This window comes from Phyllobates terribilis, unplaced genomic scaffold, assembly GCF_046119375.1.
Source record: "Phyllobates terribilis strain yellow unplaced genomic scaffold, ASM4611937v1 Scaffold_10__3_contigs__length_209671492, whole genome shotgun sequence".
Taxonomy (NCBI): Eukaryota; Metazoa; Chordata; class Amphibia; order Anura; family Dendrobatidae; genus Phyllobates; species Phyllobates terribilis.
The window spans coordinates 107,322,364-107,394,452 of NW_027362770.1; positions in this window are offsets into that span (position 1 = coordinate 107,322,364).

Here is a 72,089-nt window from a genome sequence, read left to right on the forward strand (position 1 = left end):
ATCTGCCTGCTTGCCAGCCCGGAGGCTCCGTTGTCACGTGCTGTGACCACCAGCTATCTCAGAGACTCTTGCCCGCTCACCTGGGAGCGCATCTCCGTTACCTGCCTGCTTGCCAGCCCGGAGGTCCCGTTGTCACGTGCGGTGACCACCAGCTATTCCAGAGACTCTTGCCCGCTCACCGGGGAGCGCTTCTCCGTTACCTACCTGCCTGCCAGCCCGGAGGTTCCGCCGTCACGTGCCGTGACCACCTGCTATTCCAGAGACTCTCGCTTGCTCACCTGGGAGCACACATCTACCATCTGCCTGCTAGCCTACCCGGAGGCTCTGCCATCACAGGTCGTACCTACCCCTTACCCAGAGACTGCCCTGATCACTTGCCGTAACTCCCTGTCCGTTCACCCAGAGACTGCCACCCGCTCCCTTACAAGGGCCGCCCCCTTGTATAGTAGCTCAGAGGTTCCGCCTCCCGGACCCGTTACAGTTTGCTCGGGCCATGGAACCCGGTGGCACCCAAGCTCCCTCGCTCACGGACCTGTGTCATGAACTGTCCCGTCAAAGGTCCCAACAGGAGTCCATCCTGGGTCACCTGCGGAATGTCAATACTCGCCTGGACACTCTGACTGCACCACCTGCAGCCACTGCCAGTACCATGACTCGCAACCCGGCAGCTCCGCTACCCACTAATACCATGGTAACCTATCCCGGTCCCCGGCTGTCTGCACCTCCTCGCTTCGGAGGCGACTCCGTCCAGGCTCGGGGCTTCATAAATTAGTGCACCCTGCACTTTGAACTTTTGTCCCATCAGTTTAATTCCGACCGGGCCAAAATTGCCTTTATCATGTCCCATCTCACCGGGGAGGCCCTGGCCTGGCTAAATCCTCTATGGGAGAGAGGAGACCCCCTGGTGTCCAACTTGCCTGCTTTTCTCTCGGCTTTCCGGAAAGTCTTCGACGAACCCGGACGGAAGACCTCATCCGCATCCTCTCTGCTACGCCTCCGTCAGGAGGGTCTCACCGTGGGCCAATATGCCATACGGTTCCGCACCCTTGCCTCGGAGCTGGCCTGGGATAACGACGCTCTGGTATCCGTCTTCTGGGAGGGTCTGTCCGGTCGTATTAAAGATGAACTTGCTGGTCGGGACATTCCTACCTCTCTCGATGATCTAATAACCCTTGCCACCCGGATTGACCTACGGTTCCAGGAGCGTGCCAAAGAGGTCACCCGTGAGAGAAGGATTCCACGTTTAGCTCCTACTTTCCAGAAACCCGTCATTCCCTCCATCTCTCCCCAGGTACACTCTCCTGAGCCTATGCAGGTCGACCAGACCAAGATGGTCAAAACCCGTCAGGACTCACGCCGTGCCGAGGGGAGCTGCTTCTACTGTGGCAGTAAGGAGCACCGGATCCGTGCCTGCCCGGAGAGGTCGGGAAACGCCTGTGTCTAGGTTCGCTCAGAGAGGTCCACCTAGACAAGAATAAATCCTCTCCATCCCTGCTGTTGTCAGTTTCGATCATCTACGGGGAGAACCGTTATTTCGAACTAGCCCAACTTGACTCTGGAGCAGCCGGGAACCTTATTTCACAGTCCCTGGTTGAGAAATACCGCATCCCCACCAAACCTCTGGCTGTACCCTTGTCTGTCGCTGCCGTGGATGGGGGCCTCTTACCTCGCCCCATTCAACTCATCACCGAATCCATTACCCTGCAGGTGGGAATGCTGCATTCTGAAAGTATCTCCTTTCATGTTCTGCCTGGACTCTCTCACGCCCTCTTGCTAGGTCTGCCCTGGCTCCAGAGACATGCACCCGTGCTAGACTGGCAAACCGGAGAGGTCCTTCGCTGGGGACAAGACTGTCATAAAACCTGCCTGGTTCCCGTCCATCCCGTCCGTCCCTCTCCTACCCCAGCTAATCTACCTGGACTTCCGATTCCTTATTGGTCTTATGCAGATGTCTTTAATAAAAAGGAGGCAGAGACATTACCACCACATAGACCATACGACTGTCCCATCGATCTGCTACCCGGTACTACTCCTCCCCGTGGGCGTATCTATCCTTTATCCGCTGCTGAGACCCGGTCTATGTCCGAATATATTGAGGAGAATCTGGCCAGAGGATTCATCCGGAAATCTACCTCCCCGGCGGGAGCAGGCTTCTTTTTCGTCAAAAAGAAGGACGGCTCTCTCCGTCCCTGTATAGACTATAGAGGCCTAAACCTGATCACGGTGAAGAATAAGTACCCCCTTCCGCTCATTCCAGAATTATTTGATCGCCTGAGGGGGGCTAGGATCTTCACCAAACTGGACCTTCGTGGGGCGTACAACCTGGTTCGTATTCGTCAGGGGGATGAATGGAAGACGGCATTCAACACCCGGGACGGCCACTATGAATACCTGGTAATGCCCTTTGGTCTCTGTAACGCTCCTGCCGTCTTTCAAGAGTTGGTCAATGACATCTTCCGGGACCTTCTCTACTCCTGCGTAGTGGTGTACCTGGACGACATCTTGGTCTTCTCTCCGGATCTCCAGACTCACCGGAGGGACGTTCGTCAGGTCCTGCTCAGGCTAAGGCAGAACCATCTCTACGCTAAATTTGAGAAGTGCCTCTTTGAGCAGACCTCGCTTCCGTTTCTGGGCTACATTATCTCTCAGACCGGCCTACAAATGGATCCTGAGAAACTGTCTGCCATCGAGAAATGGCCCCGACCGGAGGGGTTGAAGGCCATTCAGCGATTCCTGGGCTTCGCCAACTACTACCGCCTCTTCATACCACACTTCTCTTCCCGGACGGCCCCAATTTCTGCGCTCACCCGTAAAGGTACTAATCCCAAAGAGTGGCCACCCGAAGCAGAGGAGGCCTTTCTTTCCCTTAAACAGGCCTTCTCTTCCGCCCCGGTGCTGCATCGCCCAGATGGCAACAAGCAGTTCTTCCTGGAAGTTGACGCCTCCTCCTCTGGAGCCGGAGCGGTACTTACTCAAAAATCATCTTCCGGGAGGATGGTAACTTGTGGCTTCTTCTCTAAACTCTTCTCCTCCTCTGAGCGCAACTATTCCATAGGAGACCGAGAGTTATTGGCCATCAAACTGGCATTGGAGGAGTGGCGTTACCTGCTCGAGGGGGCTCTTCACCCGGTAATAATTTACACTGACCACAAGAACTTGGCTTACCTCCAGCATGCCCAGAGACTTAACCCGCGCCAAGCCCGGTGGTCCTTGTTTTTTGCTCGTTTTGATTTTGTCCTTCATTTTCGCCCGGCTGATAAAAACGTCAAGGCGGACGCCTTGTCTCGGTCCTTTCTGGTGTCTGATCTCGAGGAGGATCCGAAACATATCATCGATCCCGCCAGAGTAATGCAGGTGGCTCCCGTGAGTCTAAATCGTCTTCCTCCTGGTAAGACGTTCGTACCAGTACCTGATCGGGAGAAGATCCTACACTGGGGTCATTCGTCTAAACTAGCTGGCCACGCCGGTCAGAAAAAGACCCTCCAGCTTATTACCCGGCACTACTGGTGGCCTAACCTGCACAAGGATGTAATAGACTTTGTTTCTGCCTGTGTGTCCTGCGCCCGCAACAAAGTTCCGAGACACCTGCCGGCCGGCCGCCTCCTACCTCTGCCAGTACCTGCTGCCCCCTGGCAGCATATAGCGATGGACTTCATTACTGATCTACCCGTCTCTGCCGGTTGTACGGTCATTTGGGTGGTCGCTGACCGCTTCTCCAAGATGGCTCACTTCATTCCACTGCCAGGTCTTCCGTCTGCACCCGAGCTGGCTAAAGACTTTATCCGCCACATCTTCCGTCTTCATGGCCTGCCCCGTCACATCGTGTCGGATCGTGGGGTACAGTTCACTTCCCGTTTCTGGAGAGCCACTTGTAAATTGCTGGACGTCACCCTGGACTTCTCCTCCGCTTACCACCCACAGTCTAATGGTCAAGTGGAGCGGATCAATCAGAACCTGACCAGTTACCTTCGGCACTTCGTTAATGCCCACCATTCTGACTGGGTGGATCTCCTGCCATGGGCCGAATTCTCGTACAACAATCACGAGAGCGAGTCTTCCTCCAAATCCCCGTTTTTTGTAGTCTACGGTCAGCATCCTCGGATCCCGTGTCCCGTCTCCACCTCGGCGGACAACCCGGCTGCGGAATCTCTTGTTAACAAATTTTCCTCCATATGGGAGAGTACCCGGTCCGCACTCCTTCTGTCATCCGAGCGTATGAAAAGACACGCTGACAAAAAACGTCTGGACCCTCCTCAATTCCGCCCTGGGGATAAAGTCTGGCTCTCGTCCAAATATGTCCGGCTCAAGATCCCTTCCTATAAGTTAGGGCCTCAGTTCATCGGCCCACTGGAGGTCATCAGTCAGATCAACCCGGTGGCCTATAAATTGAAACTCCCGGCCAACTTACGGATCCCTAACTCCTTCCATGTGTCTCTCCTCAAACCTGTGGTGCTTAACTCTTTTTCCAAGTCTACAGGTACGCCTCCTGTTCCGGTTTCTGCTGAGGACGAGTTTGAGGTAGAGAACATTCTTGCCACCAAAAGGGTAAGAGGAAAGACCTTTTTTCTGGTAGATTGGAAGGGGTTTGGTCCTGAGGAGAGAACGTGGTAGCCCCGGGAGAACATCCATGCCCCTCTCATCCTAGCTAAATTTCTGTCTGGCCTAAAAAAGGGGGGGCCTAAAGGGGGGTGTACTGTAGCGCTGGCGTCCCTGCCCTCTGCTAGGCAGGGACGCTGCTCCCCTCACCGCTCTGCTCCGTGCCCGGCGTCCTCTCCCCGCTCTGCTGTCAGCGCGCGCTCCTTCCCGGCGTCCTCCTCCCGCTCTGCTCTCAGCGCGCGCTCCTTCCCGGCCCCTGTGCTTAGGGCGCGCGCGCGCGCGCTCCCCTCCTCTTAAAGGGGCCGCGCGCGCCGTCCTAAGGAGTCCCCGGCCAATGGCCGGAGGACTTCATCATATATAAGGCACCTCCTCCAAAATGGAGGTGCCCGAGCAATGTTGTTTGCACCTGTGTCTCACCTGTGCTTCAGCCCTCAGGTCCCGTTGCCAGTTACCTGCCAGTTACCTGCCAGTTTCCTGCCAGTTTCCTGCTAGTTACCTGCCAGTTACCTGCCTGATTCCTGCCTGAATACTTGTTACCTGTCTGCCAGTCTGAGGTCCGACGGTCTGCCTTACTACTCCTGTCAGTCTGTCTAAAGGACCAGCCTGCCCGCTCACCTGGGAGCGCATATCAGCTACCTGCCTGCTTGCCTGAGGTCCGACGGTCTGCCTTACTACTCCGGTCAGTCTGTCTATGGACCAGCTTGCCCGCTCACCTGGGAGCGCTTCTCCGTTATCTGCCTGCTTGCCAGCCCGGAGGCTCCGTTGTCACGTGCTGTGACCACCAGCTATCTCAGAGACTCTTGCCCGCTCACCTGGGAGCGCATCTCCGTTACCTGCCTGCTTGCCAGCCCGGAGGTCCCGTTGTCACGTGCGGTGACCACCAGCTATTCCAGAGACTCTTGCCCGCTCACCGGGGAGCGCTTCTCCGTTACCTACCTGCCTGCCAGCCCGGAGGTTCCGCCGTCACGTGCCGTGACCACCTGCTATTCCAGAGACTCTCGCTTGCTCACCTGGGAGCACACATCTACCATCTGCCTGCTAGCCTACCCGGAGGCTCTGCCATCACAGGTCGTACCTACCCCTTACCCAGAGACTGCCCTGATCACTTGCCGTAACTCCCTGTCCGTTCACCCAGAGACTGCCACCCGCTCCCTTACAAGGGCCGCCCCCTTGTATAGTAGCTCAGAGGTTCCGCCTCCCGGACCCGTTACACTTTCGATGAGTATGCTCGTGCCGAGCTCCGAGTATTTACAGCTGCTCGGTGATAAGGTTAAATCGCTCCCGTGTGCATGATTTGCAACTGTTTGACAGCTTTATTACATGGGAGTAGTGTTGAGCGAGTATGTTCTACTAATGTTATGATCTGCAACATAAACTAAGGAAAGATAGGGGAAAGCTGTCCCTACAGTAAAACTAAGCTGAATCCCTACAATGTAGCGGGCTGCCTGATCCTTGTGAACAGACCCGCCTTTGTCCTCGGCTAGTCTGAACGAAGACCTACAGAAATAAGGGAGGTGTCCTTAAAAGTACTAAGGACTGGGACAAAAATGGGACACCTCCTAAACAGAAGTTGTTGCAGAGCACAAAAGACAAACTGACAAAAAGTACTAGAGGTCCCAGAGGACCAAGCGAACTAGACAGAGATAGGCACCAAAGCACCTGGCTAGAGAGATAGTCAAACAACACTGAAGTCCAGCAAAGCCAGAAGGGCGGAGCTGGAATATATAGGCAGATGGTCACGTGACCGCAAAACACAAGATAGAAAAAGCTAACAGGAGGGTTCTAACAGTACCCCCTCTTTTATGAGAATCCTCCGGATCCTCCAGGCCCAGGCCTATCCGGAAACCTCCTGTGGAAAGCTTTAACAAGCCTAGGAGCAGAGACATCATCCGTCCTTACCCAGGAGTTGTCTTCGGGACCGAAACCCTTCCAGGAGACAAGATACTGTAATCTCCCTCTATGCCATCTTGAATTCAAGATACGTGAAATTTCATATTCGCCGTCTTCCACCACAGGAGGAACTGTGACAGTGACGTCCCTATCAGATACGTCAGCCTTTTTCAACAAGGAAACATGAAACACAGGATTAATCTTCCAGGAAGTAGGGACATCCAACCTAACAGCAGACGGGTTAACAACCAGAAGCACTTTAAATGGACCCACAAACTTCGGACCCAGCTTTTTAGAGGGAATCCTCAACCGCAGGTTCTTCGAGGACAACCAAACCATGTCACCCACAGTAAACAAAACCTCTTTACGTTTCCGGTCAAAATACTTCTTGGACTTTTTGTTAGCCTCTTGAAGGTTACAACGTACATTAGTCCAAACGCTCTCCAAATCACCGGAAAAATTCTCCTCCTCCGGCACCGCCGACCCCAATTTGGAGAACGAACCAAAAGACGGATGTCTCCCAGTACAACAAAAAAAAGGAGAACACCCAGCAGAGGAGGATGTATGATGGCTAAGAGCAAATTCTGCGAGAGGCAGAAACTCAGACCACACCTCTTGATTGTCCGCCACAAAACAACGCAAAAACTGGTTCTTTCTTTCAGTCTGTCCATTAGACTCAGGATGATAACCAGACGAAAATGACAAATGGACTCCAAACCTGTCACAAAAAGCACGCCAAAAGCGAGCCACAAACTGAGGTCCTCTATCAGAAACAATATCCGTGGGAACGCCATGGAGCTTGACAATCTCCTTAACAAATGCCTTAGCGAGTGTCTTGGCGCAGGGCAACTTAATGAATGGAACCAAATGACACATCTTACTAAAATGGTCCACGACCACCCAGATGACAGTAAAACCCTCGGACACAGGGAGATCAGTAATAAAATCCATAGTGAGATGCGTCCAAGGCACACTAGGAACCTCCAGAGGGCAAAGCAACCCCGCAGCAGGAGTATGTGAAGCCTTTGACCTAGCACACATAGTACACTGACGCACCCACTTGATGACTTCCTTCTGCCATCCAGGCCACCAAAAATGCAACTGATCAGTCTCTTAGTCTCCAAAATTCCTGCATGACCTGCCAACAGAGACTCATGACACTCCACAAACAAATCTCTCCTAAAGGCTCTAGGCACAAACAACCTCCCATGGGGAGTGTTAGATGGAGCATCATCTTGAGCTTTCAGAATCCCATTCTCCAAAACGGAGTCCAAAGCCGCCACCACAACTCCTTTCTGTAAAATGCTCTCCTCCTCCTCGGCACCGACCGCAGGAGAGAAGCTGTAAGATAAAGCATCGGCTTTAATATTCTTAGTACCAGGGATATAGGTAACAGAAAAATGAAACCGAGAAAAAAAAAGTGCCCACCTAACTTGACGGGCATTCAAGCACTTGGCAGCATCCAGATAGATCAAATTCTTATGATCTGTGAAAACCTGAATAGGAAATCTAGCACCTTCCAAAAAATGACGCCAATGTTCAAACGCGAGTTTAATAGCCAGCAACTCCCGATTTCCAACATCATAATTCAGTTCGGTTTCCGAAAAAATTTTCGAAAAGAAGGCACGAGGATGTACTCCACCCTTGTTCTCCTGAGACAAAACTGCTCCGACCCCCGCCGATGAAGCAGCGACCTCGACCAAAAAAGGCTTGGTCTCATCAGGCTGCATAAGGATAGGGGCAGAACTGAACCTCTCTTTGAGATACTCAAACGCTTCAATGGCCTCAGTAGTCCACTGGGCCGTATTCACACCTTTCCTGGTGAGATCGGTTAGAGGTTTAACAATTACAGAAAAATTCTTAATGAATTTCCTGTAATAATTGGCAAAACCCAAAAATCTCTGTATAGATTTCAAACCAATAGGCCTAGGCCATTCCTGCACAGCCTGAACCTTCACAGAGTCCATCTCAAAGCCCTCGCTGGAGACAATGTAGCCCAAAAAACTAATTTTCTGCACAGTGAACTCACACTTCTCCAGCTTAGCAAAGAGTGAATTATCACTGAATAACTGCAAAACTTCACGTACACTCTGCCAATGGGACTCCAGATCTGGTGAATAAATCAAAATGTCATACAAATACACAACCACATTCTTACCAATCAGAGGTCTCAGGATGTCATTAATAAGGTTCTGAAAAAATGCAGGTGCATTGGTAAGACCAAAAGGCATCACCATATTCTCAAAATGACCTACTGGAGTGTTAAAAGCAGTTTTCCATTCATCACCCTCCTTCACACGTAACAAATTGTATGCCCCCTGGAGATCAATTTTGGAGAACCACTTGGCTCCCACTAACTGGTTAAACAAGTCAGGAATTAACGGTAATGGGTAGGAATTGCGTACGGTAATTTTATTAATTTCACGAAAATCCAGACATGGATGTAAACCGCCGTCCTTTTTTTTAACAAAGAAGAATCCAACTGCCACAGGCGACTTTGAAGGTCTAATGTGACCAGCAGCCAGGCTAGTCTGTATGTACTCCTCCAAGGCCTTTCTTTCAGGGATAGTCAGATTAAACAAGCGACTTTTGGGAAGAGTAGCACCCGGAACAAACTCAATGGCGCAATCATAATCCCTATGAGGAGGTAAAACTTGCGACTCATCCTCCGAAAAAACCCTCCAAAAATCTTGAATAGGTACTAGTAATTCCACTTTTTCCACAGCCGCAATGCGACCATTACAACATTTATCATAGCACTTCGGACTCCAAGACTTAATCACATTAGTAGACCAGTCCAATAAAGGATTGTGCAGTTTTAACCAAGGCAATCCTAGAACAACTGGAGAGGGTAAATTATCTAATACAACCAAGTCCAAAATTTCTTGGTGCACTCCATTGATAGTGAGTGGAAATGCAGCAGTCTTGTGAGTAATACATTTCAAAGGAGTGTTATCAATTGCAACCACAGAAATAGGTGATGACAAAGGTTTGGATTTCAATTTAAGGTTTTCCAAAAACCCTTTATCAATCACATTAAGTGTTGAACCACAATCCACAAATACCTGAAATTCAATCAAATCTCCCTGCAGAGTAGTACTCCCAGAAAGAAATACTCCTGCAGAGCGTAAACAAGCTATACATGCGTAACTGACCATTTTTTTTTCTTTACTTAAACGACGCTCACAATACTTAATCAAATGGTCACCTTTACCACAATAAAGACACAATCCCTCGGCGAATCTCCGGTCTTTTTCCTGAGAGCGGAGTGACATCCCCTCAACCTCCATCGGTTCCCCACTGTCAGAGCAGATTTTCTGGTGACTAGGACCTGACATTACAGGAGTCTTTACCTCATTGAGCCTGCACCTCAGTCTCCTGTCTATACGAACAGCTAACTGCATAGCTTCCTGCAGAGTCTCAGGTGCAGGGAATGCAATTAGCAAATCCTTAACCCTTTCACTCAGACCAGCAAGAAATAAACATTTCAGCGCTGAATCATTCCACTTAACTTCTGAAGCCCATCTCCTGAAGTGTGTGCAATAATTTTCGACATCATCAGACCCCTGATTCAAACGTCTAAGTTCTGATTCAGCAGATGAGATTCGATCAGGATCGTCATATAATAGCCCCATAGCAGAAAAAAATTCTTTAACAGAACTTAAACACGGATCATTAGGCTGGAGAGAAAAGGCCCAACCCTGTGGTTCTTTGCGCAAAAGTGACATAATAAAACCAATGCGCTGTGATTAATTCCCAGAGGATCTTGGTCTCAAATGAAAATATAACAAACAAGCATTTTTAAAGGAAAAAAAATCTTGCTGTTTACAATAAAAAACATCAGGCAGTCCTACCTTCGGTTCCACAAAATGCGCTCCAGGACAGCTACTCATGTGCTGCTGAAGCTCGGCCACCTACAGAGACAATCCCTGCAGGCGTTGAGCCAACTCCTGGACAGAAACCATACCGATCCCCGAATTTCTTTCCTTTTAGTTTTTTTGGGCTGGACTTACTGTTATGATCTGCAACATAAACTAAGGAAAGATAGGGAAAAGCTGTCCCTACAGTAAGACTAAGCTGAATCCCTACGATGTAGCGGACTGCCTGTTCCTTGTGAACAGACCCGCCTTTGTCCTCGGCTAGTCTGAACGAAGACCTATAGAAATAAGGGAGAGGTCCCTAAAAGTACTAAGGACTGGGACAAAAATGGGACAACTCCTAAACAGAAGTTGTTGCAGAGCACAAAAGGCAAACTGACAAAAAGTACTAGAGGTCCCAGAGGACCAAGCGAACTGGACAGAGCACCTGGCTAGAGAGACAGTTAAACAACACTGAAGTCCAGCAAAGCCAGAAGGGCGGAGCTGGAATATATAGGCAGATGGTCACGTGACCGCAAAACAAAAGATAGAAAAAACTAACAGGAGGGTTCTAACAATTAACCCTTTCGCTGAGTACGCTCAGGTCGAGCTCCGAGTATTTACAGCTGCTCGGTGATAAGGTTAAATCACTCCCGAGTGCATTATTTGCAACTGTTTGACAGTTTTATTACATGGCAGGAATGTCTATTTCTTACACATTCCTCACATGTAATAAAGCTGTCAAACAGTCACAAATCATACACACGGGAGCGATTTAACCTTATCACCGAGCAGCTGTAAATACTCGGAGCTCGGCCTAAGCATACTCGGACAGAACATACTCGCTCAACCCTACTGGTCACCTTTACCTGGGCTAAAAAGAAACCTAGGGTAGCTAGGTCTGTCCTAGAAAAGAACAAAAAGAGAGGTGGACTCGCCTTGCTCAACTTAACTGCCTACTACCACGCCACCTTAGTCAAACTTAGCCAGAATTGGTGGGCAGAAAAAGAAAAGCCGACCTGGATAGCCCTAGAAGAACCTTTGAAACCCAGTGGCAGACTTAGCCTAATCACCCTCTCCTACTTATGCGACAAAACTAAGAGACTTCCAGAAGAAATCACAGTTAAATCTGCAATTCTCTCTTGGAGATTACTACTAAAACTATCTCACAAAAGCTACCCCACGGTTTCTCCAACCTGAATAGTTGTAGATATTCTTGACTGTTATCCTCAAGAATCAAACTAGATTCATGGAAGAAGTTAGGCATTAAATTTATCTCAGAAATAATGGATGACAAGAAACAACTCATACCTTTTCAATCTCTTAGAGATAAATTCAAACTCAACATTCTAGAAGAAAAGACATGGAAGAAGATTCAAAACATCCTCAACTCTCACAACCTAAACTTTTTTCTCCTTCAAAATCTAGCTCAGATGTTCAAATACCCACAAACTCCCCTTTTCTGGAAAACTGGTCACATATATCAGAACTTCAACCAAGACACTCACTTTCCACATACAACAAATATAGAAGCATGGAAAAAAGAACTAAGTATAGAAATAACGACCGATCTTCTGCACAAAGTCTTCAAATCTATCTATACTGACATTCCCTGCTCATCCCTTGTAGAAACCCACTTCAAGATCTACACACGCTGGTATTTTACTCTGCTTAAACTTCATAAAATTCAGAACACTAACTCCCCCCTTTGCTGGAGGAATTGTAATGCTACTGGCAGTTTGACTCACATCTTTTGGATCTGTAAAGCTCTCAAATCATACTTGTCTGGAATTGAATCCTTAATTAACAACATCACAGGTTTAAACATACATCTTTCACCAGAACTGGTGCTCCTCCTTTTGGGCCTTGAAACCCTCCCATGCAGATACAGACCTATCATCACTCATATACTCCTTACAGCAAAAAGCAATATTGCCGCCCTTTGGAAAGACCGTCTTCCCCCAACTGTGGAAAAAACTATCGAAAAATTAGCATGCCACAACACGTATGAATATACATACGCCCTTAGAAACAATCTTTTAAAAAAATACTTCAGAAAATTGGAGGATTGGAACTCTATTATGATTCCAAAACATTCACCGTAGAGACCTTAGCGTTGTTTAAGACTATATTAGTCTTCTCAATCTAACTCGACTCATCATCCTCATTCATCTAATTGTATCTAACTTACAGGATAGTCACAGCGGGCATATCGTGTTTTAATATCACCATCCAATTTTCCCTTCTCCCTTGTTTTCCTGAAACATTTCTGTGTACTTCCAAATATATAAATAGTTATCTTTGTATACCTCAGAAACTTATGTTATGAACGAATCAACCAAGTTACCCGTCTATAAAATGCACCTATAAGATATAGCTTACGTATCTAAAGCTATGAATCATATCACCAACCGAATAATTTCAGGTTTACAACGGTATTCACCTGGTTTACTTGTGTACCTCTATTTCACTATATACAGTATATGTACTGTTTGTATGAAATCTATATATTTTTTTTTTTTCATTCTACTTGAAAATTTAATAAAAAAAATATTTGAATATAGAATGGGAGCAGACTTGAATAACTGATAACACCCTTGAGATTCGCCCCCTTAAGAGGTTTAGCAATCTGAGAAAACTCTTGATAAATTTCCTATAATATATAATAGTTGGCGAATCCCAGAAAATGCTGCAAAACCTTAAGATTATGAGGTTGAACCCAAACAATTATGGCCTGCATCTTCCCAGGGTCAATCTTAAACCCTTCTGCTGACAAGATAAACACCAAGAATGAAATTTCCTGAACAGAAAAAACACATTGCTCTAATTTAGCAAACAAAGTGTTCTCCCTTAATCTTTGTCACACAACATGGATATGTTCCTGGTGAGAGTCCAAATCTGGCGAGAAAATTAGAATATCATCCAGGTAAATCAAAACATATCTTCGAATGCCATCAGAGAAAATATAATTCATAACATTTTGAAACACAGCAGGTGCATTGGATAACCCAAAAGGCATGACATGATTTTCAAATAGACCCTCAGACGTTAAGAACGCCGTTTTCCACTCATCATCCTTCCGGATGCATATCAAATTGTAAGACCCTCTAAGATCAAGTTTAAAAAACCCAGTGACCCCCAGAAGCTGATTATATAGGTCGGGGATAAGTGGAAGTGGGTAAGTATTTTTAACTGTGATCTTGTTTAGTTCTCAGAAATTGAGACAAGGACGAGGACCTCCATCTTTCTTTCTCACCAAGATAAATCTGGCAGCTACTGGGGAGGAGGTAGGACGGATATGACCCTTCCGTAAACTTTCGTTAACATATTCTTCAATGGTGGTACGTTCAGGCCCAGAAAAATTGTAAAGGCAAGCTTTAAGTATTTTGGCATTAGGGACAAGATTAATAGCACAATCATAAGGAACGAGGGGGAGGTAGTATCTCCATCTCTTTTTCCGAGAACACATCTCCGAAGTTGCTCAGGTACCTTGGCAGATCCTTCAGACTAGCGGAGCATATTTGTACAGATTTTAGACATTTCTTGCAACAATTAGGGCTCCATTAAACAATCTCCTTCTGACACTAATCAATAACATAATTGTGAATCTGAAACCATTGAAGCTCCAGTACCAATCCAGCAGGTAAATTATCCAAAACAAAACGGAATGGATTCAGAGTGGAGTACTCCCACTTGGAGCATGAAATCTACCGTTACTCTCTTGACTAAATTCCGGGATAATGGTGTCTTGTCAAGGGCGAAGATTAGAATGGGTCTTTCTAAATTAACTGTCCCTAACCCTAACTTCACAACCAGTACCGAATCAATAAAGTTAGAGCAGACACACAGTCAATGAATGCCAATGTTGATAGCACCTGGTTCTTGAAGGATAACACGGTATTTATCAGTACAGCTCTCCATGAATACACTAAACTGGTCTTTCTTTATTTAGCAGGGAGGGACATTACAGGTTCAGAAGAGACCAACTGTACATCAGGGGGTACTGACATCACTGCCACTGCTGGCAGTGGAGGGCTATAGGAAGCATTCATAAAATCTTCTGACCCTGAAACTGAGATTGTGATGACTCCAGACTCTGGCATTCCTTAGCCAGATCCTGAGTGATCTGCATCAAATTCGCTACCTAGTCATTAAGTGTGTGAACAGGATCAATACTGAAAAAAAAGAAAAACGTACGGGCCATACGTAAGGTGACACTGAGTCACTTCTCACAGACAAGACATGAGTTGGGATAGTCAAGGAGTTCAAGGTCAAAAGCCGGGAGGGTAAAGCCCCCGTCTCACATAGCGAGATCGCTAGCGAGATCGCTGCTGTGTCACGGTTTTGGTGACGCAACAGCGACCTCACCAGCGATGTCGCTATGTGTGACACTTTGCAGCGATCAGGCCCCTGCTGTGAGGTCGCTGATCGCTGCAAAGTGTCCTGGATCATTTTTTGGTCGTTGCCCTCCCGCTGGTCAGCACACATCGCTATGTGTGACCAGCGGGAGCAGCGATCAGGCTGGTAACCATGATAAACATCGGGTTACTAGGGGCACACGCGCACTTAGTAACCCGCTGTTTATCATGGTTACGAGCCTGCTAAAGTGAGCGGTAACCTCCCGCTCACCGTAGCAGAGTGGTAACCATGATAAACAACGGGTTACTAGGTGCGCGTGTGCCCCTAGTGACCCGATGTTTATCATGGTTACCAGCCTGCTCCTGCTTCAGCAGGCTGGTAACCAGGAGCAGGACATCGTGGAAAGATTCTTTCCACGATGTCGCTGCTCCCCTGATCGTTGGTGAGCCTGCCTGTTTGACAGCTCACCAGCGACCAGCGACCACATAGCAACGATCCCTGACAGGTCGTATCGTTGTCGGGATCGTTGCAGCATCGCTAAGTGTGAGGGGGCCTTAAGTCATAAACACAAGGAAAAGACAGCTCAGTACACTCCTGCACCAGACTGGACACTGAGCTGTCAATCAAACTACTGAAAATTTCAACACGCCCCTGTACCAGATTGGACGGCTGAGACGTCATTAGCTGCATCCCTGACACACTGAGTGGTGGAAACATGCCACTTCAGATTTACAATGAAATGTACAATGAAACCAATTTTATTTCAGCTAGGTTAGGATGAATTTCTTTCTGTTTTTTCAGGTTTTCAATTTGTGGACTATGGCAGATTCGGCAGACTGTGGCAGATTCGGCAGACTACGGGGGACCTGCATGTATTTTTTTTTTAAATAAATTGGTGATTTAGGAAAAGTGTGGAGGAGTGTTTTTTCAAATAAACTATTCTTGTGTGTTTTTCTATTTTTGATTACTGGGTTAGTAATGAAAGACACTTCATTACTAACCACAGGGCTTCATGCCCTATTGCCACTGCACCAGGAAAATGGTGAAAAGCCGGACAATGCGCCAGAATTGGCGCATCTAATGTGATGCTCCAATTATGGGGTGGCTAGGGGCTGGTATTTTAGGCTGGGAAGGGCCCAGTAAGAATGGACCTTCCCAGCTTCATAATATCAGCCCACAACATTCTTTTTTACTGTTACTGGTTAACAAAAATAGGGGGGACTCTACGTCATTTTTGCAAATTATTAATTTATTTATTGGGTTAAACCAGGTGTAATGCAGCGACATGCTTGCATTACGGTAATGGTCTAGGATGTGTTTTACCTGACCATATACCTTTCCCTCAGCTGACTGGTCACATGACTGTGACATCATACAAGTCCTGTATGCACAGTAAAGGTCTGTACACATGACTGGGACAGCACACAGGACCTATACACACAGCTGACTGATCACATGACTGTGACATCAGCAAGGTCCTGTCAGTATGTGTGTGTGTGTGCACAGGATACATAAACACTGGTAATTTGAGACAGGTGTTTTCGGTGTTCGGTGTGAGGCCTGTGCTCCGTGTGTGTGGGACACCGTTTGTGAGAGGCCTAGTGAGGCCGAGAGTGAAGCCTGGCAGCCTGAAAGGCCAAGCCTGGATCCTGTGCGTGGATGCCAGTGACCTTTGAGGGAGAGCCGGCTTGGCATACAAGAGTCCTGAAAGGCGCAGACTGGATGTGAGTGAAAACATGCCAGTAGCCTTCGAAGGTACGACGGCTGGAGACCCCTACCTGGGAAGCCACAAGGCCACAGTGGTGGCAGATTAAATGGACTGCAGCAACTAAACCCGGCAAAGGTAATACACTTTGTTACATGGACTGTGTTATGGACATTGATAATTTATTACCTTGCCGTAGGCTGTAACCTGGAGCAAGTGGGCCTGTGTGCCACTTGTCTCATGAATATTGTAGATATGTGTGTCGGCGTGCCACGGAGTTGGACCCGGTGAACTGTGGCTTATGATGTAATAAACTGCAACATTGTGAGAAAAGCGTAAAGACATTGCACGTGTGCATTGATTGACGCAGCGAAGCGAGTAACCCCCAGTATGATGACTAGCACTGCCTTACATATGGTTCGAGAATGCGGGCAATGGCAGCCCGGTTGCTAGTGGCAACGACAACCGGTTGCTAGGTGCAACGGCACAGGACGACGAGTGTGGATAAAGCATCTTGCTGCAACTCGGCGGGGTTGCGAAGATTGTCGTCGCACTCAAATCCGGTTGTTTGCTGCAACTCGGCGGGGTTGCGAAGATTGGCGTCGCACTCAAACCTGGTTTGCTGTGGCTCGGCGGGGCTCACAAAATTAAAAGCATCTGGCTGCAACTCGGCGGGGTTGCGAAGATTATCGTCGCACTCAAACCTGGTTTGCGGTGGCTCGGCGGGGCCACGAATATTTTTCCGGGAGAGCGGTGAAGTTCTGGTGTGAACAGTACACCGTGATGGCTGTGAACGGAGCAGCAAATGGGTCTGATGAGTCGGACCGCATATATGAGAAACGTCTACTGGACATGAAACTGGACATGGTGCAGGAACCGCAGGAGCTGTGGGCACCATATGGAATGGCTGCAGTGGACCATTCTATGGACTCTCCGGGGGCGCCAGTGTTGTCCCAGAGTGCCCGGGGAGGTGGTAAGAGATGTTGTGAACTGAGTCCTAAGACCACTGCTGATTTTTTGTGTAAAAATTACCCTGCCGGTGTGGTTGTTAAAAAGGGGGCGGAGTCTAAAAAGGGGCGGATTTTCACAAGAGTGTGAACTGCAGAAAACTGGAAATTGTTACAAGTTGTGGGTTGGTACCTCCTAAAAATGACAATGTGACCGTTGATAACGGAGTAACTCCAGTAGAAAGGGGTGATGTCAAATTGGGAGGTGACCTGTTAGTCCACAACACCATGGGGAGTGACACAGACCCCGTAGCTGACGGTGACACTATGAAAGTAAAAAATGAGTTCGGTCAGGAGGGGCTAGATGAGGGGAGAGAGTCCCCTTCTCGTCGTCGACGGCGCAAGGGCCACAAAAAAGGTTGCTCCGGTAGTACTCCCTGAAAATGAAAATAAAGAGAATATAGTACTGTGTGCCTATGCTTCAAGTGTGGATCCTCCTTTAGAGGTAGAAGATGAGATGACGTTGCCAGTAGCAACCTCCGGTACGGTACTGAGACTGACGGGTCAGGATCCGACAGCCCTGAAAGGGGAGGCGGCCAGTCATGACCAAGAGCTGGAGCCTATCAGGCCGCAGTGTCAGATTGACGTGCAGCAGTTATGTGAAAACCTGGGGAACGTGTCCTCAGACCAGCTGAACCTGGAGTCTGAGCAGCGGAAAATATACCAGGTTATGAGGAACTGGCAGCGAGACATTGAGGGAAGCAACGCGGAAATTAACCATTGGAAGGAAATGTTCTACGGAATTAAGGAGGACCGCCGCAAAATCAAGGAGGAGGTTTTTCAATTACAGATTGACAAAGCGGTGTGTGAAGATGAGTTATGCGAGGTGAAAGATCTCTTCTCCCTGGTACAGTTAGAGCTGTCTGCCCTCAAAGAGGCGCTGCAGCATGAAGTTGCTGGGCGTGAACAAAACCTAGAACGATTGCGCAAACAGTTCAACCAGGAGCTGTGTGACTCCAAGAAGGAGTGTGATGAAAAGTTCGGTATGGAACTGCAACAACTTAAGAGAGATTATGAGGATCTCCTCAAGGTAAAAGAAAAACTAGAGGAGGATAAGGCGGGTGCAGAGCAAGTGCGCCAAGTGGGTGAGACCACTCTGCAAGAGACCCGTGAGGAGAATGATGATCTCCGTGGAAAGACCCTAGGTCTGGAAGCTCAGGTGAAGAAGCTACAGATGTCCTGTGAAACTCTCCAGAGGGCGGAGACGTGCCTTAAAGAAACAGTCAGCAAGATGGAAGCTGAGCGGAAAAAGATGGAGGAGTCCATCGGAGAAGCCACAGACCAGGGCCAGGAGTTGGCCGCTGGTGATGGGAGGTATGAAGCAGATACCTCCTCGAGTGATGCGAGCTGGGATGATTCGGTGGAAGTAAGAGCCGAGATCAGGGAGCTCAAGGAATTGCTTCAGGCCCATTTGAAGCAAGAGAGGTCTGAGAGAACTCTACTGTTAAAAGAGCAGTTGAAGCAGGAAGAGCTTCAGAGACGGGCCGCTGAGAGGCGAGTGACGGAACTAGAGGAAGAGGTTTCCGGGCTCAAAAGTCGCCTGACAAAGTATCACTCGGTGAACGAGGCCTCCTTGGAGAAGGAAAAGGGCAAACACGTTGCACTCACTCCCTTATACCATGAGAAGGTGGACCTGAGGAGAGCTAAGAGCATGGTAACAGAAGATAAATATGAAGTGGAAGTGGTCAAGACAAAAATTCGTGAATTTGTAGCTGTGAGTCAGCTCAGGGTAAGCATACAGGGGGAAGAAGCCGAAAGTCAGTTGTCCCTGAACCCTGAGCTGGTTGATCGTCTGGAAACTACTGGTGAGACCGAAACGTCTTGGTACAAATGCCTCGTAGATGTACCCGAGGATTTGAGGGAAGAATGCACCCGTGAGTCCATGCATGAAGAGTTTAAGAAGGCTGTGGGAGCCTGTAAGGTGTACTTGACCTCCAAAGCTAAACAGCTGGTGGTTCTGTCCATGACCGAAGTCACAGTGTAGAGAGTGGCGATCCTAAGTGATATGCATTGGCGATGTATTCGCACGAAGCGGTTTCTCCGGTTGAAGACGGAACAAGCCGTTAGACAACTGGAGCTGATGAGGAAAGCTCACAGTATGTGTGAAGAGGTCATCCGGGTGTCTCATGTTCTGGTGAGAAAGCTCATTGGGAGAAGCGGTCGAGCCATGCAGATGATGGTCAAGAAGTCTGGTGTGGTGAAAGTAAGCAGTCCACGTGATCATCAGGACTGGATACCAGACGAAGACGGCATAGTGTCCTTCTCCGCTGTAGGAACAGAAGAAAGCCTAGAATATATATGCATGCTGATTGAGTACCGAGTGACCTACCTGCAGGAGGTAGAACAATTGAATCTCGCTAGACTGCGAGTAGATAGACAGCATCATCTGAGCAGCAGAAGATGGAAGCCGTCTAGAAATAGTGAGACCCGACAGAGAAAGGGCCCCCTAAATACCAGAACAGCTACAGCTGGAGTTAGGGACCTTTCAGGATGTCCTGAGAGTAGTGGGCGTGGGTTTAGAGGTAGTGAGACCTCCAGTAACTCAGGTTAGAGCAGCCCATACAAACGACCCCATAGAGGACGGGATAGTACGGAGTCGAACCGGACCTTAGATACCAGGGCATGTGAGTCACACCGCTGTATGACTGACCGCTGGGAGCGGGGGAGGTCTGACAAGATTATGACTGACCGCTGGGAGCGGGGGAGACCTGACAAGGTTACGACCCAGAAAGGTGACCCGACGAAGTCAGTGACAGTGACAAATGGTAGGTCCCTAAGGAATGGGCTAATGTCATTGACTAATATTCCAGGGGCTGAACAGCACAATTGACAAGTACATGGTCTCGGTATGAGTTGTGGGATATGAGGTGATTGTGTATATTATGTGTTCAACCCCACAAGTTTGAACAGAGGGGGGATATGTAATGCAGCGACGTGCTTGCATTACGGTAATGGTCTAGGATGTGTTTTACCTGACCATATACCTTTCTCTCAGCTGACTGGTCACATGACTGTGACATCATACAGGTCCTGTATGCACAGTAAAGGTCTGTACACATGATTGAGACAGCACACAGGACCTATACACACAGCTGACTGGTCACATGACTGTGACATCAGCAAGGTCCTGTCAGTATGTGTGTGTGTGTGCACAGGATACATAAACACTGGTAATTTGAGACAGGTGTGTTCGGTGTTCGGTGTGAGGCCTGTGCTCCGTGTGTGTGGGACACCGTTTGTGAGAAGCCTAGTGAGGCCGAGAGTGAAGCCTGGCAGCCTGAAAGGCCGAGCCTGGATCCTGTGCGTGGATGCCAGTGACCTTTGAGGGAGAGCCGGCTTGGCATACAAGAGTCCTGAAAGGCGCAGACTGGATGTGAGTGAAAACATACCAGTAGCCTTCGAAGGTACGATGGCTGGAGACCCCTACCTGGGAAGCCACAAAGCCACAGTGGTGGCAGATTAAATGGACTGCAGCAACTAAACCCGGCAAAGGTAATACACTTTGTTACATGGACTGTGTTATGGACATTGATAATTTATTACCTTGCCGTAGGCTGTAACCTGGAGCAAGTGGGCCTGTGTGCCACTTGTCTCATGAATATTGTAGATATGTGTGTCGGCGTGCCACGGAGTTGGACCCGGTGAACTGTGGCTTATGATGTAATAAACTGCAACATTGTGAGAAAAGCGTAAAGACATTGCACGTGTGCATTGATTGACGCAGCGAAGCGAGTAACCCCCAGTATGATGACTAGCGCTGTCTTACACAGGCTAAACATCCTTTAGTGCCTCATGAAAGGCACTAAAGGATGCAAGTTTATTATATGTAGAGGGCTTGTGAAATTCTATGCCTAAAGGATATTTATATATCTATCTATCTCTTTATATAAGATTGATTTATTACTTTTGTAAACTAGCTTTAAGTTACATAGAGTATTACAGTGTGTTAAAGATGATGTTAAAAATGCATTGCATACGGATTGCATACGCATGTCCTACGGCTGTCATACGAGCTAGGCGAGAAAAAAAAAATCGCACACTCACATGACACACAGAATGACAAATGCCTGATAACTTTTCTGGCTGATAATCTGAGCGATTTTATATATGCAGATATGAGCGAACCCGTATAGAGTTCAGACACATAAATGTCCTTTTAACATATCTTTGAAAGACATGTGTCAGTATATCTTCTAATAGCAGTCATAAGTTAATTAATAACCAGTGGAGGCACAGGTTCAAACATTTTGCAAAATTTTAGGCTCCTAGAAATATGTCCATCTTTTCCTTTTTGGAATTTGCTTAAAGGGGTGGTCCACTACTGGACAAACCCAATCTTAATAGCTTTAGTATGCAGGGCAAAATTTAAAAAAAATTATAATTACCTCCTGGACCAGCACGGCTCTTCCAATCTCCCAGTGGTCATGTTACATTGTTACATCACGTGTCCACTGCTACCAATCAGCGTCTGATTGGCTGAAGCTTACACTGTTCAGTCAGTGGAATAGAGTCTGGTCAGGCAATCTTCAGCCACTGATTGGCTGCAGCAGTCACATGACATTATATCATATAAACACCGTGAAAGACAGCAGGAGATTTGAGCAGCAGCGCTGGCCTGGGAAACAAGTGTGGTTTTCCATTTTTTCAAATTTTCCTGCAGCCATTAAGAAGGGGATGTAGTACTGGACAACCAATTTTGATTCAAGACTCTAATTTCTGGAAAAACACACTTGATTCAATAATGCAACATGTTGGCAAAACCCATCAGTAACTGTAAGTCACATCACAGCCACTGGGAGGCACCATATAGACACATGCAGCATAGACATCTTATGACTGAGTATACCAAATTTATGGTGGGGGTTTTAAGTTGCATATATTCAGCCAAGAGAAAAAGGTAAATGAGTAAGTGGGATACAGACCAAAGAAAGGTCTTCTGTGGCCAGGTGGTCTTGGGAGCAAAATATCAATTAAGGCGATGTGTAACATACCTGGCGGCGTCCTTGTATAGTGGTCCATCTCCCACTGTGCAAGAGCGCGCACTTGATTTCCAGTCCAGACTATCACTTTGGCTTCTTTCCATATGGTCTGCTTTGCTCTGCTCTGTCTGCTTAAGGCGACGCCCGCTGAACTTCCTGTTTCTTATAGCTACTGCAGACACACCCCTGATGCTTCCTCTGCCTATTGCTGTCTGTCACCTGGTATTTAACCCAGCTCCTTCCTGGAATCCTTGCCTGAGCATCTTGTTCTGTCAGTTGGCTTCTTGTCACTGATGTGCCAGGTCCTGTCTATGTTTCCTGCCTTGCGGTATCAGTTCCCATGTCTGAACTGAGTCCTGTCTGTGTACTCTAGCCAGCTGCCTTTCCTGGAGGCTGTATTTCCAGGCCCGTGTGAACACGCTCTTAGCCTGTTCCTTCTGCCCTCTAGGGGCCGTATACCTAGATCTGTTGTCTGTGTCTTTTCCCAGTGTCTGTTCCTGCCCTAACCATCTTCCAGCATGTTTCCCGTTTCTCTCTATGCCCATATCTTCCCTTTTTCTGCAGAGTCTGAACTCGTACCTAACTCCTGCTCGTTGTCACTGTACTTCCGTTTGTGAGTTTGTGGTCCACTCGCTACTTCACTGCAAGTACCCTGTGGGTATCTGGTTCTGCCTTTCCCTACTTGTCTGTTCCGTGTGAACAGAGCCCTGTCCCCTCTGCCCTGCCTTGCTCGCTGCTCCGGCGGTTTCTGCCTGCTCTGCCTTGTTCACCGCTCCGGCGGTTCTTGCCTGCTCTGACCCTTTGCTCACTGCTCCGGCAGTCTCACTCTGCTCTGACCCTTTGCTCACTGCTCCGGCAGTCTCACTCTGCTCTGACCCTTTGCTCACTGCTTCGGCAGTCTCGCTCTGCTCTGACCCTTTGCTCACTGCTCCGGCAGTCTCGCTCTGCTCTGACCCTTTGCTCACTGCTCCGGCAGTCTCGCTCTGCTCTGACCCTTTGCTCACTGCTCCGGCAGTCTCGCTCTGCTCTGAACCTTTGCTCACTGCTCCGGCAGTCTCGCTCGGCTCTGACCCTTTGCTCACTGCTCCGGCAGTCTCGCTCTGCTCTGACCCTTTGCTCACTGCTCCGGCAGTCTCGCTCTGCTCTGACCCTTTGCTCACTGCTCCGGCAGTCTCGCTCCGCTCTGACCCTTTGCTCACTGCTCCGGCAGCCTCGCTCTGCTCTGACCCTTTGCTCACTGCTCCAGCAGCCTCGCTCTGCTCTGACCCTTTGCTCACTGCTCCAGGCGGCCTCGTCCTGCTCTACTCTCGCTCACCGCTCCAGACGGTCTCGTCTTGCTCTGCTCTTGCTCGCCGCTCTGGGCGGCCTCACTCTGCTGTGTTTGTCCACCGCATCTGCGGTTCTGTTCCTTAGTCCCAGTCTGTACTGGGTCCTATCCACTCTGTGCTCCAACCTGTCGTACCTGCCAGTACCTCCCTGCCTGCATACCAGTCGTCCTTACCAACATCCACCTGCCTGCATACCGGCCGTACCTGCCAGTACCTCCCTGTTTGCATACCAGTGGTGCTTGCCAGCATCCACCCGTCTGCATACCTGCCATGTCTGCCTGTACCCACCAGTCTGTGCGCCAGCCTAACCTGCCTGTTCCTGTATTCCCCGGTGTGGGTCAACAGCCGTGTCCAGGGTCTGACCTGGAGTAGCACCTGGTCCCTCTGCTCGGTCCCTCCTTGGTGCACTGGCGTCGCATGCCATCGTGCGACCTTGGTCGGATCGGGTGGATACTTAGTTACGCCCCTCCAGGCATTCACTCTCTGGTACGGTCCAGTGGAATCACTACATATACACGCACACGCCAATCAGTCTGGGCGTGTGCATTACAGCATGCTCAGGCCATGGTTCCCGTTGAGCCCCACGGCCTTCGCTCTCTGAGACGTTTTTCAGCGAATACGTGCATCTAGAAGAAATTTTTTTTTTTTTGCTACCAGCTGAGTTCCAGGCGAATTACGCACCCGTCCAGAAGGATCTATCTGCACTCGTTCCTGCGGATCCGCCACGGTACTATGGGGATCCAAGACTGAGTCGTGCATTTGTGAAGCAATGCTTGCTACACTTCAAGTTCTACCCTCTTTATTTTCCCACCGATCGGGTTAAGGTGGGATTCATGATGTCTTACCTAGCGGGTGATGCCTTGAAATGGATCACCCCCCTATGGGACGCACAGGATCCTATCGTCCTGGACCTGCAGGCCTTCCTGTTGGCCTTTCTAATGGTCTTCGATGACCCTAACCCGGAAGCCCCTGCTGAAGCTTCACTTCCCAATATCCCAGAGCAGCCCCGATGGGTAATGTGTGTGGGTAGCGCACTAGTCCTCCTGCCCGAAGAGACTACTGCCCACCCAGAATCCACACAGGATGACTACGCTCTCCGGAATACTTCTCCCAACCTCAAGAGGCAGTCCAGACATGCTAGGCGTAGAGGCAAGCCGTCACGCCAGGGTCTGTCCTCCCAAAGACCTCCTGACCACAACCTTGAAGTCCCTGCTGAAGCTTCACTTCCCAGCATCCCGGAGCAGCCCCAACGGGTAATGTGCGTGGGTAGCGCACCAGTTCTCCTGTCCGAAGAGACTGCTGCCCACCCAGAATCCACACAGGAGGACTTCCTGCACCCGGTATCTGATACTTCACCCACTTTAATATGTGAGCCTGTCCAAGGGTACTCCGAAGCAGCGATTACCTCCGAGTCCGTGCACCTCTACAACCTGGCGGAGGACCCCCTGTTGCCTCCTGAATCCTCCGGGATACCACTTGATGACAAATGGAGAGAGACTTCCCTACACCCAGTACCTGATACCTCGCTCGCTTCGTCCTGTGAGTCCGACCTAGTGTACTCCGAAGCAGAGGTTACCCCCGAGTCTCTGCACTCCTCCGACCCGGCGGAGGACCTCCAGTTGTTTCCTGAATCCTCCGTGGTACCACCAGATAACAAAGGGACAGTGACGTTTCTACACCTTGTACCTGATACCTCGCCCATTTCATCCTGTGAGCTTGACAAGATGTACCCCGAAGCAGAGGTTACCCCCGAGTCTCTGCCCCCCTCCAACCCGGCAGAGGACTTCCAGTTGTCTCCTGTACCCTCTGGGGTGCCACCTGAAAATATGTGGAGAGAGACTTCCCTGTGTGCTGTTCCTGGTACTCCACTCATTTAGTCTGTTGCTGAGGATGGCTGGATAGGAGGTAGCATCCTAGCTACCCAGATGAGACCAGTTTTTAATGTGGACAGCAGAAGTAATCTCCTTGAAGTGAAGGATTGGCCCTAGAATTCCCTGTGGAAGATTCTGGCAGGCCTGAAGAAGAGGGGGCGTAAGGGGGGGTACTGTAACATACCTGGCGGCATCCTTGCATAGTGGTCCATCTCCCACTGTGCAAGAGAGCGCACTTGATTTCCAGTCCAGACTATCACTTTGGCTTCTTTCCATATGGTCTGCTTTGCTCTGCTCTGTCTGCTTAAGGTGACGCCCGCTGAGCTTCCTGTTTCTTATAGCTACAGCAGACACACCCCTGATGCTTCCTCTGCCTATTGCTGTCTGTCACCTGGTATTTAACCCAGTTCCTTACTGGAATCCTTGCCTGAGCATCTTGTTCTGTCAGTTGGCTTCTTGTCACTGATGTGCCAGGTCCTGTCTATGTTTCCTGCCTTGCGGTATCAGTTCCCATGTCTGAACTGAGTCCTGTCTGTGTACTCTAGCCAGCTGCCTTTCCTGGAGGCTGTATTTCCAGGCCCGTGTGAACACGCTCTTAGCCTGTTCCTTCTGCCCTCTAGGGGCTGTATACCTAGATCTGTTGTCTGTGTCTTTTCCCAGTGTCTGTTCCTGCCCTAACCATCTTCCAGCATGTTTCCCGTTTCTCTCTACGCCCATATCTTCCCTTTTTCTGCAGAGTCTGAACTCGTACCTAACTCCTGCTCGTTGTCACTGTACTTCCGTTTGTGAGTTTGTGGTCCACTCGCTACTTCACTGCAAGTACCCTGTGGGTATCTGGTTCTGCCTTTCCCTTCCTGTCTGTTCCGTGTGAACAGAGCCCTGTCCCCTCTGCCCTGCCTTGCTCGCCGCTCCGGCGGTTTCTGCCTGCTTTGCCTTGTTCACCGCTCCGGCGGTTCTTGCCTGCTCTGACCCTTTGCTCACTGCTCCGGCAGTCTCACTCTGCTCTGACCCTTTGCTCACTGCTCCGGCAGTCTCGCTCCGCTCTGACCCTTTGCTCACTGCTCCGGCAGCCTCGCTCCGCTCTGACCCTTTGCTCGCTGCTCCGGCAGCCTCGCTCCGCTCTGACCCTTTGCTCACTGCTCCAGGCGGCCTCGTCCTGCTCTACTCTCACTCACCGCTCTAGGCGGTCTCGTCTTGCTCTGCTCTTGCTCGCCACTCCGGGCGGCTTCACTCTGCTGTGTTTGTCCACCGCATCTGCGGTTCTGTTCCTGAGTCCCAGTCTGTACTGGGTCCTATCCACTCTGTGCTCCAACCTGTCATACCTGCCAGTACCTCCCTGCCTGCATACCAGTCGTGCTTACCAACATCCACCTGCCTGCATACCGGCCGTACCTGCCAGTACCTCCCTGTTTGCATACCAGTCGTGCTTGCCAGCATCCACCCATCTGCATACCTGCCGTGTCTGCCTGTACCCACCAGTCTGTGTGCCAGCCTAACCTGCCTGTTCCTGTATTCCCCGGTGTGGGTCAACAGCCGTGTCCGGGGTCTGACCTGGAGTAGCACCTGGTCCCTCTGCTCGGTCCCTCCTTGGTGCACTGGCGTCGTATGCCGTCGTGCGACCTTGGTCGGATCGGGTGGATATTTAGTTACGCCCCTCCAGGCATTTACTCTCCGGTACGGTCCAGTGGAATCACTACATATACACGCACATGCCAGTCAGTCCGGGCGTGTGCATTACACGATGGAGGTGAAATTGAGGATTTTAATGGAAAGTCTCAAACATCAATGCATTTTGGGTAACAGTGACTCCTTTTTCAAGTCTCTATGATGTAAAAAAAAGGGGTCCCTGTATCCCAAAAACACATTGTTGTTTGAGACTTTCCATTAAAATCCTCAATTTCACTGCCATTGCCTTAGTTGGATATTTTGCATCCAAGACCTCCTGGCCATAGAAGATCTTTCCTTCATCAGTATCCCAGTCACTCCTTTAGTCTCCTTCTGGTTATTTTTGGCACAATCAACCGAAGATCCAGGATCAAGGCTGCATCACTATCCCACAGCAATCTTTTGGCGTTGTGCCCACTGCACAACCTTCCAAGGTGAGTTTGCTACTTGCCCTCCATTTATATCTTCATGTACGGTACCAGCCTATGTTCTTTTTGCATGCCTAAGAGAAAAGGAAGGCGAAATCTGTATGTGAAGTGAAGAGAGTCTAAGGAGAATAGTGATGGCGTACTTACTGCATACTGAACAAAGAAAAGCCTGCTACCCAGTGCCAAGAAAATCTCAAACCGAGAGAAAAAGAGTGCTCCAACAAGCAGCCAGCCAAAACATATTTTAAGATAAGTCCAGTATCAATTAAAAGTGAAGAACACAGAGGTCTTTGAGTGACCCACTGACAGTCCTGGCCTTAGTACTATCAAAAGTTTTGGCAAAAGTATCAGTCTTCCTGTCTGTATCCGCCCGCAACCTAAGCAATACTTTGCAAAGAAATCATCAAATACAGTATATGAAGAGTTCACACTTATCTGGACACTTACCAAGGAATAGTACTTAGCTGTCATATCTGAAGGTGCTTGATCCGAGTCATGAAGAAAGGAGGTAAACTATCACTAAATAAGGGGTTTTATTGCATTTCTTTTGTATTTAGATTAGTGTTACTCTTTGATTTATTTAGAATTTATCAATTATGGTTGGTCCCATATATCAACTAATATCTCTTCTACTACCTCCTAATATATTAGCATTTCATCTTGGTGAAGAACTTGGGTTGACCATTTGAGGTTCTCAGACTACCAATGCAAAATGTTCCAGCCATTTTACTAAAATGAAAAGATGAGAATTGGGTGAGCTGGACCAGAAGTATTAAAAAGGAGGACCACGGCTATTTTTAAAGCGTCACTCCAGTGTTTTTTTTCATTGTTGCACTGGAGTGGTGCCAACCTAAGTTCTCTGCCCCTAGTCTCATACTCAACAGCCACCATCTTCTTCTGTTATTGGCGCCGCTCCTCTCCGTCTCCAATTTGTGACCTGCTGGATCACTCCAGTGTTTGCTGGGCGAGCCGAAAGTCACAACTCAGTGCAAGTCTATGAGAACCAGAACAAGGCCAGAGCGAGACTCTCATGGACTTACACTGAGAGCTTGTGACTGCTAATTCTGACTTCCAATCAGTCAGAAGTTGCAATCACAAGATGGTGGCATGGGACCGGTGCAGCGCTAGAAGAGCTGAAGACGGCAGGTGGTGAGTATAATACTAGGTGCAGAGACCTTACGTTAGTAGCAACACTACAGCGCTGCAATAAAAAAATGTTGGAGAAATGCTTTAAGGGAGTCTGTCAACACAAAATGACTGTTCAAACCAAGCACATGTGCATCAATAAGCCACCACTGTTTGATCGCAGTTTTAATGCTGCAAATAAAATTTTGTTATTGGCAGCATATCTTCCCCGTAAAGGGGGTGATGTGCTGCCAACAGTGTGGAGAATGCATGGGGATGTGGATCACATTAATTATTGTTCATCCCCATATGGTTTGCATTGGTCTGTGTAAGAATACAAGTTCTGAAAAACATGTTAGAGAATAGATTGTCTATCTATCAATCTATCTAGTATAAAAGTACAAGCGCTAAACATGCTATGTTATTGATTATCGATCTCTCTACATGAAACAAAAAACTGACCAGCACCTCCAAACTGAATAAAGCAAGTGTGAACAGGTGCAAGTTGATATGACTTCATAGCATACAAACAAAAGAATACAGCAGCCTCTGTGAGCACTAAGATGTATGCAAACACTGAATATATGAAATTTGGACTGTATTACTGGTATATATAAAACATTACAAAAATGAAGGTACATAGCTCATAAATTGGCCAATTCATAAGAGCCCATCAGCTGCGACAAGGCGATATTTCTTGTCTCTCCCGGGTTAAAAGTGTACAAATTTAAAGGGCAGGTAGGATCCAGCACTAATTACTCATTCAAACGTTTACATTTCACGTATGGGTTATATCCGTTTTTTTCACGGATACAGCACGGATCCATTATAATCTATCTTGCTGATCACATGTCTGTAAGCACAGATGAAAAGGGCCAATACAAGTCTATGGGTCCGTGAAAATCACGTACAACACACGGATGGCATCAGTGTACTGTCCAGGTGCGGTCTGTGTTTAACATTGGAAACTATAGGAAAAGCTTTGTCATTTATTCATCCATCTGTGAAAAACACTGATGACACACTAGTGGTAAATACAGACGCACAGATGGTAAAAACAGACACACAGATGACACACTGATCCAAAACACTGATGACACACTGGTGGTAAATACGGACGCACGGATGGTAAAAACGGACCCATGGATAACATACTGTTGACACACTGATAACATACTGATCCGAAACACTTATGACACACTGGTGGTAAATACAGACACATGGATGGTAAATACGGACACACAAATGACACACAGATGACATACTGATCCAAAACACTGATGACACACTAGTGGTAAATACGGACGCACAAATGACACAGTGATCCAAAACACTGATGACACACTAGTGGTAAATACGGACACATGGATGCTAAAAACGGACACACAGATGACACACTGATATAAAACACTGTTGACATACTGATCCAAAACACTGATGACACACTGGTGGTAAATACGGACACATGGATGGTAAATACGGACGCACAAATGACACACTGATGACCTACTGATCCAAAACACTGATGACACACTGGGGGTAAATACAGACACATGGATGGTAAATACGGACGCACAAATGACACACTGATGACATACTGATCCAAAACACTGATGACACACTGGGGGTAAATACAGACACATGGATGGTAAATACGGACGCACAAATGACACACTGATGACATACTGATCCAAAACACTGATGACACACTGGTGGTAAATACGGACACATGGATGGTAAATACGGACGCACAAATGACACACTGATGACATACTGATCCAAAACACTGATGACACACTGGGGGTAAATACAGACACATGGATGGTAAATACGGACGCACAAATGACACACTGATGACATACTGATCCAAAACACTGATGACACACTGGGGGTAAATACAGACACATGGATGGTAAATACGGACGCACAAATGACACACTGATGACATACTGATCCAAAACACTGATGACACACTGGTGGTAAATACAGACACATGGATGGTAAATACGGACGCACAAATGACACACTGATGACATACTGATCCAAAACACTGATGACACACTGGGGGTAAATACAGACACATGGATGGTAAATACGGACGCACAAATGACACACTGATGACATACTGATCCAAAACACTGATGACACACTGGGGGTAAATACAGACACATGGATGGTAAATACGGACGCACAAATGACACACTGATGACATACTGATCCAAAACACTGATGACACACTGGGGGTAAATACAGACACATGAATGGTAAATACGGACGCACAAATGACACACTGATGACATACTGATCCAAAACACTGATGACACACTAGTGGTAAATACGGACACATGGATGGTAAATGCGACACACAGATGACACACTGATATAAAACACTGATGACACACTGATCCAAAACACTGATGACACACTAGTGGTAAATACAGACAAACGGATGGTTAAAACAGACACACAGATGACACACTGATGACACACTGATCCAAAACACTGATGCCACCAGTACAAACTTTGCCACGTGCATTTTTAAACATGGAGGTCTGAATGAGGCCTTAGACTGTTGGGAGGGGGAATGTTCCTATTTAAAATTCCAAAATGGATGAAGCTTTCTTTCTATCTATCATCTAATTATGTTTCCATCTTACCATCTATATTAATAGATTTTTTTTATGAAGTTGCATATCCTTGAGGCAGCATTCAGCGGGCAGTGCTGCTGGATGTAATACATTATTCTGTAGGTCAGGCTGTTCACAAGTGTTTCTCTTCCTAATTATGACGAGATAACAGTCCTTTCCACCGAGTACAGCGTGTCCCTGCTATGCATTATTATCATCATCAAGTAAACTGCACGCAGTGAGACGACTGTGGATGGGAAGGAGGCCAGATCCACAGCAGTGGGAGTGAGTGATGGGAATTTCTTGCTGACCTTCAGCAGTGTATTTGCTGCAGTGCAGATCAATTTCCTGTGTCAGGATTGTGTTTATTTTCCGATACTGGACGGTGTCGCATGATAAAATGTATCTTTTGTTCCTACTGCTGTAATGTGCAAAGACCTTGGGATAAGAACCTGAGATAACATGCTGCGCTCGTCATTTCAGGGAACATAATAATCATTCTAATTCAATTTTTTTTGCTCTTTATTCACATGAGGAAATACAGGGTTTATCTGCTATTTTTGGGAAAATTTCAACATTTCATTTTTTTTTCTTTTTCTAGTTGGTTTATCCCATTCCTGGGGCTAAAACTCCACTAGACTTCAGACAATGACATCAATGTCGGAGGCTCTAGAGAACCAAAACCCCCAGCTTGGGTCCTATAGTACACCTGTAACACAGGTGCCGGAATACAACGCACAGAGACCACGAGGCCGAAGCAGTCAGGGATTGATATAACCACTTTATAGATAGAACAATTATTTTAAAGGGGTTAGTAACAATGGTAACAAACAGTAACTTGGAATAACAATAAGAAGTCTTTTCAGTAAGTAACCGTAAAGTTCTTTGCAAAAATCTGATACACCCAGTCGTGGGAGTCTCCACGTAAGTTCTCTTTCTATCTATATGGCCTTAGCGGGGGTCACCGGTTCTTCCCGCTAAGCCGCAAGTCTCTTCCGGATATAGTCAATCAGAGCCTCCCACGTACCAACTGGCCCCCTCCCAACCTGAAGTCCTAAGCCTAACTGTCCCCGGTACCGTAGGTGAAAGTTGGAAGTGACGGCCCTGCTCACTTGTGCGGTTCCTCCGCTTCTGCTGGAGCGTCTCTCCTGTCACAGTCTTCTCTCAGCTCTTATCGTCTTGACCATCAACGGTAGTCTCTCGGCTGGGGCAAAGGGGTCCAAGCCTCGGGTCTTGACAGGCAACGTTGGGTCCCAGGAACTTACTCAGTGCAGAGCGCAGGTCCTGACTCTGACCAACATGCGCAGGGCTCAGGGCACTTCTGTGAGGGGTTCAGACATTATCAGACGGCGTCCGGCACTTAGGTGATGCAAGCCTCCAGCTGAGGTCTGTCATGCTGGACTCTGTGGCACCTCTGGAGCACGTCTGCTCTGCTCTGCAGCCTGGCACCAAATCTCTCTGTGGCTTGGCGTGCTGGACTTTTATATCCAGGAAATCTTTCCTGGAAGTCACCTGATTTGGTCCGGCATCTGAATTTCATCACCCTTCAAATCTTCTAGCACAACTTGATTCCGCTTGTGTTAGAAGTCTCCTGTTAGTTTTTTTTTAGTTTGCTGGTCACATGACCATTTTTGCCTATTTAATCCGGCTCCGCCCTCCTGGCCTTGCTGGACTTCATTGTATTTACTACTCTTGAGCTAGCTTGGTGCTCTGTTGTCGTTCTCTGTTAGTTTTGCTAGGTCTTCTGACCTCTATGCTTTTTGTTGTGTGTTTGTCTTTGACTGCTACTATTTCTGCTAGGAGGTGTTCAACTTATCCCAGTCCCTAGTTCTTGTAGGGATCCCTCCCTCACATTTATAGGTCTTCGTACAGACTAGCCGAGGACTTTAGCGGGTCTGATCGCAGGATCAGGTTCCCCGTTACATCGTAGGGATCTAGTTTAGTTCTATTGTAGGGACAGATCTCCTGTCTTTCCTTAGTCCCTGTAGCAGATCATAACAGTAAGTCCAGCCCTAAAAGAAAAAAAAAAAAAAAAAATTTTCTCTAAGGAAAGACCTCCAGTTTTCCATCATGGTCTCGGTTCAAGATTTGGCTCAACGCTTGCAGGGACTCTCTCTGGATGTGGCCAAGCTCCAACAACACGTGAGTAGCTGTTCTGGAGCACATTTTGTGGAACCAAAGGTACGTCTGCCTGATTTATTTTTTGGCGAACAACAAGATTTTTTTTCTTTTAAAAATGCTTGTTTATTGTATTTTCGTTTGAGACCCGGATCCTCTGGTGATGAATCACAGCGCATAGGGTTCATAATGTCACTTTTGCGCAAAGATCCTCAGGGATGGGCCTTCTCTCTCCAACCTAGTGATCCGTGCTTTAGATCAGTGGATAGTTTTTTTTCTGCTTTGGGTTTGTTGTACGATGATCCTGATCGTGTCTCATCTGCTGAGTCTGAATTGAGACGTTTGAGGCAGGGATCAGGTAATGTGGAAAAATATTGTTCTCACTTCCGTCGGTGGTCTGCCCAGGTGGGTTGGAACGATTCAGCTTTGAAAAGCTTGTTTCTTGCAGGGCCAGGTGAAAGGGTTAAGGATTTACTGATTGCTTATCCCACACCTGGAAACTTGCAGGAGGCAATGCAATTAGCTATACGGGTGGACAGGAGACTGCGTGCAAGGGTTAATGAGAGCAAATCCTCTGCTATGTCAGCTCCAAGTCCTGAGAGGGTCTGTGCTGACAATGGAGAGCCGATGGAGATTGGGACGATGGCACCCCGCTCTCAGGAAAAAGACTGCAGGCTTTCTGAAGGCTTGTGCTTCTATTGCGGAAATTCTGGTCATTTTATTAAGAACTGTGTGCTTCGCATGAAGAAAGAAAAAAAAATGGTCAGTCATGCACGTATTGCCTGTTTAAATTCTAAGGGGGTATTCCTATCTGCTACTACCGCTGCTCAGGATGAATTAATTGAATTTCGGGTATTTGTGGATGGTGGTTCTACTCTGAATGTGATTGATGGGGGATTCTTGGAAAAACTTAGATTAGAACCTAAAACTTTGTCATCCCCTATTGCTGTGGTTTCTGTTGATGGCTCTCCCTTGAAGAGTGTTACTCATAAAGTCTGTGAATTTCCCCTCACTATTAATGGTATTCATCAAGAGAATTTGGATTTGGTGGTATTGGATAATTTGCCTTCTCCAGTAATATTGGGGTTACCCTGGTTAAAATTGCACAATCCTGTACTGGATTGGTCTACCAATGAAATTAAGTCCTGGAGCCCTACGTGTTATGACAAGTGTTGTAACGGACGTATTGCTGCGGTGGAAAAAGGGGAATTACCTGTAACTATTCAAGATTTTTGGAGAGTTTTTTCTGAGGAGGAGTCACAAATTTTGTACCACTGAATTTGTCCCTGGAGCGACTCTTCCTAAAAGTCGTTTATTTAATCTTACTATTCCTGAGAGAAATGCTTTGGAGGAATACATACAGACAAGCTTGGCCGCCGGTCACATTAGGCCTTCCAAGTCCCCTGTGGCTGTTGGATTTTTTTTTGTAAAAAAAAAAGATGGCGGTTTACGTCCTTGTCTGGACTTTCGTGAGATTAATAAAATTACTGTACGCAATCCTTACCCACTGCCATTGATTCCTGATTTATTTAACCAGTTAGTGGGGGCCAAGTGGTTCTCTAAAATTGATCTCCGGGGGGCATACAATTTGTTGCGCATGAAGGAGGGTGATGAATGGAAGACTGCTTTTAACACTCCTGTGGGTCATTTTGAGAATCTGGTGATGCCTTTTGGTCTTACCAATGCTCCAGCATTTTTTCAGAATCTTATTAATGACATCCTTAGACCTTTAATCGGCAAAAATGTAGTTGTGTATTTGGATGACATTCTGATTTATTCGCCTGATCTGGAGTCTCATTGGCGGAGCGTACGTGAGGTATTACAGTTATTAATGGACAATTCGCTTTTTGCTAAGCTGGAGAAATGTGAGTTCGCTGTACAGAGAATTAGTTTTTTGGGCTACATTATCTCCAGTGAAGGTTTTGAGAGGGACCCGGTTAAAGTTCAAGCTGTGCAGGAATGGCCTAGGCCTATTGGTTTGAAATCGATACAGAGGTTTTTGGGTTTCGCCAATTATTACAGAAAATTCATAAAAAAAAATTCTATTATTGTCAAACCGCTGACCGATCTCACCAGGAAAGGTGCTAATGCGGTTCAGTGGACTTCTGAGGCCATTGAAGCTTTTGTATTTCTAAAGGAGAGGTTCACCTCTGCTCCCATCCTTATGCAGCCTGATGTGACTAAGCCATTTTTGGTTGAGGTTGATGCTTCTTCGGTGGGGGTCGGTGCGGTGTTGTCTCAGGAAAACAAGGATGGAGTACATCCCTGTGCCTTTTTTTCAAAAAAATTTTCTGAGACTGAACTTAATTACGATATTGGTAATCGGGAATTGCTGGCGATTAAACTCGCATTTGAACACTGGCATCACCTCTTGGAAGGTGCTGAATTTCCCATTCAGGTTTTCACTGATCATAAAAATCTGATCTATCTTGATGCTGCCAAGCGCTTGAATGCCCGTCAGGCTAGGTGGGCACTTTTTTTCTCGCGGTTTAATTTTTCCGTTACTTACATCCCGGGTACCAAGAATGTTAAAGCGGATGCTTTGTCTCGCAGCTTTTCTCCCATGGTCGGTGTTGAGGAGGAAGAGGAGAGCATTTTACAAGAAGGTGTTGTGATTGCTGCTTTGGACTCCGTTTTGGAGGATGAGATTCTTAAAGCTCAGGAGAATGCCCCATCTAACACTCCCCATGGGAGGTTGTTTGTGCCTAGGACCTTTAGGAGAGATTTGTTTGTTGAGTGTCATGAGTCTCGGTTGGCAGGTCATCCAGGAATTTCTGAGACCAAGAGACTTGTGGGTCGCAGTTTTTGGTGGCCTGGATGGCAGAAGGAAGTCATTAAGTGGGTGCGCCAATGTACTGTGTGTGCTAGATCCAAGTCTTCGCATGCTCCTGCTGCGGGGTTGCTCTGCCCTCTGGAGGTTCCTAGTGCACCTTGGACACATCTGGCTATGGACTTTATTACTGACCTTCCCCCCTCTGAAGGTTTCACGTTAATCTGGGTGGTCGTGGACCGTTTTAGCAAGATGTGTCACTTGGTTCCCTTCATCAAACTGCCTTGCGCTAAGACACTCGCTAAGGCCTTTGTCAAGGAAATTGTCAGACTACATGGTGTTCCTACTGACATTGTTTCTGATAGGGGACCTCAGTTCGTGGCTCGTTTTTGGTGTGCCTTTTGTGACAGGTTGGGAGTTCATTTGTCGTTTTCATCCGGATATCATCCTGAGTCTAATGGCCAGACAGAAGGAAGAACCAGGATGTTGAGCAGTTCTTGCGTTGTTTTGTGGCAGACAATCAAGAGGGGTGGTCTGAGTTTCTGCCACTTGCTGAATTTGCTCTTAACAACCATACATCCTCTTCTGCTGGGTGTTCGCCTTTTTTTTGTTGTTCTGGGAGACATCCGTCTTTTGGGTCATTCTCCAAATTGGTTTCGGCTGTGCCTGAGGTGGAGAGTTTTTCCGGTGATTTGGAGAGAGTTTGGACGGATGTGCGTGGTAATCTTCAGGAGCCTAACAAAAAATCTAAGAGGTACTTTGATAGGAAACGGCAAGAGGTTTTGTTTGCTGTTGGTGACATGGTTTGGTTGTCCTCTAAGAATCTGCGATTGAGGATTCCTTCTAAAAAATTGGGTCCCAAGTTCGTAGGGCCCTTTAAGGTGCTTCAGATAGTTAACCAATCTGCTGTTAGGTTGGAGGTTCCTACGTCCTGGAAGATTAACCCGGTGTTTCATGTTTCTCTGTTGAAAAAAGCTGATGTGTCGGATGGTGACGCCTCTGCCACTGTTCCTCCGGTGGTGGAGGACGGGGAATATGAAATTTCCCGCATCCTAAATTCTAGACGGTATAGAGGGAGTTTGCAGTATCTCGTCGCTTGGAAGGGTTCCGGACCTGAGGATAACTCATGGGTGAGGGCGGATGATGTTTCTGCTTCCAGACTTGTCAGAGCTTTTCACAGGAGGTTTCCTGGTAAGCCTGGGCCTAGGGGATCCAGAGGATCCTCTTAGAAGAGGGGGTACTGTTAGAACTCTCCTGTTAGGTTTTTTTTAGTTTGCTGGTCACATGACCATTTTTGCCTATTTAATCCGGCTCCGCCCTCCTGGCCTTGTTGGACTTCATTGTATTTACTACTCTTGAGCTAGCTTGGTGCTCTGTTGCCGTTCTCTGTTAGTTTTGCTAGGTCTTCTGACCTCTATGCTTTTTGTTGTGTGTTTGTCTTTGACTGCTACTATTTCTGCTAGGAGGTGTCCAACTTATCCCAGTCCCTAGTTCTTGTAGGGATCCCTCCCTCACATCTATAGGTCTTCGTACAGACTAGCCGAGGACTTTAGCGGGTCTGATCGCAGGATCAGGTTCCCCGTTACATCGTAGGGATCTAGTTTAGTTCTATTGTAGGGACAGATCTCCGGTCTTTCCTTAGTCCCTGTAGCAGATCATAACAGCTTGATTTTGCCTGGACAGCAGATGGCAGTCTCTCATCACCACTGGCACATGCTGTAAGAGTTCTCCGGAGGTTTCATTGCCTTCTACTACACACCCATGGTTTTAAGAATCAAACCTATATATTTCTGAACTTCAATTGCTTCCAAGGCCGGCTGCAGGGGGAAAAGATCACACAATGTCAGATAATTTTCAAGTTAATTGAGGAGACTTTTAACGCATTTACAATTAACAGGATCTTCCGACTATTAGAGGCCAGATTGAAATGGAAAGGTCTCTAAATTGCGTAATTATCTGTTTGGAAAAGGCATTGACACCATGCAGCTTGTTAGGTTATAGCTGGCAAAGAGACCTGATTCTCAGGAGTTTGAAGGGAATCTATTACCAGGTTTTTGCTACCCATCTAAGAGCAGAGTAATGGAGGGGCAGAGACCCTGATTCCACTAATGTATCACTTACTGGGCTACTAGCAGTCGTTTTGATACGATTACTGTTTTATCTGCTGCAGATCTACCAGTTGTCTGAATGATGAGCTCTGTGTAATCCTGCCCCCACACCACTGATTGTCAACTTTCTGCCTATACACAGTGTACACAGAAAACTGCCAATCAGTGATGGGAGCGGGATTATACAGAGCTCTTGAATATGCAGGACTACCTGGCCGCAGGTTTACTAGTCTTCTAGTGATGATCTTCTGCTGATAAAACGGTGCTTTGTCAAAACTACAATAAGCAGATCAGTAAGTGACACATCGCTGGAATCATGATCTCTGTCTCTTCATCATGCACCTCTTAGAAAAGGTAGCAAAAGCCTGGTGACAGAGCCTCTATAAGAGTGGCCACGTCCAAGGCAGACAGCAGGAAGAAAGGCAAACAAACAAGGATTTAATCCTAAAGCTTCTGGACTGGTCAGAGCCACAAGTTCCAGGAGCAAACCAGGGCGGCTGAATAGTTACCCTGTGATGGCCAACGATCGAATCAGGAATAGAGGGGACAAGAATTGGCATAGATATTACTGTACCCCCCCCCCCCCCTCTTACGAGGGCCTCCGGATTCTTAGGATGGGGCTTGTCATGGAAAGATTGATGGAACCTTCTAATAAGAATGTCGGCACTTATGTTATTAGCTGACACCACACATCTTTCCTCTGGACAATATCACTTTCAGTGTACCAGGTATTGCAAAGACCCTCTTGTATACAGGAATCAATGATCTTTTCTTCTGCAAACTCAAGGTTATCTCTAACTAACTCAGGAGTAGAGAGTATTTAACAAGGTGCACAGGCAAATGGTATCTACTATATAATTGTCTTATTCCGTCTGTCTGTCTGTCTGTCTGTCTGTCTATCTGTCTGTCTGTCTGTCTGTCCAGGAAATCCCGCGTTGCTCATTGGTCCGGCAGCGGCCAATCAGCGCCGCGGGATTTCAGAAAAAAGATGGCGGCCGTTAGCGGCTCATCTGCGGGACGGAGCTCAGCGGCGTTGCCGCCGGGAGATGAGCGCCGCGAGGCGCTTATCTCCCGGCCGGTACCAGCAGAAGGACCCCGACCGCCGGACCCATCTGCGGGACGGAGATGCAGCCGGGAGATGAGCGGCGAGAGGCGCTCATGTCCCGGCCGGTAGCAGCGGAATGACCGCTGGCGTCGCTGACCTCCATGCGGAAGGGAGGACCGGGGAGCGGCGCTGTGGGTCGGGATACTTCTGCTGCGAGCGTCCACTCATGTCCCGGGTTCTCGCAGCGGAATTAGCCGCACAGGCAGCGCCGCTCCCCGGTCCTCACCAAGACGATTCGATGATTGGGCGCAGTCTTCGGACCCGACCAATCACTGATCTTAGCGCAAAAGTTAAATACCGCTGTGCTGATTGGTCGCCGACGCTGCCCGCGACCAATCACCGATTTGGGGCAAATTTAAATATCGGCCACGACCAATCAGCACAGTAGTGGTTAACTTTAGCTGCAAGATCAGTGATTGGTCGCGGGCCAAGACCGCGACCAATCACCGATTTGTGCGGCACATTTAAATAGCGGCTGCGACCAATTGGATGTCAGCGCCGCACCCCGGTCCTCCCTTCACACCCTAGCTGCATGGATGTCAGCGGCGCTGCCTGTGCGGATACTTCCGCTGCGAGAACCCGGGACATGAGCGGGCGCTCGCAGCAGAAGTATCCCGACCCGCAGCACCGCTCCCCGGTCCTCCCTTCACACCCTAGCCGCTGATGTCCCCACAGTATCCGCATGGTGTTACAAAGATCCGGACATTTGTGTTAAAAATCGCAGATTGGTCGCTGGCGGTGCCCGCGACCAATCACCGATTTGGGCGCCAAAATTAAATATTGCCCGCGACCAATCACCGATCTTGGCTCCACATTTAAACACCGCTGTACTGATTGGTCGCGGCCGCTATTTAAATGTGGCGCCCAAATCAGTGATTGGTCGCGGGCAGCGGCCGCGACCAATCAGCAGAGCGGTGTTTAACTTTAGAGCCAAGATCACTGATTGGTCGCGTGCGGAGAGCGCGACCAATCAGCGAATCGTATTGGTGAGCAGCGGGGAGCAGAATCGTATTAGTGAGGACCGGGGTGCGCCGCTGCCTGTACCGCTACTTCCGCTGCGAGAAGCCGGGACATGAGCGACTGCTCGCAGTAGAAGTATCCCGACCTGCAGCGCCGCTCCCCGGTCCTCCCTTCACACCCTAGCCGCTGATGTCCCCACAGTATCAGCATGGTGTTACAAAGATCCGGACATTTGTGTTAAAAATCGCTGATTGGTCGCTGGCGCTGCCCGCGACCAATCATCGATTTGTGCGGCAATTTTAAATATCGGCCGCGACCAATCAGCAGAGCGGTGTTTAAATGTGGAGCCAAGATCGGTGATTGGTCGCGGCCGATATTTAAATTTGGCACCCAAATCGGTGATTGGTCACGGGCAGCGCCAGCGACCAATCAGCGATTTTTAACACAAATGTCCGGACCTTTGTAACACCATGCGGATACTGTGGGGACATCAGCGGCTAGGGTGTGAAGGGAGGACCGGGGAGCGGCGCTGCCTGTGCGGATACTTCCGCTGCGAGAACCAGGCACATGAGCGGGCGCTCGCAGCAGAAGTATCCCGACCCGCAGCGCCGCTCCCCGGCGCTCCCTTCACACCCTAGCCGCTGATGTCCCCACAGTATCCGCATGGTGTTACAAAGGGCCGGACATTTGTGTTAAAAATCACTGATTGGTCGCTCGCGCTGCCCGCGACCAATCACCGATTTGAGCGCCAAATTTAAATATCGGCCGCGACCAATCACCGATCTTGGCTCCACATTTAAACACCGCTGTACTGATTGGTCGCAGACGCTATTTAAATGTGGCGCCAAAATCGGTGATTGGTCGCGGCCGATATTTAAATTTGGCGCCCAAATCGGTGATTGGGCGCAGGCAGCGCCCGCGACCAATCAGCGATTTTTAACACAAATGTCCGGACCTTTGTAACACCATGCTGATACTGTGGGGACATCAGCGGCTAGGGTGTCAAGGGAGGACTGGGGAGCGGCGCTGCGGGTCGGGATACTTCTGCTGCGAGCAGTCGCTCATGTCCCGGGTTCTCGCAGCGGAAGTAGCCGCACAGCCAGCGGCGCTCCCCGGTCCTCACTAATACGATTCCGCTCCCCGCTCCTCACCAATACGATTCGCTGATTGGTCGAGCTCTCCGCCCGCGACCAATCACCGATTTGGGCGCCACATTTAAATAGCGGCCGCGACCAATCACCGATCTTGCCGCCACATTTAAACCCTGCTGTGCTAATTGGTCGCGGACGCCAGCCGTGACCAATCAGCGAGCTTGGCGCCAAATTTAAACAACCCTCTGCTGATTGGTCGCGGACGCCAGATGCGTCCAATCAGCGAGATTGGCACCAAATTTAAACCCCGCTCTTCATCGCTCTGCTGATTGGTCGCGGTCACTGGCCGCGACCAATCAGCAGTATTGTCGCCAAATTTAAACACCTCTTTGCTGATTGGTCGTGGTCGCGACTAATCAGCGATTTTGGTGCCAAATTTAAACACGCTCTCCATTCCTCACTAACAAGGTTCGCTGATTGGTTGCGGCCGCCGCCCGCGACCAATCAGCGATTTTGGCGCCAAATTTATACACCGCTCTGCTGTTTGGTCGCGGCCGCCATCCGCAACCAATCAGCGAGATTGGCGCCAAATTTAAACAACGCTCTGCTGGTTGGTCGAGGCCGCCGACCGCGACCAATCAGCAGAGCGATGCAGAGCGGGGTTTAAATTTGGCCCCAAAGTCGCTGATTAGTCGCGTCTGACGGCCGCGACCAATCAGCGATTTTGGCGCCAAATTTAAACACCGCTCTGCTGATTGGTCGCGGCCGGCGACCAATCAGCGATTTTGGTGCCAAATTTAAACCCCGCTCTGTATCGCTCTGCTGATTGGTCGCGGTCGGCGGCCGCGACCAATCAGCAGTATTGGCGCCAAATTTAAACACCGCTCTGCTGATTAGTCGCGACTAATCAGCGATTTTGGTGCCAAATTTAAACACGCTCTCCAGTCCTCACTAACACGGTTTGCAGATTGGTCGCGGCCGCCGCCCGCGACCAATCACCGATATTGCCGCCAAATTTAAACACCGCTTTGCTGATTGGTCGCGGTTGCCTAACGCGACCAATCAGCGATTTGGGCGCCAAATTTAAACGCCGCTCTGCTAATTGCGCCCCGTCGGCCGCATACCTATTCTAGAATACCCGATGCGTTCAAATCGGGCCACCATCTAGTCTTTTTATAAAGGATTTGTGGAACACATGGGGAATCAAGAAGGAAGGGGGAACTTTAAGCCGGAAATCTACTGGATTGATAACCTCTGATATCTCATGAACTTGTGTCTTAGCTTACTAGGGGGGACCTTGAGCTCCATATTTCTGGTGGATAACTATCCCTTGTCCCCAATAATGAAGCTTAGCCTATCTGTCCGCCTCTTATTAGCTGAAGTCTGTCTGCCCTGTGTCCTTCTCAGGTTCTCTCTTACTTCAGACTAGACAAGTTTCAACTTCTCAAAGGATTTCATAGCCTCTGGAGTATCGAATTCAGAGGCCAAAAATAGACCAAAACACAAGGTTTCAGAAAAAGGGAGTGATGGACTCTTGATGCTTACTGAGAAACTAAGCTAATGGCAGGTGTTCTATTCAGTCCGATTGGTGATTCGAAACATAACACTAAAGATAGTGTTCGAGTGTCTGGTTAGCAGTGAATTTCTGAGAATGTTTTTTCATGGCATGTTTAACTTCATGTTAGTGGTACATTTTGGTCGATATAATTGGTATTTATTTATGAAAACATCGTAAGTTCAAAAAAAAATGGAAAATTTAGCAATTTTCAAACTTTTTAATTTTTATGGCTCTAAATCACATAGTTATACCACACAAAATACACTGCTCAAAAAAATAAAGGGAACACTCAAATAACACATCCTAGATCTGAATTAAAGAAATATTTGTGGCGTCCCTGAGGGTTCAGTCGCAACAGACGTACGGCATCTCACCCAGAGGTGTGGTATCTCACCCTCAGGTAAGGATGGAGTACTGCCCGGGACCCTAACACCTGCATCCAACACTACACTACTCCAGACCAGCAGGAGGGGCAAGATGCGCTGCTCCTCTGATGAGCCCTGTCCCTGGCTGGAGTGGGAGGAACCAAAGCAGGGGGAACCATGTAGTGGGTGTGGGTGGAGGAAGAAGTTCAGAGGAGCTCAGTAAGAAGTGATATAAAAGAGAGGGTGGAACATTCTAGAGGGAGTAGAGTCAGGGTCTTCAGTGAGAGGAAGAGTTGGGAGCAGGAGCTCTGCTCAGGGAAAGCGCGGGCCTGAGTAAGGAGGCCCAGGAAAAGGAAAGGAGGAAGGAATGGGAGCAGAGACAAGGCTCCAGATAGTAAAAGATGAAATGATCCCAGGGGTACGAGCAGTGCTGAAGGCCACCAGTATGCCCAAGTCTACCAGGCGGTGGAGGGATCGGGTCGCAAAAGGGACCGACCCCTAACTAATGAGAATTACAAATATTCAACTAGGAAACCAGAAGCTGCAGTATTTTAGGTACTGCAGCCACAAGCCATATCTGTCTCACCAAGAAGGTGGCCATAGAGGACACAGGGGACAGAGAAGACGTCGCCCAGCAAGGTCTGCGGTCACTGGATTGGGACACTGGGTGTGAGGTGCAGGGAGACGGCCAGAAGGAACACACAGAAGGTACTCCAGAGGTACCTGAGGGTTGGCTGAGCCCCTGCCCGGTGAACGCAGTGCGATGTGGGAAGTTATGATCTGCAGTTGTAACCAGGAGCAAAGTAAGAACTGTGAGTAAATCCGGAAGACTGCACCCCACTGTCTCTGTCAATTATTGCTGCTGCACCATCACCCCCTGCACTACACTGCACCACGAGTGCTACGTCCATAACAGCAACATCTACACTGCCTTGGAGCTAAGCTCTGCCTGTGGAGAACTGAACCAACTCTGCTGCATTTACACCAGCTCCAGAGGATCTTCTCCGCAGCGGCGGCTCCATATAGCCGCATATCACAGGTGCGTCACGAACTGTATATAAAAACCATAAATCCCCTGTAAATAATATTCCCCTTTTGAATGACTGCCCTGGGTCACGGACCGGGGCACCGCCACTGTGACATCTCCCCTAGCAACGACTGGCCCAGCACCGAGTACCCCACGGCCAAGAGGGCGCGTCATATTCTCATTGAATACTTTGTTCTGTACAAAGTTGAATGTGCTGACAACAAAATCACTCAAAAATCATAAATGGAATCAAATTTATTAACCAATGGAGGCCTGGATTTGGAGTCACCCCAAAATTAAAGTGGAAAAACACACTACAGGCTGATGTACAACTGTGATGTAATGTCCTTAAAACAAGTCAAAATGAGGCTCAGTATTGTGTGTGGCCTCCACGTGCCTGTATGACCTCCCTACAACGCCTGGGCATGCTCCTGATGAGGTTGCAGATGGTCTCCTGTGGGATCTCCTCCCAGACCTGGACTAAAGCATCCGCCAACTCCTGGACAGTCTGTGGTGCAACGTGACATTGGTGGATGGAGCGAGACATGATGTCCCAGATGTGCTCAATCGGATTCAGGTCTGGGGAACGGGCGGGCCAGTCCATAGCTTCAATGCCTTCATCTTGCAGGAACTGCTGACACATTCCAGCCACATGAGATCTGGCATTGTCCTGCATTAGGAGGAACCCAGGGCCAACCGCACCAGCATATGGTTTCACAAGGGGTCTGAGGATCTCATCTTGGTACCTAATGGCAGTCAGGCTACCTCTGGCAAGCACATGGAGAGCTGTGCAGCCCTCCAAAGAAATGCCACCCCACACCATTACTGACCCACTGCCAAACCGGTCATGCTGAAGGATGTTGCAGACAGCAGATCGCTCTCCACGGCATCTCCAGACTCTGTCACGTCTGTCACATGCACTCAGTGTGAACCTGCTTTCATCTGTGAAGAGCACAGGGCGCCCGTGGCGACTTTGCCAATCCTGGTGTTCTGTGGCAAATGCCAAGCGTCCTGAACGGTGTTGGGCTGTGAGCACAACCCCCATCTGTGGATGTCGGGCCCTCATACCACCCTCATGGAGTCGGTTTCTAACCGTTTGTGCAGACACATGCACATTTGTGGCCTGCTGGAGGTCATTTTGCAGGGCTCTGGCAGTGCTCCTCCTGTTCCTCCTTTGGCAAAGTTGGATGTAGAGGTCCTGATGCTGGGTTGTTGCTCTCCTACGGCCCCCTCCACGTCTCCTGGTGTACTGGCCTGTCTCCTGGTAGCGCCTCCAGCCTCTGGACACTACACTGACAGACACAGCAAACCTTCTTGCCACAGCTCACATTGATGTGACATCCTGGATGAGCTGCACTACCTGAGCAACTTCTGTGGGTTGTAGAATCCGTCTCATGCTACCATGAGTGTGAAAGCACAACCAACATTCTAAAGTGACCAAAACATCAGCCAGAAAGCATTGGTACTGAGATGTGGTCTGTGGTCTCCACCTGCAGAAACACTCCTTTATTGAGGGTGTCTTGATAATTGCCAGTAATTTCCATCTATTGTCTATTCCATTTGCACAACAGCATGTGAAATTGATTGTCAATCAGGGTGCTTGCTTCCTAAGTGGACAGTTTGATTTCACAGAAGTTTGATCCACTTGGAGTTATATTCTGTTGTTTAAGTGTTCCCTTTATTTTTTTGAGCAGTGTAGTTAATAAATAACATTTACCACATGTCTAACTTGCATCAGCATCATTTTTTAAACATATTTTTTTGTTAGCAAGTTAGAAGGGTTAAAAGTTTATCAGCAATTTCTAATTTTTCCAACAAAATTTACAAAAACTATTTTTTTAGAGATGACATCCCATTTGAAGTGACTTAGAGGGGCCTATGTGACAGAAAATACCAAAATCTTACACCATTTTAAAAAATAAACCCCTCAAAGTAATGAAAAGCACAATCAAGAAGTTTATTAACCTTTTAGGGGCTTCACCGGAATTCAAGCAATGTGGAAGGAAAAAAATAAAAAAAACTATTTTTCCACCAAAAATATTGAATTAGCCCCAAATTTTGCATTTTCAAAAGGGAAGCAGAAGAAGATGGACAGTACAATTTGCTGTGCAGTTTCTCCTGAGTACACCGATATTCGATATCTGGTGGATATGTTTGGGCGCACGGTTGAGCTCAGAAGGGAAGGAGCACGGTTCAACTTTTGAAGCACAAAATTGGCCATGTTGCATTTGCAGAGCCCCTGATGTGCCTAAACACAAGGAATTTATCTATAAGTGTGATAAGCAGGTGCTTTACAGAATTTCACATTAAGCCATGAAAATGAAAACATACATTTTTCCTGCAAAAATGTGTCTTCAGCCCCAAATGTTTTATTTTCACAAGGGTAACAGGAGAAAATGGACCATACACTTTGTTGTGCAATTTCTCTTGAGTACGCCGATACTCTATATGTGGGGAAAACTACTATTTGGGTATACAGCAGGGCTTGGAAAAAGCACCATTTGACTTTTGGAGCACAAAATTGACTGGAATAGATAGCAAACCTCATGTTGTATTTGCAGGGCCCCTGCTGTGCCTAAACAGTGGAAACCCCTACAAGTGACCCCATTTTGCAAACTACACTCCTCAAGGAACTTATGTAGAGGTGTGGTGGGTACCTTGAATCTGCAGGTGCTTCACAGAATATAATAACGTTGAGCCATGAAAATAAAAAAATCTAATTTCTTTCCACATAAATGTTGCTTTAGCCCCATATTTTTCTTTTTCACAAGGGCATTAGGAGAAAATGGACCACAAAATTTGGTGTGCGATCTCTTTTCAATACACCGATACCCTATATGTGATGGAAAACTACTGTTTGGGCACACGACAGGGCTCAGAAGAGAAGGAGCGCCAATTGAATTCTGGACCACAATTTTTGCTGGAAGATATTACGGATGCCATGTCACATTTGAAGAGCCCCTGACATGCCAAAACCGCATAAATCCCCACAAATGACCTCATTTTGGAAATTATACTTCTTGATGAATTCATCTAGGGGTGTAGGGAGCATTTTTAACCTTCAGGCGATTCACAGAATTGTATAACATTGGGCTGAGTTAAGGGAAAGTTACCAATTTTTCCACAAAAAATGTTGCTTTGGTCCCAAGTTTTCAATTTTCAAAAGGAATAACAGGAGAAAATGGACCATACAATTTGTTACACAATTTCTCCTGAGTATGCCAATACTCCATATGTGATCAAAAACTACATTTGAGGCATGTCACATTGACAGAGCCCTTGAGGTGCCACACCAGCAGAACACTCCATTAGTAACCCCATTTAACAAACTACACTTCTCAATGTATTCATCTATGTGTGCAGTGAGTATGTTGACACCACATGTGCTTCACAAAATTTTATACCATTGGGCAGTGTAGAAAGAATAATTACCTTATAGTTTGTTGTGCAATTTCTCCTGAGTGCGCCAATACCCCACATGTAATCAGGAACTACTTTTCAGGCACAGTGGAAATCTCAGACTGGAAGGAGCGCCATATTATAGTGCAGATTTTTCTGTTATGGATTGCGACTACCATGACTCACTGGAAGAGCCTGAGAGGTGCCAGAACAGCAGAACCCCCCCATAAGTGACACAATTTTGCAAACTACACCTCTCAATTAATTCATTTAAGGGTGCAGTGATAATATTGACACCACAGGTGTGTCACAGAATTTTATACCATTGGGCAGTGTAGAAAAAATAATTACATTTTTACCACAAAAAGAGTAGTTTTACCCCAGATTTTATATGGGCTAAAAATACATGGCATCAAAATTTGTCACACAAAGATGAAAGTGGCAATACCCCATATGTACAGTGGGTACAGAAAGTATTCAGACCCCTTTAAATTTTTCACTCTTTGTTTCATGGCAGCCATTTGGTAAATTCTAAAAAGTTCATTTTTTTTCTCATTAAAGTACACTCTGCACCCCATCTTGACTGAAAAAACAGAAATGTATAAATTTTTGCAAATTTATTAAAAAAGAAAAACTGAAATATCACATGGTCATAAGTATTCAGACCTTTGCTCAGACACTCATATTTAAGTCACATGCTGTCCATTTCCTTGTGATCCTCCTTGAGATGGTTCTACTCCTTCATTGAAGTCAAGCTGTGTTTAATTAAACTGATAGAACTTGATTTGGAAAGGCACACACCTGTCTATATAAGACCTCACAGCTCACAGTGCATGTCAGACCACATGAGAATCATGAGCTCAAAGGAACTGCCCAAGGAGCTCAGAGACAGAATTGTGGCAAGGCACAGATCTGGCCAAGGTTACAAAATAATTTCTGCATTACTCAAGGTTCCTAAGAGCACAGTGGCCTCTATAATCCTTAAATGGAAGAAGTTTAGGACCACCAGAAGTCTTCCTAGACCTGGCCGTCCAGCCAAACTGAGCAATTGTGGGAGAAGAGCCTTGGTGAGAGAGGAAAAGAAGAACCCCAAGATCACTGTGGCTGAGCTCCAGAGATGCAGTAGGGAGATGGGAGAAAGTTCCACAAAGTCAACTATCACTGCAGCCCTCCACCAGTCGGGCCTTTATGGCAGAGTGGCCCGACGGAAGCCTCTCCTCAGTGCAACACATATGAAAGCCCTCATAGAGTTTGCTCAAAAACACATGACTCCCAGACTATGAGAAATAAGATTCTCTGGTCTGATGAGATGAAGATAGAACTTTTTGGTGATAATTCTAAGTGGTATGTGTGGAGAAAACCAGGCACTGCTCATCACCTGCCCAATACAATCCCAACAGTGAAACATGGTGGTGGCAGCATCATGCTATGGGGGAGTTTTTCAGCTGCAAGGACAGGACGACTGGTTGCAATTGAAGGAAACATGAATGCGGCCAAGTACAGAGATATCCTGGAGGAAAACCTCTTCTAGAGTGCTCAGGACCTCAGGCTTGGGCGAAGGTTCACCTTCCAACAAGACAATGACCCTAAGCACACAGCTAAAATAACAAAGGAGTGGCTTTAGAACAACTCTGTGACCATTCTTGACTGGCCCAGCCAGAGCCCAGACCTAAATCCAATTGAGCATCTCTGGGGAGATCTGAAAATGGCTGTCCACCAACGCTCACCATCCAACCTGACAGAAATGGAGAGGATCTGCAAGGAAGAATGGCAGAGGATCCCCAAATCCAGGTGTGAAAAACTTGTTGCATCATTCCCAAGAAGACTCAAGGCTGTACTAGCTCAAAAGGGTGCTCTACCCAATACTGAGCAAAGAGTCTGAATACTTATGACCATGTGATATTTCAGTTTTTCTTTTTTAATAAATTTGCAAAAATTTCTATATTTCTGTTTTTTTAGTCAAAATGGGGTGCAGAGTGTACTTTAATGAGAAAAAAATGAACTTTTTAGAATTTACCAAATTCCTGCAATGAAACAAAGAGTGAAAAATTTAAAGGGGTCTGAATACTTTGCGTACCCACTGTATCTTTACAGCACTGCTTATCCACGCAGCGAGACTCGTGTGTGAAGGAGCACGATTTGACTCTCGGAAAACAAATTATCATAAGAAAGTTCAATATACAGAGCCCCTAAGTGCTAGAAGAGCAGAATCTCCCCTCAAGTGACCCCATATTGGAAATCACAGCCCTCTGGGAATTTATCTACAGGTGTAATGATGTTTCTGAGTGAAAATTGAAAATTTGCCATTGTAGTACCCGTACATTGTGGTGTCCATACTTTGTGCCCACCTTGTGCTTCTGAAGACATGGACCCCATAAATTAAGCAGGCTCTCATCACTACAGAATTGCCAAACATGTGGAAGCTAAATGTGGTTTGGGCACACTGTGGGGCACAGAAGGGATAGGGGCATTTGGATTTGGGAGCACAGAATTCACTGTATTTCTTTTTGGTGGTGTGACGACACAGCATTTATTCTTAATTATACTGCAGTAAGGCTCGGCTCACACTTATCCTGTGCTCTACTCTGAGCGCTTACACCGGATTTCCGTGTAAATCTCTGAAATACATTATTCAGACAGAACCCCCGGCGGAGGATTCTCTATAATGAAGTAAATGGAGGCACTGTGGACTCTTTCTGGCCTAAGACCCGGCCATGTCCATTTTTTTAAGCGTGCATAAAAGCGCGGTCGGCCAAAGTTTTGTTTACCTCTGAAAAAAAGGACACCGCTGAACAGAGGCCAGATGGAGTACAGAGTAAGTCTGCTGCCTCATTACAGTGATCCATAGGGGTTTCATCTGAATCACATCATTTTTAGATTTAGATGGAAACCCCGATGTAAGTGCTCAGCATAGAGCACAGGATAAATGTGATACAAAATGATATGTAAAATGTTTTCAATAAAAATTTCAACAATATCAACAAATAAATCAAGTCCCCACTCATGTCCATCATCTATCAATGGAAATAGATTGGTCTTCCACGTTACTGGTGGCACAAAGGCTCTGGAAAAGTGCTATGGCTCCTCGCCCCCTGTGGAGACACAAGGGTCAATGTTTGCACTCATCCGCTGGCCTGGCTGTCTTTAGAAAGACCGCATGGACCAGAGCTCATCCCACTGAATATCCACACTCCTCCTCCATGGGCAGAATACTACTTAGATAACACAGGGTGAGGGTAACACAGTGTGACAATACTTTATTGAACCACCAACAGACAATAACACATAGTACAGTCCCAGTAAGTACAAAAGATGGTGCAAATGCTAGAGTCTCACCATTCCGATGGCTCGCCGGGAATTAGAACATCTGCAACTTCAACGCTTCCAGGGTCAACTACCCAACCAGTGGCACCCTTCTTTTGGCGGGTACCCACAGAGAGGAGGTAATGACAAGCTTAGGGAGCTGACAGAGTCCATTTTAGGTATGTGGCCAGGTAACCTTATTGTCCCAACCTGGGTTCTCTAAACGTCTTTGTGGGTTCAATGATAGGTAGTGGGTCAAATCTGTATTCCTCCAGTTCGAGCCATGTTTCCTTGGTTGCTGTCCTGTAGAGTCTCAAATCTGTATTCCTTTGGTTGGAGCCATGGTGCCTTGGCTACTGTCATGTACAGTCTCTGGAAACAGAGGCAAATCCCTTTTTTATAGGCCACAGCTCTTATTCAGGCCATTATCTACAGGTTTGGAGGGAGGTGGGAGGAGGTCATCTCTCATTGTTTGAGTGTTCAAATAACATGCATATTTTGTCCTTTATTGTTTGCAGAACAACAAGCTGCATGAACTGATACAATAGGTAGTCAGCAGGCATTAACCAAATTAACAAACATTAATTGTTCAATTCGCCTATGCCTTTCTCCCTCCAAGATATCAGAAAAATAAGCTCCAGTGATGGATACTATATGTAGTCAACAAGCATTCAACAAATCAAGAAACATCAATTCAAGAGTGTAACATCCCTGGCGGCGTGCTGGCATGGCTTACCATCTCCCACCATGCAAGACCACCAACTTACCTATCAGTCCAGGCTGCACACTTTGCTCCATTACTTGCTGTGTGCATGTCTCTTGTCTGATATCTTAGGGCGGCGGCCATGTTACTTCCTGATTCTTAAAGTTACAGTGTGCACAGTCCTAATGCATCCCCAGCCGAGTCACTGGATACTTAAACCTCCTCCACCCAGTGGGAGGTGCCTGAGCAACACTTTCTTTCAGTGTGTTCTGTGCAACTGAGTTGCCAGGTCCTGTCCTGTATCTTGTCTGTTTCCGCCACCCTGGGGGCAGAGTACCCAGGCCTGTTACCTGTATCTGTGACTTCTAGTCTGTTTCCGCCTCCCTGGGGGCTGAGTACCCAGGCTCGTTCCTGTATCTTCGTTCCTGTCTGAACTGTGTCCTAGCCCGTTCCCTGTTAGTCTCTATGTCCGATCCTTCCCTTTTCCTGCAGTGTCTCAACCTGTACCTAACTCCAACTCGTTGTCTCTGTACTTCTGTTTGTGAGTTTTGTGTCCACTCGCTACTTCATTGCAAGTACCTTGTGTGTATCTGGTTCTACTTGTCCCGTTTCCCTGCCTCCGTATCTACCTCCTGTGTGCTAGCTATCTTCCTGTGTTTTCCAGTCTGTTCCATGTGAACAGAGCCCTGTCCTGTCTGCCTGCACCTGCGGCTCTCCTCCGCTCTGCTCCTCTTGCCCTCTGCACCGGCAGCTTAACCGTAGAACGCATCCCTGGGGCCTCGCAGGCCCGCCCTGTTAATTGTTTTCTATTTTCTGCAAGATTACTTTAGTTAGAATTTTGAAACTCTAGGTATTCCTCAGGTATATAGTTGTTTGTCATTTTTGTTTGAGTTATTCCATGCTATTTGCACACAGGCCTAAAAGGCCCCAGGTATGTGAAAAAGTAGATTTTTATGGTCATGCGTACTAGGGTTAACTCTGCTCCGCTCCGCTTGTCCTCCGCGCCTGCGGTTCCGCTCTGCTCTGCTCCGTTTGTTCTCCGCACCTGTGGTTCTGCTCTGCTCTGCTCCGCTTGTCATCCGTGCCTGCGGTTCTGCTCTGCTCCGCTTGTCCTCCGTGCCTGCGGTTCTGCTCTGCTTGTCCTTTGCGTCTGCGGTTCTGCTCTGCTCTGCTCCGCTTGTCCTCCACGTCTGCAGTTCTGCTCTGCTCTGCTCCGCTTGTCCTCCACTTCTGCGGTTCTGCTCTGCTCTTCCCCGCTTGTCCTCCGCGTCTGCGGTTCTGCTCTGCTCTGCTCCGCTTGTCCTCCGCGTCTGCGGTTCTGCTCTGCTCTGCTCCGCTTGTCCTCCGTGTCTGCGGTTCTGCTCTGCTCTGCTCCGCTTGTCCTCCGCGTCTGCGGTTCTGCTCTGCTCTCCTTCGCTTGTCCTCCGCGTCTGCGGTTCTGCTTTGCCTCTGCTCCGCTTGTCCTTCGCGTCTGCGGTTCTGCTCTTCGCTGCTCCGCTTGTCCTCCGTGCCTGCGGTTCTGCTTGTCCTCCGTGCCTGCGGCTCTGCTCTGCTTGTCCACCGCACCTGCGGCTCTGTTCCTGTATCCCAGTCTGTACTGGTCCCTATCCAGCCTGTTTTCCTACCTGCCTGTATCGACCAGTCTGCATATCAGCCGTGCCTGCCAGTACCCGCCTGTCTGCATACCAGTCTTGCCTTCCAGTACCTGCTTGCCTGCATGCCAGCCGTGCCTGCCAGTACCCACCTGCCTGCAAACCAGTCGTGCCTGCCAGCACCCGCCTGTCTGCATACCAGCCAAACCTGCCCGTTCCTGCATTCCCCGGTGTGGGTCAACAGCTGTGACCCGGGTCTGACCAGGAGTAGCACCTGGGCCACCTCCCATGTCCCTCCTCAGACCACGGAGTCTATTAAGCCACCGTGTGTTCGTGGTCGGATCTGGCGAGGCCCCTAGTCACGCCCCTCCAGGCAATCCTCGGTTCGTGGCCCAGTGGGACCACTAACCACGCTTACGCCAGTCAGTCCAGGCGAGAGAGTAACAAAGAGTCAACGTTCAGGCTAATATGAACAATGGCTTATGTCTCTTGACCTACTGAAATCATAGGCCAGAAAGCGTCCACAGTGCTTCCATATATTTCATTATAGGGAATCTTCTGCCAGGGGTCCTGTATGAATAACGTATTTCAGAGAATTACATGGAAATCTGGTGTAAGCGCTCAGCATAGAGCGCAGGATAAATGTGAGCCGAGCCTTTCTGCGATCTTTGTGAGAAAGAATGAAAAATCAACAACAGGTGAAGAATTAGTTTTATTTATTTTTTACGCTGTTCCTTGTGCGATATAAGTGATTAGACAAATTTATTCTTCGGGTTGGTGCGATTACAGCGTTGCCAGATTTACATATTTTTTTATGTTTAGTTGCTATCACACACTAAAATACACTTTTTTTACATTTTGAGACCTAGAATTTTTATATATTTCTGCAGACAGAGACATCTGAGGGCCTGTTTTTTGTGTGACAAGTTGACTTTTTTATTTGTACCATTTTCGTTCACAAAGCAGTTTTTGATCAATTTCTATTCCAATTTTTGGAAGGCACAATGAACAAAAACCAGCAATTCAGGAATTGTTTTTTGAGTTATTTTTTATGCAGTTCATCGTGTGGTAAAAGTGATAAGGCAGCTTTATTCTTTGTCACTATGATTACAGCGATACCACATTTATTTTACTTTTTTTATGTTCTGCTGCTTTTAAACAATAAATACATAAAAAACAGAATTATTTTTGCATCGCTATATTCTGAGAGCTATAGATTTTTTATTTCTCCACTGATTGAGCTGGCTTGTTTTTTGCGAGACAAGATGATGTTTTCAGCTGTACCATTTTTATTTATATTTGACTTTTTGATCGCATTTTATTCCACTTCTTGATCATCGGTATGATAAAAAGCATCTTTTTACAACGTTTTTTATTATTTTTTTACGATGTTCACTGAAGAGGTTAAGCACTTACATTGGGATTTCCATGTAAATCTCCGAGTGACGTCATTCAGATAAAACCCCCTGAGAGATCCTTTCACTATAATGAGGCAGCAGAGTTATTCTGGACTCTGGACTCTATCTGGCCTCTGTTCAGCGGTATCCCTCTTTTCAGAGGTGAACAAAACTGTGACAGACCACGCTTTTATGCACGCTTCAAAAAGACGGACACCGCTGGTCACAAGCCAGACGGCGTCCACAGTGTCTCCATCTGCCTCACTAGTATTTCAGAGATTTACACGGAGACCACGATGTAAGCGCTCGACGTAGAGCGCAGGGTAAATGTGAGTCGAGTCTTACTGCGATCTTTGGGAGAAAGAATGAACAAATCAACAGCAGGTGAAGACTTGGTTTTATTCATTTTTTACATAATTTCTCGTGCGGTATAAGTGATTAGACTAATTTATTCTACAGGTCGGTGCGATTACAGAGATATCAGATTTACAGTGGCTTGCAAAAGTATTCACCACCTTGCCTTTTTATCTATTTTGTTACATTAAAATCTGTCTTTAAATATTCTTGTAATCCGATTTTTTGTGATGCATTAGCACTAAATAGTCTAAATTGGTGAAGTGAAATGAAAAAAAATATAGGCATAAATTAAATTTATGGGTTCAAATAACTAAAAACTGTCATGTGTACTGTATATATTCACTCCCTAAAGTCATTAGTTTGTAGAGCCTTCTTTTGTGGCAATTACAGCTGCAAGTTGCTTTGGAAAAGTCTCTATAAGTTTTCCACATTTTGCCACTGGGATTTTTGCCCATTCTTCAAGGCAAAACTGCTCCAGCTCCTTTAAGTTAGATGTTTTTCTCTGGTGGACAGCAATCTTCATGTCTGACCACAGATTCTCAATTGGATTAAGGTCTGGGATTTGACTAGACCACTCCAAAACATTTACACGTTTCCACTTAAACCACTCGAGTGTTGCTTTAGCAGTGTGCTCTGGGCCATTGTCTTGTTGGAAGGTGAAGCTCCGTCCCATTCTCAAATCACTGACATACTGAAACTCCTCAAGAATATCCCTGTATTTCGCACCATCTATCTTCCCCTTAAGTCAGACCATTTTCCCTTTCCCTGCTGCCGAAAAAACATCCCCACAGCATGATGCTGCCACCACCATGTTTTACTGTGGGGATGATGTTCTTGAAGTGATGAGCTGTGTTGGTTTGGCGCAAAGTTAACTTTTGGTGTCATCTGACCACAGCACCTTCCTCCAAATATTTGGGGGAGTCTCCCACAAGTCTTTTAGCAAATTCAAAACTAGCCTTACAATTTTTGTGTGTAAGTAAAGGCTTTTTACCGCCCACTCTTCCATAAAGCCACCTCCATGGAGTGTACAGCTTATTGTGGTTGTATGGACAGATACTTCAGTCTCTGCTTGGGAACTCTGCAGCTCCTTCACGGTTACCTTTGGTCTCTGATCTACCTCTCTGATTAAGCCCTCCTTGCCCGGGCTGAGAGTCTTGGTGAACGGCCCTCTCTTGACAGGTTTTTTGTGGTACCATATTCTTTCCATTTGATGATAATGGCTTTGATGGTGCTCCAGTGGATCATCACAGATTGGGATATTTTTTTATAACCCAACCCTGACTTGTATTTCTCATCAACTTTGTCCCTGACTTGTTTGGAGATCTCCTTGGTCTTCATGGTGTTGTTTGGTTAGTGGTGCCTCTTGGTTATTGGTGTTGCAGCCTCTGTGACCTTTCAGAAAAGGTGTGTGTATACTCACTGACCATGTGACACTTAGATTACACACAGGTGAACTTCCTTTCATTAAGCATGTGACTTATGAAGGTAATTGCTTGCATCAGAAATTTTTAGGGGCTTCATAGCAAAAGGAGTGAATACATATGCACATGCTGATTTTTAGTTATTTGATTCCATACATTTAATCTATGCCAGAATGAACAAAAAACAGCAATTCAGGATTTTACCATGTGTGGTAAAATTAAGGCAGCATTATTCTCGTCAAAGCAAATGGCAGTGGTATTCAATATAATAAATTTATCTAAAAGTAGCTAAACTTTTTTTCAATATTTCTGTACAGCATGAAAAGTTAACAAACTTTGAAAATCACTATATTAGGGGACTTGTCTTCATTCTTGTAAGAAAATCCATGTAAGTGGCTGCCAAACCCCTGCTTTTCCCCAGCCTATTTGCCTTCAAAAAGGGGGGAATGGTGTATGTACGGCACCAGATATCCAACAATATAAATACACAATACATATAGCAAAGATTTTATTGAATATCAAAAAAAGAGCATACAGAGCACATAAAAACATTTAAAAAGGTGGACAAAACCACAAAGAGGCTGATTTTGTCATAATAAGCAAAAAACAGAAATAAGATAGCAAATTCCCACAAACAATACAAAGTAGTAAAGGGATTGCCTACGGATCGCATTAAATATGGTGTATGCTTAGATTAATAAAACACATGATTACTTGAGACAATAAGAATAACAAAACATGATTATTGTAAATAGGGCAAAATCTATAAATACATGATTCAATAACTACATAGTCAGATAATATAATAGTATGAATAGAGCCTGAATGAACTATTCAATAATTAACATAATATATAATAATCAGATGTGCGGCATCTGAATAGGACATAACTTGAGAAATTTCAATGATACGTGAATACAGACCAAAATAGATGCAGCCCACGGGTGTGGGAACAGGAGAGGACCTCCTGGACTATCTTTTTTTGATATTCAATAAAATCTTGGCTATATACACTACCGTTCAAAAGTTTGAGGTCGTTTCGAAATTTCATTATTTTTGAAAGAAAAGCACATTTTTTTTCAATGAAGCTAACATTAAATGAATCAGAAATACACTCTATACATTGTTAATGTGGTAAATGACTATTCTACCTGCAAACGTCTTGTTTTTATTGCAATATCTACATAGGTTTATAGAGGCCCATTTCCAACAACCACCACTCCAGTGTTTTAATGGTACATTGTGTTTGCTAACTGTGTAAGAAGGCTAATGGATGTTTAGAAAACCCTAGAAAACCCTTGCACAAGTATGTGAGCCCAGCTGAAAATGGTTTGGCTGATTTGAGAAGCTATAAAATTGACCTTCCTTTGAGCTAGTTGAGAATCTGGAGCATTACATTTGTTTGTTCTATGAAACTCTCAAAATGGCCAGAAAAAGAGAACTTTCATGTGAAACTCGACAGTCTATTCTTGTTCTTGAAGCCTATTCCATGCGAGAAATTGCTAAGAAACTGAAGATTTCCTACAATGGTGTGTACTACTCCCTTCAGAGGAGAGCACAAACAGGCTCTAACCAGAGTAGAAATAGAAGTGGGAGGCCCCACTGCACAACTGAGCAACAAGACAAGTACATTAGAGTCTCTAGTTTGAGAAATCGACGCCTCACAGCTCCTCAACTGGCAGCTTCATTAAATAGTAGACGCAAAACGCCAGTGTCAACGTCTACAGTGAAGAGGCGACTCCGGGATGCTGGCCTTCAGGGCAAAGTGGCAAAGAAAAAGCCATATCTGAGACTGCCTAATGAAAGGAAAAGATTAATATGGGCAAAAGAACACAGACATTGGACAGAGAAAGATTGTAAAAAAGTTTTATGAACAGACGAATCAAAGTTTGAAGTGTTTAGATCACACAGAAGAACATTTGTGAGACGCAGAACAACTGAAAAGATGCTGGAAGAGTGCCTGACGTCTTCTGTCAAGCATGGTGGAGGTAACGTGATGGTCTGGGGTTGCTTTGGTGCTGGTAAAGTGGGAGATTTGTACAAGGTAAATGGGATTTTGAATAGGGAAGGATATCCCTCCATTTTGCAAGCCCATGCCATACCCTGTGGACAGCGCTTGATTGGAGCCAATTTCATCCTACAACAGGACAATGACCCAAAGCACACCTCCAAATTATGCATGAACTATTTAGGGAAGAAGCAGGCAGCAGGTATTGTATCTGTAATGGAGTGGCAGGCGCAGTCACCAGATCTCAACCCCATTGAGCTGTTGTGGGAGCAGCTTGACCGTATGGGACGCAAAAAGTGCCCATCAAGCCAATCCAACTTGTGGGAGGGGCTTCAGGAAGCATGGGTGAAATTACTCAAGATTACCTCAGCAAATTAACAGCTAGAATGCCAAAGGTCTGCAATGCTGTAATTTCCGCAAAGGGAAAGCAAAGTTTGAAGTTTATTTTTCTAACAAAAATCATTATTTCTAACCTTGTCAATGTCTGTACTATATTTTCTATTCATTTTGCAACTCATTTGATAAATAAAAGTATGAGTTTTCATGGAAAACACAAAATTGTCTTGATGACCCCAAACTTTTGAACGGTAGTGTATATTGTGTATTGATATTATTAGATATCTGGGGCCGTACGTATGTGGCACCCCAGGGGTCTGGTTGCCACAGTAATAGGAATATTACATCTGAGAGCAAGTGGGAGGTTTCTCTGGTCAGGAGCCCTAAGCATGCAACACCGCCCGCCCAGACCTGGGAGGGGAGGAATCTGCCCTTATAAACTTGGTCTGGGGTGGGATTAGCAGAGTCAGAGCCTGGAGAGGGAAAGTTACAGCAGGAGCTCTGTAGGAGCAGGAGCGAGTGTCAGGGGCTGGAAGCCAGATAGCTCGCCCTGGCTGAAGACACTAAGACCGGACACGGAGTCCGAGGCTGTGGGGACATTCAGGTCCAGCAGCAGAATCCAACCGGCAGGGGATTCCAGGTCCTCTGGCCATAGAAGCCCGGAGGCACGGTCACAAGCAAGGGACCAGCACCGCCATCGTGGAGCGGAGGCTAACAGAAGGCCCCAAGTCACCGGCCATACGGGTGAGCACCACACAGTACACTCAGGGACGTGGGCTATTTCTATCCACATACAGCAAGGTAGCCAGGAAGAGTGCAGATAGACGGGGAGGCCTACAACTCCACCTCTCCAGGGGAGATCCTGCTTGCTCACAGACTGACCAGGCCTCTACTGCCAACCAGTACTCCCGGGAGGGTCTGCTTTATAACACCAGTAAAGACCCTGAACTGCACTGCACAGACTCTGAGTTGTTCCTGCTGCGCTTGTGCACCATCACTCCCATCATCCATACCAACTGCCCTGAGGCTATACTTCTCCCGTGGGGAGTCATCCCATTCCTAGCTGCACACACAACACCGGCCTCAGCAGTCTGCCTTGCAGCGGCCGTCCCCACTGACCGCAATCCACGGGTGGCGTAGTCGGACCATCATCATACTAATAACCCTGCCACTGATTTGACCACCCTAGGCACGGACCGGGTCATCGCCACGGAGACTACAACTCCCAGCGATCCGGCTCCGGGTATTCCCCGCACACACGTGCACGCACAACACAGGCCCATGGGGCGAGTCAACATTGGCGTAGTCGGCAGGATTCAAATCAACCCGCCACCAACGGGTATTGCGTGCCTGAAAAAGACTTTTGCACTTACCTGAGAGAAGCTTCCCGCCATCTGCAGCCGTCTTCCCGCCATCCAGAGCCGTTTCCCACCATCTTCAGTTGGTTCCCGCCATCGGACGCCATCTTCAGGACGCCGCGCGGGAAGAAGAGGGGCGTGGACATCGAAAGCGCGCCAGAACTGAAGCCCCGTCTTACGTCTTGACACTGCGCGAGGTCCTGGAAGGGAGAGAGGACGATGCTGACGTCACCAGAGCACGATGCAAGGTCCTCAACCCCGACGATCGACTGCGGAGCCGCGGCCTATGGAAGAGGATCATCGCAAGGTAGGCCACGGTCCACTAGGGGGGAAGGAGGATGTCGGATACAGAGGGAAGCTCCACCGCCACAGCTGCCGCCAGCGCAACCGCTGCTGCGGTCATGCCATTCACCATGCCCTATATCCCGGGGGCAACCTGGCTACCCCAGTACTCAGGGGAGTCACATACCCTAAGTGACTTTAGGGAAAGACTGGATAGCCTCTTCCAGGTATACCCCCTCACGGAAGAGCAAAAAGTGAGCATCCTGGTGGCCAAGTTAATCGGGGCAGCCCAAAGGGAGGTAAAGTCCTGGCCACCTAGGAAGAAGAGGACTGTCAGAGAAATACTAGCCCGGCTGAAAGACACATTTGATACCCGAACCTCAGCCGAAATAAAGCTCAGATTTTACGGGTGCAAACAACAGGCACACGAAAGTATAAGAGACTATGCTCTAAACCTACAAGAGGCCCTGAGAGCCATTAAGCAGGCAGACCCTGACAGCGTGGGGAATGAAGACAAGCTGTTGACCGAACAATTTATTGAGGGTCTACTGTGCAATGCCCACTGAACCCAGTTGCGGGCAATGGCCTTAGAGGACCCTGACCTGGACTTTGCACAGTTTAAGGACAGAGCCATCCGGGTGCTCCGAGAACCGGCACCAGGTGGCGCTGTGACCCACAGGCGCCCTGCTATCACTTATCACCAGGACGTGGCACCCTTGTCTGCAGGGCCTGTGGGAGCTGATGCGCAGGCTTTGAACAATAACCCGGCTACAGACCTGCACCACCATGTCCAAGAGCTGACTAAGAGCGTTGCCGCGCTAACCAGAACTGTGCAGTCTTTACATGTCTCTTCTCCAGGAAAGATCCAGCTGGCATCCGGACCGGAGGACGTCCCGTGGCGCCAACTGAGGAGGACCCCACAGGCCAGAGGAAGACCCAGCGACCGATACAAAGAGGACGGACAACCCATCTGCCGCCACTGCAATCAACCCGGACATATGGCAAGGTACTGTCATTTAAACGGGCACAACCTGGGGTAGAGGGCCAACCCCCAGGCATAAGATCATCAGGCCCATCGAACTGGCGTGATAAATACATAGGGGGACGTCCGGTCTTGCCTGTGGTACTGGATGGCATTCCTATGAGCGCCCTACTAGACACTGGGTCACAGGTGACTACCATCCCGTACGTGCTCTTCAAGCGGTACTGGAATGACTCGGACATAACCCACTACCCAGATGACGACCTGAGCATTATCACCAGCAATGGTCAGCCCGTGCCACAGATAGGATTTAAAGAGGTGACCATCAAGGTCGGTAAAGTTGAACTGCCGGCACAAGGACTGATCATTGTGGACATTGACCGTCGTGAGAGTCACCCAAAAATAACCCTAGGTACTAACGTAATCGAAAACTGTCTTGCAGAGGTGATTCTTATTTTGCAACAGGTTGCCAAGAACGCCAGTTCCAGCCAGCAGCGTGTCCTCCAAAAAGAGATCCGGGCACTGATGAAATGGCAACAGGTGGAACTATCTTGTGGTGAGATTGGTAGCGTGAGAATGTGTGACCCGTTCCCTATTGCCATGCCCCCGAAAAGTGAGATGATGATTTGGTGCCGGGCAGCTATTGGTCTAAGGGGTAGAGACTACCAAGCGATGGTAGAACCCGTCTACTCAGACAGTAGGCCCACCATTTTGACAGCACGGGGGGTGGTCGATGTACGCCATGGGAGGGTGCCCGTTCGCATCATAAACATCAGGGAGAGAGAAGTACACCTGCCCCGGTATGCCACGCTAGCCAAATTGTTCACCATCAACCAGAACTCTGTAAAGGCCGTGGAACCCTTGCCTCCATCTCAACCAGAGGAAGGTAAGGGCTCTAAGAAACCAATGGGGGACTGGTGTCCGCAACTGCATTTGGGTACTGACTCCACTCCCTCACACCAAAAACAGGGAGTCTATCGGGTGGTTCAGGAGTACGAGAGAGTGTTTAGTAAACACCCGCTAGACTTCGGGCGAGTAAAGGGGGTAGAACATCACATCCCCATGGGAGACCATCCTCCCATAAAGGAGAGATACCGATCCGTACCCCCTGCACACTATCAGCACGCCAAGGGGATGCTAAAAGACATGAAGGAGGCTGGGGTAATCAGGGACAGCTGTAGCCCTTGGGCAGCTCCACTAGTCTTAGTGAAAAAGAAAGTCAACACCATGAGAATGTGTGTAGACTACAGGAAGGTCAACCGTATCACACACAAAGATGCGTACCCGTTACCAAGGATAGAAGAGTCCTTAGCTGCATTGAAATCTGCTAACTTCTTCTCTACTTTGGATCTCACTAGCGGGTACTGGCAGGTTCCTGTAGCAGAGGCAGACCGGGAGAAGACCGCATTCACCACCCCGATGGATCTCAGCGAATTTAACTGTATGCTGTTCGGGCTCTGCAACGCACCAGGAACCTTCCAACAGTTAATGGAATGCTGTCTGGGACACCGGAACTTCGAGACGGTCCTATTATACCTGGACGATGTCATCGTCTATTCCAAGACCTATGAGGACCATCTGAAACACCTGGCAGAAGTGTTTGACGCCCTGGCAAACTATGGCCTAAAGGTAAAACCCTCAAAGTGTCATCTACTGAAGCCAAAGGTACAGTACCTGGTACACGTGGTGAGTGCTGACGGAGTGGCTCCCGACCCTGACAAGATCACCGTGATTAAGGACTGGCCAAGACCATCCAGCATAAAGGAAGTGCGGCAGTTCCTCGGGTTGGTAGGCTACTACCGAAGATTCATTCCCGGTTTAACCAAGAAGGCAGCTCCTATGCAGGACCTCCTGATAGGCCAGTCCAGGAAGGCCAAAAACCAGAAGCCACCCTTCAGATGGGAAAAGCTGGAAGAGGAGTCATTCCGCCAGCTGAAGATGGCCCTCACGGGGGATGAAATCCTGGCGTACCCTGATTACAGCCAGTCCTTTATCCTCCACACGGACGCAAGCAGCATCGGGCTAGGAGCCATACTGTCCCAGATCCAGCAGGGGAGAGAACGGGTAATTGCTTACGCCAGCCGAAAACTGCGACCCACGGAAAGAAACCCTGAGAATTACAGCTCGTTCAAGCTAGAGTTCCTGGCAGTGGTGTGGGCGGTAACCAAACGTTTTAAGCATTACCTTGCCTCTTCCAGGTTCACCGTGTACACGGACAACAACCCGTTGACACACCTGGACACTGCAAGACTGGGTGCCCTGAAGCAGAAATGGATGGCCCGCCTGTCCAATTATGAGTTCACGATCAAATACCGGGCAGGACGCTCCAATACCAACGCGGACGCCCTGTCCAGGATGCCAAACCTACCGGACGGAGGGGAAGATCCAGAAGAACTGGAAGAGGTCGAACTCCCTGCGTTCCACCGTCATGGGATTACCCAGTATTCCCACCGTGTGAGGGGCCAGCGATCCGCTACGTTCAACACCTTACCCCACTACAACTGGGCGGAGATGCAAGACAGTGACCCCGCAGTCCGTCTGGTGAAGGAGATGCTGACCCAGGCTGATGCCCGCCTGGACCCAGACACTCCGGAAAAGACCAAGCAACTGTGGACGGAAAAAAGCAGACTGTTTCTCTACAAGGAGAAGTTGTGCCGCAGAATGGTCAATTCCCGGACACATGAACTGATCTGGCAGGTTGTGGTACCGAGACGGGACGCAGCTATGGTGCTAGAGGCCTACCACAATGGGGCAGGGCACTTCGGATGGAAGAAGCTGGAGTTCCTGCTGCGTGAATGGTTCTACTGGATAGGCATGAGAGAAGCCATTGAGAGATGGTGTAGAGACTGTGGCCCGTGCAATCTAAGAAGAAGGGATCGTGCCAGCCAGAGGACTCCCCTCCATCATCACTAGGCAGCCGCTGGAACTGGTCGCTCTGGACCATGTTAAACTGGCTCCAAGCAGAAGCGGGTATGTCTATGCCCTAACCATCGTGGATCACTACTCCCGGTTCCTAGTGGTGGTCCCCGTCAAAGACTTAACAGCTCAAACAGCAGCTAGGGTCTTCCAGCAGCATTTCTGCCGCCCACACGGGTATCCGGAACAAGTGTTGACAGACCAAGGACCAGCCTTCGAAGCGGAGGTCTTCCAGGAGTTCTGCAACCAGTACGGCTGCCGGAAGATAAGAACAACGCCCTATCACCCCCAAAAAAATGGACTCTGCGAGAAGATAAGGTGGTGATAGATCTGCTAAAAACATTGCCCCTGGAAGAACGCAGCCTGTGGCCTGAGAAACTGCCTGATCTGGTGGACCTGTATAACCACATCCTGGTAGGTTCCACCAACTGTACCCCGGCTTACCTAATGCGAGCAAGACCTGGTAAGCTGCCTGTTGACCTGGATATGGGAGTCCTGACACCCGAGGACACCTCGCCAGAGGCAGACTGGGATACAGAACGGCAGCAGCAGTACCGGAAAGTACAGGAGAGCGTCGAGCGAAGTCTCTGTCAATCAAGAGAAAGGCAGGAGAGGACTTATAACCAACATGCTCCCGCTGTTCCCCTGGTACCTGGAGAGCAAGTCTTGAAAAGAAAAAGGCGGCTCCATAAGTTGGACGACCAGTGGGAAAAAGACCCGTACACCGTACTGCCCTCAAGCCACAATAATCCAAAGGTGTACGTCATCAGCAGGGATGGAGGAGAGACCACAGCCACTGTCTCCAGAGACCACCTGAAAAAGTGCCCCGAGAAGTTGCAAAGCACGGATGAAGATCAGGAAAACCCTCAACCCGTAGAGGAAAAGGAGGAAATGATCAGCACCGTACTCGGAGGCTTTCCCCGGTCCTGGACACAAGTAAACAATGCTATCGTGGTGCCCGTCCTCACCTTTCTCTAGCCAGCCCCTCAAGTGCCTACAGAAGACCAGGTAGAGCTGGAAGAGCAGCCGGCCCAGGAGGCAGAAGAGTCCACACCAGCAGCGCAGGAGGATCAACCCTCTGTTAGTAGTGAGCCTGCCGTGCCCCTAGTGAGCCAAAGAGTATGCAGACAGCTGCCCAGCTTACCCATAACACCTCCTACACCCTGTAGTGCAGGACCAGTTAGTGAGCTCCGTAGGTCCACTAGAGTCACTAGAGGTCAGATGCCCTTCCGCTGGAGAATATAAAATAATGCACTGTAAATTTACCTGTTTCTTGAAAATGCTTATGGTTTTTGTTGTTGCCTGTTATTAATTATGTTTCTCAGTTACCCTGCAGGGTTCTTTGGACTAACAGGATAACCGGAACAATTTTGTAGATAGTTGCATATTCTGCCTCTTGCGAAGACAGCCGCGGAAGAGAAAACCTGTCTGGCGTGGCCTCCTTGCGGCCCAAAGTAGCTAGCTTCAGCCTTGCAGCCACGCCCAAGGCCAATGCAAGGGGTTTTCTTTGGACAGGTCCCCTACCTCGCTTAAAACTTCACCTTGGGTGATATGGACACCCGGTTACGGACACGCCGTGACCTCTAAAGACTAAAGCTTCTTGTATATATGTTGTATTATTGTTTAACCCTGTATTTGTGTTTTCTTAAAAATGTGTTTAGTCCCGGAGTACTAAAATTCACTAGGGGGGAATGTGGCACCCCAGGGGTCTGGTTGCCACAGTAATAGGAATATTACGTCTGAGAGCAAGTGGGAGGTTTCTCTGGTCAGGAGCCCTAAGCATGCAACACCGCCCGCCCAGACCTGGGAGGGGAGGAATGTGCCCTTATAAACTGGGTCTGGGGCGGGATTAGGAGAGTCAGAGCCTGGAGAGGGAAAGTTACAGCAGGAGCTCTGTAGGAGCAGGAGCGAGTGCCAGGGGCTGGAAGCCAGATAGCTCGTCCTGGCTGAAGACACTAAGACCGGACACGGAGTCCGAGGCTGTGGGGACATTCAGGTCCAGCAGCAGAATCCAACCGGCAGGGGATTCCAGGTCCTCTGGCCATAGAAGCCCGGAGGCACGGTCACAAACAAGGGACCAGCACCACCATCGTGGAGCGGAGGCTAACAGAAGGCCCCAAGTCACCGGACATACGGGTGAGCACCACACGGTACACTCAGGGACGTGGGCTACTTCTACCCGCATACAGCAAGGTAGCCAGGAAGAGTGCAGATAGACGGGGAGACCTACAACTCCACCTGGCCAGGGGAGATCCTGCTTGCTTCACAGGCTGACCAGGCCTCTACTGCCAACCAGTACTCCCGGGAGGGTCTGCTTTATAACACCAGTAAAGATCCTAAACTGCACTGGACCGACTCTGAGTTGTTCCTGCTGCGCTCGTGCACCATCACTCCCATCATCCATACCAACTGCCCTGAGGCTATACTTCTCCCGTGGGGAGTCATCCCATTCCTAGCTGCACACAAAACACCGGCCTCAGCGGTCTGCCTTGCAGTGGCGGTCCCCACTGACCGCAATCCACGGGTAGCGTAGTCGGACCATCATCATACTAATAACCCTGCCACTGATTTGACCACCCTGGGCACGGACCGGGTCATCGCCATGGAGACTACAACCCCCAGCGATCCGGCTCCGGGTATTCCCCGCACACACGTGCACGCACAACACAGGCCCAGGGGGCGAGTCACATACACCATTCCCCCATTTTTTGATTGCTCTGTATTTTTTGGTGTATGGCACAATATCCTCTCATATTGATGTGGTGCCAGTTCTGTTTGGTCTCTTTATTAGTCGGCCTTGAGCTGCATTGATACAGGTGATGTACTCTCAGTGAAAGGGTCCGCACATGCGTCTTCCTATACACGATACTGTGCAAATATTTTAGACAGTTGTGGAAAAAAATGCTGCGAAGTAAATGTTAATAATTTATTTTTATCTATTAACAAAATGTAAAGTTAATAAACGAAGGGCATGTGGAATATATGGAGATCAATGTATGGAGCTCCCCATACAGTAGGCTGTGCTGGTAAGAACATGTGTAAGAAAAATGACACCAGTTCTTGAGATCACCATGTGGAAACCGAGTAAAATTTCTACACAGCCAAATTCTAATTATTACTCTCTTCTCCCTAGGTGACAAAAGGAGAAGACGGCCATTATAGCTTCTATGGGGCTGTCGCCTATTATTTCCATAAGGATTCATCTGCCTGGTTATACATAGACAGAAGTGTTTACCTATAGGGGATACAGAAGTAGACGATCTCTCCACTGCCACAAAGGAAAACTCAAGAAATATGGCAGCTACATACAGTATCATGTAAGGACTTCAAGTTATGCTTCTGCACATGATTAATGTGCTTGCTGTTACAGTGGCATAGCTATAAGGATAGGTTCACATTTGTATGTCTGCAGATGGAACATGGCATGGGGCGGTAAGCGTGGGTGAGGTAATCGTCTCTTGCGTCCCAGCACGTTACATGAAGGTGGGGGTCCTGGCTGGGTGTGTGGACTTGTCCTGTGAGGGCGCTACGCCTATGCAGGCTGCATGTAACCGATGACTTGGTTTGGCCAGGACTAGGTGTTTACAGTTCAATGAGGGAGACCACCAGTCAAGAATAAACTTTTTACTTTAACGATAACTTTGTGGTAATTATGTACAGCATGAAGCGGACACTTGATACAAAGCATTTTTCACGCAGTTTCAATTCCATCCATACTCGCTTATTCTCTTTCTTCAACGTTATAGTCCAGTTTGTAGGAGTCCTGTGCTCAACCCGTGATTGTGCGTCTTATTTCCCCTCTAGGGAACTATATTGCAGAGTGGCTGATACGTATCTCTTCTGTTTCTGAAGCTCTGGAACTCCTGCCCGGGCACTCTCTTCATCTTAAGCACTATATCCCGTCTAGACCCATTATGTCTGTTATAAACTCTAGGCGTCCTGACCCAGGACCCGTCTCTGATCGATCACTCTGTTCCTTTAATAATTTTTCTTCTACTTCTCTGCTCAGAATCTCGCTATCCTCTGTCTTTGTCTCCTCTCTCATTAGGGATACCCACGTCATGTGGGACTGCTCAAATTAGACTTTAGGTCTTTTCTCTATGCACACTGGACCCTTTCTGACATTCTGACAGGAACTGTCTCTCTTCCTTCAGCTTAACCCCTCCCACTCTGGGCTTGTCCCAACCATGAACTGTTACTATCCCTACTGTCAAACAATACACATTATCAGCATTATTAACGCAAGACACAATTCACATTACACATTACAATAACACTTGTTCTTCAAGGGGGAACGTGGGCGATATGTCCATCTCCTTACACAGACATAGTGTTACGGGTCCGGGGGGTGGAACCTCTGTGCTACGGTGCAAGGAGGGACCCAGAGGGGCATAACTAAGTATCAACCCAGACCGACCCTGGTCGTACGGCGGTTAATGACTCCGTGACCAGGGAGGGACCGAGCCGAGGGACCAGGTGCTACTCTGGGGACGACCTTGTAAGGGAGCAGGTGACTCCCACGGTACAGATGGCAGGGACTGACCGGAATAGCAGGTAGGCACAGCTGGCAGGCTGGCAAGCAGAAGCCTCCAGGTAGGCTATCAGGCAGACACGTCAAGTGACGGCAGGAGTCTCTAGGTGGGCTGGCAGGTGGTCACGGCAAGTGACGGCAGGAGTCTCTAGGTGGGCTGGCAGGTGGTCACGGCAAGTGACGGCAGGAGCCTCTAGGTGGTCACGGCAAGTGACGGCAGGAGTCTCTAGGTGGGCTGGCTGGTGGTCACAGCAAGTGACGGCAGGAGTCTCTAGGTGGTCACGGCAAGTGTCAAGCAGGTAACAGGCAGGTCACAGACAAGTGCTCCCAGGTGAGCGGGCTGGCAGGCACGGCAGGTAACAGGCAGCCAACAGGCAAGTACTCCCAGGCGAGTGGACTGGCAGGCACGGCAGGTAACAGGCAGTCAACAGGCAAGTGCTCCAAGGTGAGCAGACTGGCAGGCACGGCAGGTAACAGGCAGGCAACAGGCAAGTGCTCCCAGGTGAGCGGACTGGCAGGCACGGCAGGTAACAGGCATTCAACAGGCAAGTGCTCCCAGGTGAGCGGGCTGGCAGGCATGGCAGGTAACAGGCAGGTAACAGGCAGGTAACAGGCTGGTGGACAAGACTGGTAGTCAGGCTAGCAGCGGGACCTGTGGGCTGAAGCAGAGGTCAGAAACACTGTGCAACAACTTTTGCTCGGACACCTCCATTTTGGAGGAGGTGCCTTATATATGGGAGGACCCTCGGCTATTGGCCGGGGACTCCTTAGGACGGCACGCGCGGCCCCTTTAAGAGGGAGGGAGCACACGCGTGCTCTAAGCACAGTGCCCGGGGAGCTGCGCGCGCCGGCAGCAGGAAGAGGAGTGCTGGAGAACGCAGAGAGGGGAGCGCGGGGAGGGAGGAGGTGAGTGGGACGGCGTCTCTGCCTGGTAGGGGGCAGAGACGCCGATGCTACACATAGGACGTATACATCAAAAACTTTTGCAAGGGTGTACCGTACATCAGACTACGTCTATCTGTATTTCCCTGTATACATCCATCTACATCTATATTCGTTTTTATATTAAAAAAAGTATCGGATTTTTTAAAAATTCTCTTCTCAATTAGTTTTCAATGTACAGACAGGAAAACATACGTTTTAGACATATTGAAATGTACTGCTATATGTTTCCGTACATCTCCCATCGAGAATAATGGAGAAAATAATGTATGCCTCGTTGATATCTTTTTAGGGAGAAAAAAATATGGTCAACTACAATTTATTTGCGTGTCAAAAAAATATGTAATATGATATAAACGTGACAAAACGTAGTAAAAAAAAACATGTCGACCATTTTAGTCTATGAATATGCTGCCATATATATATCTGAATACAATTTTTTGCAATTCAGGTGTCACAGAGATCCAGTTGGCATCATGCCCCTTATCGCAGCCACTGCCCCAGTTAATCTAACTCCTTGACCTGTTTACCATCCCCTGAAATTGTGTTTGAAGGCTACTTCGGATATTAAGCACGAAAAACTGTTTTGCGAGTCTGGTAGGTCTCCCTTATTTTCAGACCAGGCAAGTATGACGTAAAGACCTTATAACACCATGCCCCTGTCTGACATTTTTTAAAACTGGTGGGCGATTCAATAAACCAATGCTTTAAAGATAATCTGTCAGACGGTTTTTGCTATATATTCTGATGGCAGCATAAGGAAGGGGGTGAGACACTGATTTCAGGGATGTGTCACTTATTAGGCTGTGTGCTGAGTATTTGATCAGTGGGAGATTATCACTCCCAGGACTACAGCTCACATGCATCCTGGTCTAACCACGTCTTCAGCAGTGAATAGCAACTTAATGTCAATATACATTGTACACAGAAAGCTGCTAATCAGAGATTTGGGTGGGATTAGCTTCATGAGCTCTGCTACATGCTACATCTAAAAACTCTGATTGTGTCACAACTGCTGCACCAAGTAAACTAAGTGATATATCGCTGGAATTAGGGCCTTTTTTCCTACATTATGCTGCTCTCAGACGAGGTGGCAAAAACCTGGTGACAAATTCACTTTATCAAATAACAATAAATGAGAATCCATGAGAAAAGCAGCATTATGACTACCGATCCGTGTCCGTGTGCAGGCAGGGGGCCATATTGGCACGTGGAGCCTCTACGACTCCAAACCAGGCACCCAGCATGATGCTTAACCACAAACATTTTTCTTTCTGTAACTATACCAGTTTGCCTCCCTGCAACCAGACCTCCCAAATTTTATATTATTCAGATTCCTTTTTCTTCTGAAAATACAGTAGTTTCTTATTTTTAACAATTATTATAATATTGTACATACAAGAAGAAATGTACATGCTAAAATACATCTTGGTTGGGCTAACCTTGTGCTAGCATGAGCATGACAGAAGCTGAATTTTAGCAGCGCCCTGACCCCTATATCACAGCTTTATGTAATGATGTTTATTAGTACATAGTCCTTGAAATTCTGTATCATAATGTCTAATGACCAAGACCACAGTGAGCAGGAACAAAGCTCATTTGTGCTATAATTACCACCAAGGACACATTACAGTATGTGACAAGCAGACTATTCAGTGGCTGGCGCGTATTTCCAGAGGTCAAAAGCATTAACTCACAAACCGTAATTTAATGAACCCACATTAGTTATCGCTTCACCCTGTAAACTTTACTCAAAAATGTCTGGTCAAGAGCTCCGTGTCACTGATGGATGAAATCTAAATCTGAAGTGAACCTCTTCTTACACAGATTCTTCATTTCTGCTATACTTACAGTATATAATGACAGAATGGCAGCTTATGCGCCAATCCAGAATGAAACTAGGGCTCTCTAGACCCCCTTATTGTTTCTGAATGCCCACTCTCCGGCTGTATCATACTCATACATGTTTCCCTTAAACAGCTCAATATTGGGCCATTTACCCCCTTTCCTGACCGGGCACATT